Raw genomic sequence first — 53468 nt, forward strand, 5'->3', positions numbered from 1 at the left:
TGGAACATATTGTAGTTTTGTTTTTAATTTTTGAAAAATCTTCAATTTTTTTTTTTTTTTTTTTTGTGGCCGTAACAATTAAATTCCCACCATCAGTGTACTGGGTTCCCTATTCTCCACATGCTTACCAACATTTATCTTTTTTTATTTTTTATTTTTATATAATAGGCATCTTAACAAGTGTGAAGTGATATTTCATTGTGGTTTTATTTCCATATTCCTGATATTGAGCAGCTTTTCATGTACCAGTTGGCCTATAGTTAACAATACTGTAGTATATACTTAAAGTTGCTCAGAGGGTAGATATTATGCTATGTTTTTAACCACAAAAAAATAATTATAACAAAGGGGGTGGGAGGAAACTTTGGGAGGTAATGGATATGTTTATGGGCTTGATGGTGACAATGGTTTCATGGTTGTAGATTTATTTCCAAATTCAAGTTATGTATACTAAATATAGTTTTTTAAATGCCAATCATACCATAATAAAGTATTTTGAAAAATATTTCTATGCAAGTTCTACTGAATAAATTTGCTAAATTAATTAGCAATCTTTATTTCTTCTGTAAAACTAATGCTAATAACCAGTTGCTCACTCATAGCTCTTTCTCCAATTATCAAGTACTCAATGCCCCCAATAAATGAACTATAGGCTACTTTTTTCTCAATCATTATAAGTATTACAATGAAAATTACATACAGTATATTAAAGATATGGTTTATAAAATAAATATAATATGGAATTCCAATTTGTAAAACTATATTAGAAGTCTCTAATTCTACATTAAACAAATATAATCCCACATATAACTTTTAGGCTGAAAGAAAATGTTCAATGTAGGTTAAAATTATTTTTATGGACTTTCTTACACCATATACAAGGATAGACTCAAAATGGATTAAAGACTTAAATGTAAGACCCAACACCATGAAACTCCTAGAAGAAAATATAGGCAATAATCTCTCTGATACTGCTACTAGTAATTTATTTTTGGACATATCTCCTCAGGCAAGGGAAACAAAAGAAAAAATAAACAAATAGGACTATATCAAACTAAAAAGTTTTTGCACAGCAAAAAACAACCGATTGAATGGGAGAAGATATTCACTTATGATACATCTGATAAGAGGTTCATATCTAAAGTGTATAAAGAACTCACACAACTCAACAACAAAAAACAAACAATCCAATTAAAAACTGAGCAGAAAACCTGAACAGATATTTCTCCGAAGAGGAAATACAGATGGCCAATAGACATATGTAAAGATGCTCAAAGTCACTAATCATCAGAGAAATGTGCAAATCAAAACAACAATGAGATATCAGCTCACACCTGTCAGAATGGCTACCATCAATAAATCAAAGAACAACAAATGTTTGTTAGGATGTGGAGAAAAAGGAACCCTCATACATTGTTGGTGGCATTGCAAATTGGTATAGCTGCTATGGAAAACAGTCTGGAGGGTTCTCAAAAAATTAAAAATGGATATACCTTTTGACCCAGCAATTGCACTTCTAGGTATTTATCCAAAATAAAAACAAAACAATAATTTGTAAAGATCTATGCACTCCTATGTTCATGGCAGCACAATTTATAATAGCCAAGATATGGAAGCAACCTAAATGCTCATCAATAGACAATTGGATAAAGACGTTATGGTTATATATTCAATGCAATATTACTCATCCATTTAAAAAAATAAAATCCTACCATTCGCAACATGAAGCTCCTTGATTTTGTAATTCTATTTTACTGCTTGCTTTTGAATTGTAGGAATCCATTTGCTCAAATTAACAAACATTTAATGCATATGTATTGTGTACCTGGTACTATGCTATTACCTGGAGATACTTTCAAAGCATCTGTCATTTCATTTAGTTGTACACAAAAATCTATGTAATCAATTATTTATAAGAAACACCTAGCAGAAATAAAAATTAAAAAGAAATTCTGGGTCATCATCTTAAATGCTGTATCTATGTTAAAAGTAATGATTCAATTTTATTTTTTTAATTAAAATTGATTATTTTTTTAATCAACACTGAGTTACCATGCCACTGTTTATTTTTCTTTGATTCTTTTCCACTTGTCTGAGCATCGACATTAACTGGTGCCACCAAATCACCCTGGGGCAGAGAAGAGAAGCACCACAGAGCACAGAAATCCCCCAAGGGTATATTTATCTAAATTAGGTAAATGACTACACTGTCAACATCCCTTATAAAAATTCTATATTCATAGATGTAAATGCGTGACCTTCACTTACCCCACTCTAAAAAAGGGTAAGAGAAATCTCTCCTCCCTGTCTAAAGGGCAAGTCAAGCAGCTGTTTGCAAATTGGAAATAGCATTGATTGTGTTTAGAATAAAATGTGTCTGATGGCTTTAAGCTGTATCATGAGTAATTTAGCTTAGATAAGAACAAGGAAGAATTTTTTGGAAGTGAAGTTAATAACAATAATTCACCCATCTTCTGGCATTGCTTCTTCAACATCTCTATTTGTGTCTTAATTCTTCACATCTTGGAAGGTAAGATTCTCCCACTTAACCCTGATCTCCAAACCCTCCAAACTACTGATTATGCTTAACACTGTTTTGTTCACATCCATGGGCCTGATTCCTATTAAGAAATCCCAAATTTTGTTTTCACCTGTTTAGCTAATCATAGCAAAAATTTTGCTTATTTGTATTTCCTGACACATGTAATAATCAATCCCCAAAACACGATCACTGGCACATCTTCACTATTGTTTAATCTACATTTCTAATTGGTTTACATGTTTACCAAACCACATTTATCCCACTCAATCTCTTAAGTCTGCAGCAATCTGATATATTTCTTTTTGATTTTGTCTGAATACCAGAAGCAGTGTGGCACAGTAAAAGACCATACTTTCAGAGTCATACAGACCTGGATTCACACACTGGCTCCAATATGTCTATCAATGGAAATCTTCAGTAAGTTCTTCGCTCTGAATCTAGATCATCTCACCTGAAAACTGGAAATGTTAGTCAGAGCCTACTAATAGCGCTGTTAAATTAAAGCAACATGTAGAAATATTTAACAAAGACCCTGGCTCAATATTAATTTTTCTTCTCTATAAAAATATTAAAATATCCTCTCAACTATCTTACAGCCTTTCACCTAGTTCATATTTCAGTCCGGGCCCCAGACATTGAGACTTTAGTGCTTCAGGTCAGCACATTCATAACATACAGCCACTGCTTTGCCTCCATGTAGGTGGTTTACTTTGTGACATTCCACAGAAACTGTTCCTAAATTCATAAAAATATGATTAAAAACTTTATCAAATAATTCTCTGAGAATGAATAAATCAATTAAATTTAATTAAATTAATTGAATCCATGGCATTTTCAGAGAGGTAGTATTTTGTCTTTCTAGAGAGATTGTGTCGATATCCATTGTTTTTGACAAATCATCATGTGATGTTAACTGATTTTCCTCTGCAGCAGGTTATGACTCCGGACCTCTCTTTATATAAGAGATGGCTAGTAATCTAGAAAATCAGACTTTGTATTCTTCTTCCTAAAAGAATGGAGGTGTTTTACCCTTTTCTTGATCACTCATTCTTCTAAGAAATTACATAACAATAAAGCTCCTTTTCCTTTTTTCCTGAGACCTCAGGCACATACTTCAACTCATGTCTAATTACACACTCATGCATTTTATTGATAGAAATCGAGTTGACTAGAGTAACATTGACTGAGAGGTGGAGATCACAAAACAGATATCAATTCCAGACATTCTGGTCCTGCCTGATACCAAGTGCACGCTAATCCACTAGGTCCTGAATCCTCTCCCTTTGTCCATTCCGGAAAACACAGTGATTCTGGGAAACAAACTCTGGGCAGGCTGGCGAAGTTGCACATATGTTTTAGTCAGAGTAGAAATATTACTTTTTAGAGATGCTTGAGAATGTCCTTGGATTAGATAAAGAAAGAATGCATTGGAAAATGTCAAAGTAACTATAAGTGGAAAACATAGGTGGCATTTATCTCTCAGTAACCATAGGATACACCAATCTACTCTATGCTTTTTCAGTACAATAAGGAATGAGGCCAATTCATAAATTTGAGGAATTTAGCACCATGTCTCATATATACTATATGAATCTGTCTATAACATCTATTACCTTGAAAATAAAAGGTTATTTTGAGGGTTAAATGCATCAAATAGTTACTTAGTACTTAATTATTTCAATAATTAACAAATTATTGAAAGATTTATATATGTATATGTTATGCAAACTGGCAGCAGTGGCTGTTCTTACCTTTACTAATAATTTCTGAGAAATTAAATTTTTAATTCAAAGAAAATTGTCTTAAGTGTATGAACAAATAATGAGAAAGGAACCTTTTTACCCAATCACTCTCCATCATATGAGTGTAGTTTTCCTCTAGTCCAACAATCCTTACTTATTTGTTTTAATTTGTATTCTTTTGGCTGATGATGAAATTAAATATTCTTTCTGTATTACTAGCAGTTCTTCTTTGGGGAATTCCATTTTAATGTCTTTTGCCTATTTATATATATACATATACATATATATATATTCTTAGGTATATATATTTTTTTACTATTCTACAGTAAGCACATTATCCAATTGAATATTGTATATGCTTCAAAGATATCCTCTTGTATGTAATTATGCTTTTAATTCTGTGGAATTAATGGGGTTTTTTAACCATTAAACAATTCTTTGCATTTTTATCAAATCAACTATATCAATCTTTACCCTACATTTTATATCTTTGGTATTATCATTAGAAAATCCTTTCTGACTCAAGGATTGTATAAATATTTACCTGCATTTAATGTAAAATGTATGTGGTTTATTTATAATTAAATATTTACCCAGATACCCAGGAGATAATTTAAATATATTTTACCCAACTTCTTTTATTATTCAATAACCCATTCTATTACTACTAGTTTATGAGGCTTTACATTTAACTAAATGTTTGCCTAGGACTCTTCCTGTGCTTTTAATTCTGTACCAGGAGTGCATTATTTCTAAAAGTTACTAAATTTTTGTAATTACATCTGGGTGGATTCTTAGGTATATGTATTCCCTGAAAAGAGATGTTCTGTGCTAAGTTAAAGCAAATTTGCACTTAGAATCTGAGTTTAAGAGTTTTAAGATTCTGAGGAAAAATTAATCAATTATTGTCTTAGGCACAATCATGGTTAAATAGAATATTTCAGGAAGAGCAAATAAAATATATATCAATTAGCTGAAACATATTGAATTCTACTATGAGCAAAGAATTCTACTAAGCAAAGTTTAGCTAACAATAACCCCTTATTCTCATGAGACCATATTAATAAGTACAAGTTTATAATTCATTTGAAGGTTAAAATATAATAAAAAATATGGATAAGAGTACAAGATAGTAAGTGATAAACACCAAATATATTTAGCTGAGTAAATTGAACTTAATATATATTATAATGAAATATCTTAGTGATGAATCTCACAGATATAATATTGAGCTATCTTCTGAAGTTTTGTGAACTAAATATATATTAAACTTCACCTAAAAATAATTTTAAAATTCTAAATTTAGGAAGTCACAATCTTACAAGAGAATTCTGCTCCTTCAGACTATAATGCCATTCTACCACAACTCCACTTTCCCTACTTTCTTTTTGACGGGGGTTCCTGGACTTGAATGGGCACATGCCTGGATCTCCATCCCCTTTTGCTGCCTCTATTTAACTGCCCTTTCTGGAAATACCTTGATCCTGTTTGTAGTCTTCACTGAACCAAGCCTCCATGAGCCCATGTACTATTTCCTCTCCATGTTGTCCACCACTGACATTGGCTTATGCATCTCTACACTGGTGACAGTACTGGGAATATTCTGGGTCAATGCCCGGGAAATCAGCTTCAATGCTTGCTTATTGCAGATGTTCTTCATTCACCTCTTCACTTTCATGGAATCTTCAGTGCTCCTGGCTATGGCCTTTGATCGTTTTGTGGCCATTTCTAACCCCTTGAGATATGCTACCATTCTAACTCATGCAAGGATTGCACAGATTGGTTTGGCCGTCATTACCAGGGGGACTGTCATTCTGACACCACTAGTCCTACTTCTTAAGCGTCTATCATTCTGCCACAGTCATGTGCTCCATCACTCCTACTGCTTCCACCCTGACGTGATGAAGCTCTCATGTTCAGATACAAAGATAAATAGTGCATTTGGACTAACTGCAATTATTTCTACTGCTGGGGTGGACTCTATCTTTATCCTGCTTTCCTATGTCTTAATCATTCGCTCAGTTCTCAACATTGCATCCCCAGAAGAGAGGAAAAAGGCCTTCAGCACCTGTATTTCTCATATTACTGCCGTGGCCATATTCTACATCCCTTTGATCAGCCTGTCTTTTGTTCACAGATTTGGAAAACGTGCTCCACCCTATGTGCCCACACTCATTGCTAATGTATATTTGCTCATTCCTCCGGTGATGAATCCCATTATCTATAGTGTGAAAACAAAGCAGATTCAAAAAGCTATGCTCAAACGTGTATGTTCCAAGGGAAGTCACATTTAACAATTATTGCTCCCATAAAGGCCTATTTAAAGTCAGTAAAATTTTATCACAAATTAGAGTTATAAACCTATGCAATTTTAAAGTTGGATGGAACTGGATGTAATCCAATTCAAACATCTCCACAATGTAGTTAATCCTACCTAAGGCAATCATCTTTTCTACACCAAAATACTAATTCAGATTTTCACTACCTCTCAGTTTTCCTATTCCTACAGAGACTAATTAACCTCTCATATCTATGCTGTTTCTGCCCCAAACCACCGATCATTTGTTTTGTTTTGTTTTGTTTTTATTAAATTTATTGAGATGACATCGGTTAATAAAATTATATGATTCAAGAGTACAGTTTAATAAACGTCATATGTATACTGCATTGTGTGTTCACCATCCAAAGTTAAATTTCTTTCTATCACCATATATTTGACCCCTTAACTTTTATCCATTTTCACCCCTCCCCCTTTTCCTTCTGGTAACCACTAAACTATTTGTGTCTGAGTTTTTGTTTTTTGTCTTGTTCATTTGTTGCTTTCAGTTTCATATCCCACATATAAGTCAAATTATATGATTCTCTGCTCTTTCTGACTTATTTCACTTATTTCACTTATCAGCATGATAATCTCAAGATCCATCCATGTTGTCACAAATGGCAGTATTTCATCTTTTCTTATGGCTGAGTAATATTCCATTGTGTGTGTGTATAAATATATCACATCTTCTTCATCCAATCATCTATCAAAGGACACTTTGGTTGTTTCTATGTCTTGGCCACCGTGAATAACGCTACTATGAACATGGGGTTGAATGTATCTTTATGGATAAATGTTTCAAAATTTGGGGGTAAATACCCAGAAGAGGGATTACTGAGTCGTATGATAATTCTATTCTTAATTTTTGAGGAAACTCCATACTGTTTTCCGTAGTGGCTGTACCAATTTACATTCCCACCAGCAGTATATGAGGGTTCATTTTTCCCCACAACCTCTCTAACATTCGTTATTGCTTGTCCTGTAGATAATAGCCATTCCAACGAGTGTGAGGTGATAGCTCGTGGTTTTGATTTGCATTTCCTTAATAGCTAGTGAAGTTGAGCATTTTTTTATATATCTATTGGCCATTTGTGTGTCTTCCTGAGAGAAATGTCTGCTCATTTCTTCTGCCTATTTTTTAATTGGATTGTTTGAGATTTTTTTGTTTTGAGTTGTATGAGTTCTTCATGTATTTTGGATATTAACCCCTTATTGGAGGTGTCATTTACAAATATGTCTCTCATTCAGTTGGTTGCCTCTTTGTCTTGTTGAAGGTTTCTTTTGCTGTGCAGAAGTTTCTTAGGTTGATATAGTCCCATTCATCTATTTTTGCTTTTATTTCCCTTGCCTTTGAGGTCAAATTCATAAAATCCTCTCTAAAGCCAAGGTTCATGAGTTTAATACCTACATTTTCTTCAATGCAATTTATTGTCTCAAGTCTTATATTTAGGTCTTTGATCAATTTTGGGGTAAGGCCAGAGGTATTACACTGACTGACTTAAAATTATACTACAAAGTGACGAAAATAGCATGGTATTGGCAGAAAAAATAGACACACAGACCAATGGAACAGAATTGAGAGCCCAGAAATAAACCCAAATATATATGGGCAAATAATTTTTGACAAAAGAGCCAAAAATATACAGTGGAGGAAAGAAAACATCTTTAATAAACAGTGGGAAAATTAGAAAGCCACATGCAAACAAATAAAACTAGAACATCATTCACTTTGAATTAATTTTCCAAATATCCAGCTCAAATGAAATTTAAAAACAAATTAATAAACATCTTTCAGGTTTATTTTTCATACACCACTTCAATGAAATAACAACTTTTTTCTATAATAAAGTCCTTCACAATTTGGGTTCAACTTTCTTTTAAAGTTTAATCTATCTCTTTTTCTTTTGCATACTCTACAGTCTAGGAAAACTAGTCTGCTAACTTCTCTGTCATGTATATGAACTTTTCTAATGGTAGGCTTTATTGTTGACTCCATTTCAACCTTGAAATTCACTCCTCCACCTTGAAATTCTACTTTTGTGTCAAGGCTCATCCTTAAATATGGTCTTCATTAAATTTTTCATGATTGCTCCAATGATATCTGATCTCTCCTTCCCGTAATTTGCTTTTCATAGAGTTTTCTCTGTATCTCTTTTGCTTTTATGCATTTTTGATCATATGTTTTACATACATATTATTATTACTTCCACAAAGCTGTAAATTCCCTAAAAAAAAAAACTTTAATTTTTGTGAAGCCACTACAATACTTAGAATACCTTTCATAGAACAGATACTCAATAATAGTTGTAGAATCGAACTAAACAAAATAGACTATCAAATAGTCTACCTGAATCATTTCGGTGATAAATCATTGAATTCAATGTTTGGCATGTATAACATAAGAAATTTCTCTTCTTCCGGATTCCAGTTTTTCTGCCCATGTTATCTAGCAATTGATCATAGCTCTGATTTTCCGAACCATATAAGTAAAGGACAATTTTGGAACCTAAGATCTCAGTCTCAGGAACTCATCGCAGTTTGCATAAGGCCAAATTTGACATGAACAATTCAAGCAATTGTGTGTGAATAAAAAGTTTCTCAAAACTAACTGCTTTGCTGTATATTTTTTAAATTCCCAGATGCCTAAGACAAAAACTAATGAGCCATTCTCAAATGCTCACTCACCCTTTGCTCTTGCATCCAATGAATCTGTATTTCTTTTCTATTCTAACACCAAAACATCTCTTCATCTCTACTTTTGGATTTAATCTAGGACACCAAAATTTTTAAACTAAATCAGAGTTTTCTTACAGGTTTATAGGTCTCTAACTTTTCCCCTTTCCTTCTTCTGTTTTCCATAAAATAATCAGGAAACTAACTTTTTAAAAGACTTGTGAATTAAATTTTAGTTCTATGAGAAATAATAAATATGTGCTCATAAATAAAATATTTTATAGAAAAGGCCAGTCTTCCTTGATACATTCCCTCAAGTTTAGTCTTTTTCTACATTCTCCATAGCAAACCACTGCATAAGTTTGATTTTTTATCCTACCTTTTTTATGCATTTATATCCACAGGTACAGAGAAAATAAAATTTAAAGAAAAATGTAGCAATTGTATTTCAGATAGTAAGAAAATGTCTTGGGATACTTTGCCTGTTGTTTCAAAAACTACGCAAAACCAAGAGAAGCTCTTTATTCAGAATTCCTGCATATTTCCCTCTTTCTCATATCTTCTATTTGACACCTTTCTAGCTAGGTAGTAGCCCCATGTGTTTCCAAACTCCATTAGCTAGTTCTCTCTAGGCATCTATAGTATCTATTTGGTAAACTACTTCTGGATTGCTACTTTGTATAGACATAGAAATGCTGTGAAATGCTTTCTCTAAAAACTTCCCCAGGCTCAACAAACATCAGCCATAGTCACTAAATGTCCTACCACAATTTAGCTCATTGTCCAGCCAATTCCCTAGATTTTGGTAGTATGATTTACCCCAACCTACTTCACACTTCATTTTTTTACAGAGAATAAGACAATGGCGCACTTTACCATATGAGACATTGCCGAGTCAGAGTATTGTGGCCATAAAGATAGAACTAACAAAACCAAGGACAAATTATACTCTCATTCATCTTCCAACACAACACATATTTACCATCTACTGTAAACCAGGCATTAGGACAGATATTGAGACCTTAAACATGAACAAGATTAGCTTCCTGCTTTAAATTAGCTTATTGAGGAATATAATTTGCAAAGACGTGGTGTCATTGAATGTTTATTATAGATATACCCTCTTTCAAGAAAACTTAATGAAGGACACAAACATTGGATAATTGAAATTACAAAGAACTTTAAAAAGTAACTCTATTTTACTACAACCATGCTATAAAATCACAAACCACCTGACATGGAAGTATATAGGAGGAAGCGAAACTAAAATAATAGAAGTCACTTAATCACGAGAATTTAAAATGTGGTATATTGTTTGAATTAGTAATCAAGTCAATAGTAATATAATATGCACTACATGAAATTTTAATTTATATTCAGTCTTTCTCTCTGCAGAATAACTGTCTAAAATCCCAGGGTATATTGGATGATTTCAATGGTCTCCTTCCCAAAATAGTTATGAAAACTATATTCATACACTTTTTATATGTGCTCAACATTTATATTTTTCTGGTGTGTATTTCAATATTAACCATAGCAACCAAAAAGAAAACAACTTCATCAATTGCAGTACATAAAACCATATGAGAGAACAAGAAGAGTTAGGCCTGCAGAGTGACTCTGAAACAGAAAGGCAACAGAAGCAAATACAAATGGTCAGAAAGATCCCTTAGGAATGGGTATTTCTTGGGAATGACTCTCTTGAGAATGAGTTCCTCATAGATACCCTCCACTCTGGGAGCTGAAGGGGACATCAGAGCCCTCTCTTTCACATACTTTTCACTTGATGTAAGTACAGGGACATCAGAGAGACAATGGATATGCATTAATGTTAGAAAGTTTATGTGGGCCCATTTTTCAGCAAGAGATTTGGCCTCACCAGAGGGAGTATTTCTGAGGGAAATTATAAGATAATAACCATGTACACACAAGGTGCTGTGGAATTGCCTCTGGTTTAAGAATTTACAGTGAAGGTCCTAGTAATTTATTACTGTTTTGGCACAGCTTAGAAATAAAGAATAGAGATTCTTTTTCAATGTCCTGGATATTTTTTTCTGAAAAAATTTATAAACAGTGAAATTCTGAAAAAAATCCAGGGTATGTGATTAATTTGAAATTTGCCAGGTATTCTCTAGATAAGATAAAATATCTAAAATTTATTTTCCATGGTGCTAGACATGGAGAGTCCAACTAGAGACTCAAAAACTAAATTTTACCCATCAATATAGAATTCTGCCATAAAAAGAAAAACAATATACTTTCTTTAAGTAAAAACATAAAATATGAGATACTTGGGGTTATATGTTGAGCTCTAAAGAGATAAATAATTTATCTGAAACTAATAGTGATTTATTAGTAGTAAGACATGAGGTTTTAGTTCTTTTTTCTTGTAGTGGGGATAATGTTGATCCATTCAGATTAACCTACTACAACCCACTTAAAAATATGAAACATTCAAGTCAAGCCGATAATAAACAGATGCATTTGAAGTCAGTTAACGTGGGTTAAATATGTCAGCAGTGGCTGCAAAACTAAGCAGAGTTAATCAAAGTAACCCATAGCTCAAATCCATGATTGCAGCAGGTCTCATTATACATTATGCACTATTAGTTTAACGAGTAATCTTAATATTTTAACATGCGAGGTAATATTGACAAGGACAAAAATGAATTTGTATACACACAAACAAAGATTTAAATTGACTTTCCTAATTTTTTAAACATTCCATGCGTGTAAATAGAAAATTATTTAAAGATATTTAATATTTTGAAGGCATCATGTTGCAGAACTGGTGGTTTATTATTAATAAAATGTAAAAAAATATGAACAAGAAAATAAGTTTGAAATAGAACAACAAAAATCAGGAAGTGTAAAACAAATCTATCAAATACCGTGTGTGAAAAGCATAATACCTACGTATTTTTTATGACTAGAGACAGAGAACAATGATAGTATATGGTTGTTGAAGGGGAAAAAAATCACACGAATACTTGATATTTTAGTAATTCACATGTATATGTTACACAAAAATTGTTTTTTACATTTTTCTACCAATTTTACCACCATGAAGAAACATTGATAGAACTGTAACATGGTAGAACTGTAACATGGTAGAACTGTAACAAACTTTGAATTTATAAAAATGAAATTCAAAGGCTATCTTTTCCACTGTATGAAATATTATGATTTATTTATCACTCTAATTTTTACTTTCCTGGATGGAAAAAAACTGAAATCTAATAAGCAATATAATTTTTTAATTAAATGAGATAAATCATGTAAAGTATATAATTTCTGTAAAGCCTGGGATTCAATAATGATAGGTCTTAAGTATCTTGCAATGTAATTATAATTATTATCATCTTCAATTTATCATTTAAAACATCATCAAACACATTCTGTTATTATTGTAACTTCCCTCCCCTTTCACACTATATTAGTCAGGGTTCTCAAAGATACAGAACCAATAGGACATGCATAGATGTTAGGTCGGTAGGCAGATAGATAGATTACATAGATAGGTGATAGATGATTGACAAATAGAAGAGATAGAAAGAGAGATACAGAGATACAGAGATACAGATATAAAAGGAGATATATTGTGAAAAATTCACGTGATTGTGGAGACAGAGAAGTCTCACAATCTGCTGTCTGCAAGCTAGAGTCCCAGGAAAGCCAGTGGCATAGTTCCAGTACAAATCTGAAAACTTAAGAACCAAAATTGATGGTGTGAGTTTCAGTCCACGTCTGAAGGCCAGAGAGCCAGGAGTGCTCATGGTGTAAGTCGCAGTTCAAGGGCATGAGAATACTGAAGTCTCAGCTCAGCATTCAGGCAGAGAGAATTTTCATTTCCTCTGCCTTTTGGTTTTATTCAAGCCCCTAACTAATTGAATGATGACTACCCACATTGGAGAGAGAAATCCGCTTTACTCAGTCTGTGGATTCAAATGCTAATCTCTTCCACAGACACATCCAAAAACTGTTTAAACCCATATTTAGGCATTCTGTGGCCCAGCCAAGCTAACACTTAGAATTAACACACACACACACACACACACACACACACACACATTCATTTCTTGCCAACTCTACTTAGAATTCAGGTCTCTATTTAGACATCATTATTTACTAAAATCCATTCCTTAACACCCACAATGAACTTGTCTTCTTGATGTGTCCTGATAGCATACTAAATTTACTTTTTATGCTAAATCCTTGTTACTTGTCTGTACCCCTAGCCGACTAAGTATTTTAGGGTCACAGAGGTTGTTGTGCTTAACATCTAATTTTCTAGGCCTGGTCTACAGTAGATGTACAATACATATTTGTGTTTAGACAAAGTGACCGTTTTGTCATCTAGTTTTGGAAGCTCAATATTGCACTGTTTCTGTCTCATTCCATGCTTTAGAGCATCACTTCTTAAAGGAGCATCTTGCAAGCTCTCTCTTGCTGGTTCTAGGTTTACCTTCTGTATGGCATACAGATCAAATGTAATTCTTCTCAAATATAACATTTCAGCCATTTGAATATAACCATGTATTTATTCTTAGTTTTCTCTTGGCTGATTATAAACCTTATAATTTTCAAGTGCTATTGTTTTTAATATACACATCATTTTTTTCTTCGATTCACTTTGACAGGAATAAGACAGATAAAATTAATGAGTTGTTTTTAGGCAACTAGAAGATCATTTTATAAAATTAATGTCATCTTGAGGAAGAAGTAAAATATCTAAGGTACTTTTCAATTCTAAAATTCTATAATTACATATAACTCTGAGATATTATAAGTAAAAACATTTATAGCCAATGTCCTAAGTCACCTTGGAGGAGACTTCCAAAACCAAAATAGTACTTTTTCTTGAACATTACTACTGCTGCTTTCCCACCTATGGACACTGGCTTAAAATATCGACCTTTTTTTTTTATTATTTATTTTATTTAAATTATATCTGCTTAAATTTGAATTGGTGGTTCCAGTCATAAGGTCGTTATTTTTCTAATATAATATTTCCTTATCCTTCTATATGTATGACCTTTAAAATGTTCTTCTGAAATTATCTAATGAATAAGGAAATTTTATTTTTATTTTTGCATATTAATTTTGAATGATGACAGAAACCTGAGTGAGAAATTGATTTTCTTTTACTTAATGTATTTTTCAATCAAATAATAACAAAGTCACTGGAACACAAATCACCTTATAATCAGCAAAGTAACTACTTCATAATCATTTTAACATCATTTGAAATTTTCTGCATAAGGGCCCTTTCCATAATATTTCTTGTATTTAGGATATTAAGTAATGCCCACAAGCTTATTTCTGTAACAACTTTCTAAATTGCAATTGCATAGAATAAGAAAACAATAATAGAGATCATGTGATTCAATCATCTTTAATACAAACGTTAAATAACAAGATCAAAGACACGAGGCTCTTTTGTGCTGAACCCAAACTGAGCAGCCTCGGATGTAAGGTATGTTGGGATCTCAATAGCCTGTGAGAGCAGGAATAAAAGTTGAGACTGCACAGCAATAATCACTAGGATTAAACAAAAAGTAGTCAACAATACAACAGATAGTCACAAGAGGTTTCACAAACTAATATTTTGAGCCAGAATGTTTTAATCACTAAGGAGGTAAGCCTGTGTAGGTATAATACAGCTGTAGGAGTATATTCTCCAAATCAACTAGTTGGGGGCATCATGATTCCAAATGTTCATGAATGACCAATGGGATTTCAATCAATGCCTGGGACTATGAAGAAAGCATTCAGTCTTTGAGACCCAAAGAGAAGAAAATTTAGAGTATTCGGAGCACCATCACAGTGGCTTAGTGAAGAGCTTAGCAAGACTTTCCATTACATAAGGGACTGGATCACAAGATTTAGGTCAATATGAGATAGGAGAAAGGAAGAAGAAAACTTGCCCAGGACCTCACCCTCAAGTCTCATGTCAGATGTTGCCTGATGTTAGAATGGAAAGCTTAACTGTGTTATTTACCTTGATGAAGATATTCTCTGTAAATGTTTTGTTCAGAGGCTATACATAAATAATGATAGCAATGATTGCAAAAACATGAGGCTGGAGAGGAAAGTATCTAATACTAGGCTCTGTATACCCAGGTCACTCTTACCCTTGAAATTTAATACAGTTGCCTCCTAAAGGACTAATTGTTGAAGATGAATTTTCTTTAACAGTTATTGATCAACACAACTACAGGGACAACAGGTAAGAAAATTAAAAATCAAGATCAGAAATGTAACTCTAGAATTGAAACAGCCCTAGCCGAACAGGGGTAAGATCCCTTGACCAAGAAATAATGAACAGAATATCGGATCTAGAACTCATATAAAATTATTTCCTTAAATAAAATTATTTTCTGAAAAGGCTATATAACTTTAAAATGTAAAATAAATTTCCATGATAATGTACTAGTAGTAACACGAATATTCAAACTTGCACGTTTTTTATTAAATAGTAAATCTTACTTTTAAAAACTAATATTACTTTGAGGTCTTCATTAAATTCTTGGTATTTTCAGATTATCTCAATCCAATTCTCCCTCTATATGGAGAGTACAACAGCATAGGGAAAGAAAATGCTTAGGGTCAAAGTGTAAGATGACAAAAAGTACCCCTGAGATTTAAAAAAAAAAAAAGATTCTCTGTTGTGAATCAGGAAACAAAAATCATGGAGGGCAAGCTCAATATAGGAAAAAGAAAAGAAAGAAAAACCAGAGAGCAAAAAAAGGATAAGGTTTTAAGGATAATTCCCAATTTGATTTATCTAACTACAGTTAATAGAAATCACAATAAAATTGCTGAATGGTGTTTTCATTTCTCATTCTAGGACATTTTATTTCAACTGAATTATTATTCCACAGTAATTATGTCATCTTTTACTAACATCACTTCCCCATCTCTGATATTTTTCCTGACGGGAATTCCAGGACTAGAAGCTGCCTATGCCTAGATCTCCATCCCCTTCTGCTGTCTCTATATAACTGCCCTCTCCAGGAATGGCATAAGCTTATTTGTCATCATCACTGAGTCAAGTCTCCATGAACCTATATACTATTTCCTCTCTATGCTCTCATCCACCAACCTGGGGCTTGTGTATTTCAACACTAGGCACTACACTGGGCATATTCTGGTTCAACGCAAGACAGATCAGTTTCCATGCCTGCGCTGCCCAGACATTCTTCATTCAACTCTTTACTGTCATGGAGTCTTCAATGCTCCTGGCAATGGCCTTTGACCACTTCATTGCCATATGTAACCCACTGAGATATACTACCATCCTGACTGATTCCGGAATTGTTAAAATGTGGTTTGCCATTCTTGTCAGGGGAATAGTGATCCTAATGCCTCTGGTTCTGTTTCTTAAATGACTATCCGTCTGCCAAAACCATGTGCTCCATCATTCCTATTGTTTCCATCCTGATATAATCCAGCTCTCATGTTCTGACAATAAGATCAATAGTGTTTTGGGACTTACTGCCCTCATAGCTACTGCAGGAGTACACTCCATCTTTATTCTCCTCTCCTACATCCTGATTATTAAGACCATCCTGAGCATTGCTTCCCCAGAAGAGCAGCATAAGGCCTTTAGCACTTGTATCTCCCACATAGGTGCTGTTGCCATCTTCTACATCCCTCTCATTAGCCTATGCTTTGTCCATAAGTTTGGGGAAAAGGCATCTCTTTGTGTACATACTCTTATGGCCATTTGTATTTACTTATTCCACCAGTGATGAATCCCATTATTTATAGCGTGAAAACCAAGCAGATCCAAAGGGCCTTTAAAAAAGTTCTATTTCCTAAGGTGTCTGAGGTCTGACTCTAACACCTATGCAATAAAATCTACTCCTTAGCTATCTTTTCTAAGACCTAGTATTTAATCAATATGATCTCTTCTATTAGTGACCTGGAAAAAAAAAATAGGTGAGGTGGAGTGGATAAGGGATGTCGTTTGGCTGAATTTTTTTTTTTATTTTCAATCTACTTTTTTTATTTTCAATCTCCACTAATCCACTTTTTAGGAATGCACAATGAAATATCCTAAGAATATGGAAATGTTAGTAAAGTTTTGAAAGCATGAAAGACAGTGGCTAAAATAAACACTTTGCTCATTAGACCAAGCTTCTAAAACTTTTCTTAAAATAATTCATGTCTTTCAGTCCTGTTTTGTTTTCTGAAAGTCTATATAATAGTTTTGTTTAATTTTAGAATGAATTATATCTTGTTATCTAAAATTTTTACATATAATTTAATTAGCATTGATTCATTCTTTTATTTACTGAGTATCTACTATTACTAGACATTGCACAATATGATAGAGTGGTGGAGACAAACAAGATATTGTCATAACTAGTGAAAGATGTAGATAAAAAAGTAACCAATCAAAATCCGAAGTACTGTGTGATGTGTTACAATATATGTATATAAGCAGGAGGAGTAATAAGAACATATAAGAAGAATGTTTAATCCAACCTGAGAAGATCAGGAAACCATCACAAAGTGTGGTTTGAACTATAAAGAAATGGAGAGACCAACTTTCAGAATGGCAGCATGAGATTTGTGAACATGATCCCCAGGGAAACAAACATAAACAATGAAAATTATATATAAATGTAGGTATAAACATTTAAATTCTCTAGAAATTAGCCTGAGGGCATGTAGCAAATGAAAAATCATTTATTCAAGAAAACCTGTTAAATCACTGTAAGAATAGTCGGAGTTTGTGGCACTTAGATGCAGCCCACTTTTGTCCCCACAGCTCAGCATATTAATAGCTCTACTCCAGGTGGTATAGCCAATCCCTGAGCACAGGGCTTCCTTCCCCATTTCCACACCCCATCCCTGTCCCCACCCACTCTCCACATAAAGCTATGGTATCTCCCAGGAAGGGCAGACCACAGTATTTCTCATTCCCCATGCCCCAGCTCCAACCTTGGATGCTAACCTAAATTCCAGGTAAGCACAGTCAAAAAGTCAGTGGCTCTCTTCATCCACCCAGGCCTAATCATATGACATAAGCCTTATTCCAGGTATGGCAGTCAAAGAATACTGGGGCCCCACAACCTTTCCCAGCTGTGTCATAAGGCAGAGCAGCAAATTGAAAAGCTAAAAAGACTGTATGCTCTCTTGCCTAGTGCCATGCATGTCAAGCAAGGGTTTAACCCCAAGAGAAGTGGGCCACAATGAAATTAAATTATAAATCAATAACAAAATTTTTTTTGGAAATTCACAAATATTTGAAAATTAAACAATAGGCTAATTAATAATCAGTGGGCTAAAAGAGAAATCACAAAAGGAATTAGAAAATACCTTCCTTGAGATGAATGAAAACCAAGATGCAAGATATCGAAATTCTGAAGTGAAGCTAAAGAGTGCTTAGAGGAAACTTTATAGCAGTAAATGCCTATGCTGAAAAAGGAAATATCTAAAATTGACTACCTAAACTTCCACTTTAAGATACTGGGTGAGGAGGATGAAAAAAAGAAAATAATAATGATTAGATTAGTGGAGATTAATGAAATAGAGAATTGAAAAACAATAGCTAACATCAACAAAACCAAAAGTTATTTCTTTGATAACAGTAAATTAGCAATTTTAAAACTTCCAAAGAAGAAAACCACAGATCTAGATAGATTTACTAGATCTAGGTCTGAATAGATAGATTCACCAGGTCTAGATAGATAAATTAACCAAATCTAAATAAAATAATAATATCGATTCTTTACAAAATCTTTTAAAGAAGAGAAGAGGCGAGAACACATCCTACCTCATTCTAGAAGCCATTTTGCCTTAATGTCAAAACCAGAACACAACATCACAGAAAGAATATTAAAAATCAATATATCTTGTGAATACAGATGTAAATATCCTCAATAAAATACTATCAAAACAAACTCAGCAACATGAAAAGGATTACGTATAATGACTAAGTGGGATTCATCCTAGAAATTAAGGTTGATTTAACATTTGATGTATAGAATATATGTACTTTATTATATATATGATGTATGTAATTACAAAGACAATAAAGAACAGAAACTATATGATCATTTCAATAGATGAATAGGTGCAGAAAAAGATTTTGACAAAATTCAACATTTATGATAAAAATGCTCAAAAATTAGGAAGAAAAAAGGAATTTCCTCAACTGATAATAGATTCTTAAAAATCCATAAGTAACATTATACTTAAGGGTGAGAGACTGAATTATTTCCCCTAATATGATAAACAAAACAAGGATGTTCACTTTCACCAATTATTCAACATTGTATTGGAGGTTCTAGCCAAGTCAATTGGAAAAGACAATAAAATAAAACCTATGCAGATTTACTTCTGTCCTTCTAACCCCAACTTGTCTATTTGTGCCACATTTTAGGCCACAAAGAAACTTGTCTCTCTGAAGAAAATGGTGATAGAAAATCTCCAACTTAAAATTTTTTTCATAACTCATAGTCTTCTAACCTAAAGCTAACGTGATCATTTGGGATGCTCTCATCCCAAGCATGAGACTCAATACTTTAACTCAAAAAGTGGCATTTTATTAATTTATAAAATGATCAGTACTAAAAAAACATTGAAAAACTCATCTAGTCCTTTGTTGCACTAGGAAGAACTTTCAGCACAGCCCTGCGTATCTGTTTGGTCTTCACACTGTAGATTATAGGATTCATCACAGGGGGGAGCAGCAGGTAGGCATTGGCAATCAGAGTATGTACATAGGGTGGGGCCTGTTTCCCAAATCTGTGAACAAAGGACAAACTGATCAATGGGATATAGAATACAGCAACAGCCCCAACATGGGAGATACACGTGCTAAAAGCTTTCTTCCTCTCTTCTGGGGATGCAATGCTGAAGACAGTCTTAATAATCAAAAGATAAGAAAGGATGATAAAAACTGAGTCCACCCCAGCAGTTGTGATCAGAGCTATCAGCCCAACTGCACTATTGATCCTGGTGTCTGTGCATGAGAGCTTCATCACATCAGGGTGGAAACAATAGGAGTGATGGAGCACTTGGCTATGGCAGAATGAGAGACGCTTAAGAAGCAATACCATAGGAGTCAGTATTAGTGTTCCCCTAGTGATTATTGCCACTCCAATCTGTGCTATTTTAAGATCAGTTAAGATAGAGGCATATCTAAGAGGATTAGAAATGGCCACAAAACGATCAAAGGCCATGGCCAACAGCACCGAAGACTCCATGACAGTGAAAAGTTGAATGAAAAACATCTGTGACAAGCAGGCATTAAAGCTGATCTCCCTGGCATTGAACCAGAATATACCCAACATGGTGATCAAGGTGGATACAGACAAGCCGAGGTCAGTGGTGGACAGCATCGAGAGGAAATAATACATGGGTTCATGGAGGCTGGGCTGAGTGACAATGACAAAAAGAATCAGGCTATTTCCTGAAAAGGCAGTTATATAGAGAAAGCAGAAGGGAATGGAGATCCAGGTGTGGAAGGCTTCCAGTCCAGGAACACCAGTCAGCAGGAAAACAATAGAAGAGGTTGTGGTATTCTGGAAAGTCGACATGTTGAACTCAAACTGCAGAATCTTAATCTAAGTGTTCTTCAATGATAAATTATACTTCTTTATAATGCATTCAACCTGAAAATAATTATTTCGGCAGGTAAACATTTATAAAATACAATACTTATATGATATAAAAAGCTTGTAAAGATTTGTTTAAAAAAGAAAACCAGACCACATCTAATAAAAGAGGAGAATAAGAAATAAGAAATGAACAATTATATAAGGATATAGAATTTATATGCAAATAAATCCAGCAATGATCCATTTTATTTAAACTCAAATATCTCTTCAGTGTGATTGTACCCATCATTTCACATGGTAGCCAGTCAATAAGTATTTGTGGAAATATGTCTTATAGGGTTGTACAGAATTTCAGATGAACAGCAAAAAGTATGGGCACTGATTCTATATACTCAATAAATAAAACAAGTTTGTCTTCTGGTGGCCCCAAAAGAAATCCTCTCTTCATCTCTTGGATACTTTCTTTCAATTAGTTTGATTATGTCCAATCATAATAAAGAACTAACATTTGTTGAGTCCCTACTATCTGTTAATAGACATGATAATATCCTGTATGGAGATATGTACTATTTACAATACCATAACTTGAACTGTACCTAATTAACTTTCATACCATAAAAAAATATAAGCAATCAAGACAATTACAAACAGAACGTTTTTGGTATAAAGGATCTCAAAGGTCAGTATTATGGATTTTTGATGTTATGAATTTTTATTTGGCATCCCAAGTGAATTTTTAGGATCACATATTCTAAACTCTGATGGGTTCAAGTACAAATTGATGTATTTATTGACTGAGTTAACCATATGATGTTACTAAACTGTGTGTGCCTGGACTTCTCTGTCTCTAAAGAAATAATAATATGCATACCCCATAAAATTATTGTGAGGATTAAATTAGTTAATGTATGTGAAAAACTCAGGAGGATACCTCACTGTGATATAAAAGTTCACCAAATATTAACTATTATCACTATTATCACTTTTTTTTCCTATATCCAGGAACTACAGCAATATGCTCATGAGTAATTTTCCTGCCCTGAGTTTAAGGGTTTCCATGCTTTCCCCACGTTGATGCCAGCGTGATCTTGAAAATATATCTTCACATTGTTCCTCATACAGAGCTCTTCATTGTCTTCATCACAAAGTTGAATCTCTTAATCTTCATCTCTTTATTATAGCAGTCAAGTATCTTCCCAATCTGACCAAAACCTATTCTTGCTGCTCCCTACTCTCTTTCCAACCCTGGGAACTTTTTCATATAGTCAGTCCGGGCTTTTCCTACGTCACTAAACTACCAACTGTAGCAGGTTTTTTCACAACGCTGTATTTTCTTTAATCACGTACTTCTCACTCTTCTTCGAAAGATCCTAAATTCTTCAGACTCACTATTTGTTCCTTTGATCCATTTATAAATTTAACGTTAATTTATTTAATTCTGGAAGCATTTTATGACATCACCTTCTGTATATCAAGTTAGAAGGAATTGCTTCTTTCTCTGGAGTCACATTTTTTTTTACATCGTTTTTTATTTATACATCTGGAATAGTGGTCATTCCATTGTGTTATCATAAGTTATTTGAAAATACGCCTCTTCAACTAAAATAAGCTAATAGAAACTAGGTCATTGCTTTTCATCATTGTACTCCCAATATCTTGCACTATATTGTGCAGTATGAGAAGATAATAGATATTTTTTGAGAGAGATTAAATCCCAGAGTTGTAGACTGACCCAGAATTAAAAAAAAATACATTAAGATCTCAACACATTACAGCTTTGACTATTTAATTCATGCTATGTAGCCTGAAATTACATATCTATTAAAAGAATATCACTGAACTCTCCTTTACTCTCAAACAATGAGTTGCATGTATGTGTGTGTGTGTTGGTTTTTTTGATGGAAAAGTCTGTCCTAGTATTCTAGGGTAAACTTTTATGTGCCTCCTTCCATTTTTTTATAGTAATTCTCTTCTTACATGAAAATGATCATCCAGTCTCACACCAAAAGCATGTTGCAGGTTCTGAGCAGGACTACCTTGAGTTATTTCTCTCCTCTTATTACAGAAAGTCACTGATATGGTTGTAGGGTCAGGCAAACCTAGGTGCAAATGCTGGCTCTGCCACAAACTAGCTGAGGGTCTCCAAATAAGCACTTTACATTAGATTCTACTTTGTGAAATTAGTAGTTTACCAAAGCATTAATTTTTATGGGTTACACGTGATAACATTTATAAGGCATTTAATCTGCTAACTAGAAAATGGGAGACATTTAGTAATGGTAAAGGTTGATGAAGATGAGGATGATATTGGTAGTGGACAGTGGCCATAGTGCCAGAGGCTTTTAGATGATGGTTTTGAAATGTGGCACGACAAACCTGAAAACTCACTATTACATGGGCAGACTAACAAATTATATAAGCATCAAGACATGTGGTCCATAGACCACTGGAAACCATTCAGAACATAATGTCCCCAAGTACAGATTTCAGGGAAAAGTTTTCCATAGGTTTCCTTAGGTTTCCACAAGAGCTCATTGTAGTTAATAAATCTTCTTCATTCTTAAAGGAAACAGATATGTGTAAAGTCTGCTATTTCCCTGAATGTAGTAGCTTTACTTACAAAGTATGAAGATGTGGTCTTCCCCACCCTATTTGCCAAGAAGGGCCTCAGAATCTGGGGAGGTGTTTACTCAGAGATAGATGGCATATATAAGGAGCCATGACACAGGCCACCTGAAATCTCCTAATCAGAAAACTCCTGGGAAATAGGACTGTTCTGATTAATGCAGGGAGCTCTATTAGCAGAGCTTGGGAATAGGACTAGCTGTCCTTTTTTTCTCCCCTTTCACAGCATCCCATTCTTTTTCTTTTGAGATTGCGCATGTGTTTTGAGATATTGCCTGAGAATGCTGCTTAAGGTTTATTTTTGTTTGGTAAAAGTCTTCAGGTAGAGGATTATAAAATACAATTAAAAACTTTAAAGTATATGTAAATTAATAGGTAAGTATCTTTTAGATATAGGAATAATCAGAATGAATTTAATTTTTGTAGTCGTTTTTTAAGACTTTGTTTTTATCAGGATAATTTTGGCCTCGTAAAATGAGTTGGGAAGTATTGCCTCTTCTTCAACTTTTTGGAAGAGTTTGGGAAGGATAGCTATTAAATCATCTTTGATGTTCAGTAGAATTCACTGGTGATGCCATCTGGTCCTAGACTTTTTGGGAGGTTTTTTATGATTGTTGTAACTTTCTTTACTGTCAATCAATCTATTTATAGTTTTCAGTTCTTTATGATTGAGTCCAGAAAAGACGTATATTTTTAAGAACTTGTTCATTTCTTCTAGGTTATTAAATTTGGTGGCACATTGTATTGTTGTATGATCCTTTGTATTTTTGTGGTATCTGTCATAGCTTCTCTTCTTTCATTTTTGTTTTCATTTGTGTCTTTTTTTCCCTAATGAGTCTAGCCAGGGGGTTCTCAATTTTATTGATCTTTTCAAAGAAACAGCTCTTTGTTGTATTAATCTTTTCTATTGTCTTTTTGTTTTCAATTTCATTAAATTCTACTCTAATTTTTATTATTTCCTTCCTTCTGCTGACTTTGGGCTTTATTTGTTCTTTTTCTAGTTTTTAAAGATGTAATGTTAACTTGCTGAGATCTTTCTCCTTTCTTGAGAAAGATTGTAATGATAGAAACTTCCTCTTATTACTCCTTTTGCCATGTCCCAAAAGTTTTGATATGTTGCATTTTCATTCTCATTTGTTTCTATGCATCTTTCAAGAGCAGTTTTAAATTCACAGCAAAATTGAGATAAAGATACAGGGAATTCCCAAGTGCACCTGCCCCCAGGCATGCATAGCCTTCCCCATTAGCAACGTCCCCCAACAGATAGTACATTTGTTACAACTAATGGACACATCATTATCACTCAAAGTCCACAGTTCTTCTTAGATTTTTTTAATTATATGATCCTTAAACCACCCTTGACTTTTCTTGCACTGTAACTAATGAATCCGTATAACTATTTTTGGAAAGATCAATTTAAATGCCTCTTTCCCAGCTCTGAGAATTTTTTCCTATATCCAGACCACCAAGAACATATAAATAGACAGCTTCCACTACAGAGCTTCACATTCATTGCTATCACAATTTGCATTAGGTCTGTCTTTTTGTTTTTTTGTTTTTTTTGTTTTTTTTTTAAATAAAAGAACTGAGGCTAAGATTAAAAAACTGAGGCTCAGAGGAACCATTTTACTTTCTCACATTCATCCAACAAGACGATAACAGTTTTAGCAATTCAACTTTTTTCTTTCTGCCTCTAAATGCCATACTTTTTTCGATCCTTATTTTAAAGAACTTAATTTTTTAAAAATGTGAAATGAATGAATACATACTCATGACTGTAGATTATATTTGTAAATATTTTATATTTTTCTATATTAAATATGTTTATATATTTACATATAAATATATAACTTTATATATTTATATAATATATTTTATGTAATATATAAATTTATTTAATATATAATATATAATATTTATATATAATATATAATATATATTTATATATATTTTAAACATTGCAGCAATTATTTTTAAATTGACATAATAAATAAATTTGGTGAATACAAAGTTTACCAATTTCCTCTGAACTGTTGGTTTTATAAACTGTCTGGAGATTATACAGTCTCTGATGTATTCGGAAAATATTTCAATGCACTACACACTGACTTTATGCAAACAAGAATTCTTGGTTCTGGAAGAGGAAATCTTGGATTCTGTACCCTGCTCTTTGAAGAGTCATCCCAAGCAGCATCAGAGTCTTTTTTATTTATTCATTTGTTTGTCTGTGTATTTATTTATTTTTTAATAAATTTGATGTGTAACATTATGTAAATTTAAGGCATACAGTATATTACTTTGATACATTTATATATTGTAACATGATTTTTGATGTAGCGATATTTATTATATTACATAATTATATATAGTATAATGTTATTGTCAAATTCATTATACTGTGCAATAGAGCCTTATGGCTTTTTTACGACTTGTTACAAGTTTGTTCCTTTAAACACCATTACTCTTATCTACCCCCAGCCCCAGGTAATCATCATTTTACTGTTTTTTACAGGTTTAGCTTTCTTAGATTCCACATATAAGTAACATCATACAGTACTTACCTTTCTCTTAATATAATGTGTTCAAGGTCTACTTGTTGCAAATAAAAACACGGATTCGTAGGAGAGAACTCTATATACCTATGTCCTGGTAAACTTTTGTGCACTAATAATAGATTACAAAGGGCAATTTATTTTCAATCTAGCTCACTCTAACATCCTCAAAGGAGAGTCCTGGAGAAGAATTACAATTCCAGTTCCTATTCAAGAGCAATTTGACTCTGAACAGCTGCAAGTAGAAACTTTGTATAGGACAAAAGTAAGGGAGAAATGCTGTTTTTGAATTACCCATGTGTTTGCTCACCAGTCATTTGTCAGCATCACAGCAATCCTAAAGCATCCAACACAGGTAGGAAAGGAGTTGCTGAGCATTTCTTTTGTAATTATGAAAATGTTCTAAATGTTTTTGTAGTGATAGTTGCACAATTCTGTGACTATAATAAAAACCATTAAATTCTGCACATTATATATTGTATGTTAATTATATCACAATAACAACACAGTTACATTAAAAACAAAAGAATAATTCAAGATTATAAAGAAAGTGGAGAGAATGCACATGCCAATACTACTCTCACCCTAGAATAAGGAGAATATAGTTTTGAAATAAAGATTATTAGTCAGTAGTATTACTGGATAAGTAAGAGCATAATTAGTGATCTATAAATTTGGAAAATCCAGGAAAGATGGAATAAATGATGAAATAACATTGGTAGATAAAACTACAGCACAAATTTTGTACAAGAGACTATTGAAGCAGAAGTATAAGCTATTCGGAAGTGTTACTTGGAGAACTCCGTTTTAAAATCTGGTTGTTTAACTTCTGTCCCTTTAACTCCAACCTGGCCTTCCTTGTGCCGTATTTTAGGCCACAGAGAATTTGCCTAATGATGGAAAAAGTGAATATGAATGGTTCTACTGCCAAGGCAGATCTGCAATTTCTCTCTCTGGCAACATCCAGAAAGAACAGAGAACCCTTATGCCCAAATGAAAAGCTAATTGCGCATTCTCCCTTCCATGACAGGATATCTCATCCCTTTCTCATAGTACAGAAGGCAGTCAGTCTATAATATATAAAAATAATACCCACAAAAATATGAACAGAAAATAAATATATAGAAAACCACCCCATGAAGAATTCTTAAATACATCATTTCAAGTGAGCTATGAATTGACAGGAAATAGCCACATGTATGCACATACACACTTTAAAGTAACAGAATATTAAATCTGAAATACTACTGACAGTGTCCCCGCATCAGAGCTACACATGCAGCGTATCTTAGAGTACCTTCTTTCATGCACCAGAAACATAAATATGGGGTGGGGAGGCGACAGCAAAGCTCCTGACAACTGTCTTCACATGTTAAGGTATGGCCAGACAGACCACAGCCTAATTTCTTAACCAGCCATAGTTTTAGGCCCATGAATACTTAGAGCTTTTATCTTCATTCAGAAAGAACATACACAAATAAACTAACCCTTTAACAGGAAATATGGAGAAATAACTGAGAACTCTCGATATTCAAGAAAAGTGTCAGCTAGACCACACCTAATTATGTGTGGGAAGAGATAGGGAGAGGAGTGCCAGTATTGCTTAATTTTACAATTTATCACATAGGTTATCAGACAATGAAGATTCATGTCCTGAGCGATTGAGAAAACAGTTTTTCACTTGAAGATTGTGGACACTATGCTTGATGGTCTTTTGCACCTGCACTTTTTAGAGAGAACAAAAAAGTGTTTTCATTTATGCAAAATAGTGCTGCCCCTCATTATGTTAAATCATGAAACTATTCTATATATTTGATAAATAGCTGAAAGGATGGACTATGATGGCCCTGAACATGTTTTTCCTCAAATCCATTTCTTTTTCTTGCTCTCTTCTGCTCAATATCTCTGAAGAGCTAACCTTGCAGGCTGTATTTCTCAGACTTCCATATCAGCTGGATTCAAGCTGAGTTTGGACCATGGGACACATGAGCAGAAGATTGGATTTATCTATACAGAATGAACCTCCCTCCACTTCAAACCCCTTTCTGGGATTTTTGCATAGGCCACACAGCAACTTTATTTTTAGTTCTTACACTCTGAAAAATATTTGGGAATGACTTTCACTTCCAAATCAGACTATTAGTTCCTGGATGCCTGGAAAGGCAAATTCCATCCCCACTCCCCAAGTTTTATTGAGATATAATTGACATATTTCACTGTATCATTTTAAGATACACAGCATAATGATTTGACTTACATACATTGTGCAATCGTTACCACAATAAATTTAGTTAACATTCATCATCTCATATAAGAACAGAAAAAGAAAAAGAATATATATTTTTCCTCGTTATGAGAAATCTCAGGGTTTACTCCCTAACGACTTTCCCATGTACCACACAGCAGCAGTAACTATAATCATCACGTTGCACATTACATTCTTTTTGGATTCTACTACATATAAGCACAAAGTGAACAGTAAATAGGTTGTTTTATCTTTATGTTTTTAATAAAAACAAAGAGCAAAAGAAGAATCCTAGAGAGGAACCAAAGCCTGCCTTTTCCCAGTCTGTAATTCTGGCTATCTGTTCTACTTGCACCAGAAAAAGAAATGTACAAGGCTGTTTACCCAGGTTCCTACAGACCAGTGAACCAAGAGGCCAGATTACCACTCCACCCAACTTTCTGGTCTCAGGTCCTGATAAAGTATAGAGGAAAAGTCCTGCATACACCCTCTATGCCTAGGAACCACCTTGGTGTGGTTCACCCTGGCTGAAGCAGGGTTCATGGTACTAATACCTGGAGTCAAAGGGTCAGAAATTACATTTATCTGTGCCTTAAGTGACTAAATAAATTAGCACCTTTTTCATTTATCTCATGCTTAAAAGAACTCTCAGGTGAAGTTCAAGGAGGAGTATTATTGCCAGTAGGATCAAGTAGCCATTATCTTTACTCACTGAAACATATATACACATATATATGTATGTATGCATGTATGTGTATATGTATACATGTATGTGTATATGTATACACACACACACACATATATCAGTCATAAAACCAATGGGAGACAAAATTCACTCAGATAAATTGTTAAAGAGAGACTTTAACAAAAGATCTAATCGCATAAAGGTGGACAGGGTTAAGAAAACAAACAAGGGATGCTGAGAAACCTGGAGACCAGGGAGAGTTAGAAACCATTCTTAGCCCAGGAACCAAAGGGGAAAGAGAAACATTAAAGCAGAATCTCTGCTCCAACTTTCCTTCTCTTCTTAGTGCCTTCCACTGTATAACCCAACTAGAATCGGTCCACGTGGGAACTTGGGCGATACAGTCCACTTGGACCAACATCCTAGACCATCAAGCAAAGCACAGAGGATGAGCCGTAGGTTTGTTTTACTAGGAAGGGCAGTGAAAATAACAAGCCCAAGTTTCCAGTCAGAATCTATCACCTAAGGATGGATATGGCATATGCTCAGGTGAGAGATACCCTAAAAACAAAGAGCAAGTATAATTTTAAAGAAAAATCCATGAGCAGCCAGCAAACTCCAAACCAGACACTGACACAGATACAACCTAGAACTCTATTCCTAACCATGAAACAGAGACCTAGGTAGTCCTGGGGAAAGTAGGAATTTGACAGAAAGGTGAGAAAGCATCCCCAAGAAAAAACCATTGTCAACTAGCATCCTTCCAGAAGCTTGTATGTAAAAATATTTGGTGAACTGTGGAAGCACTTGTATAGCTTATCATTACTAGTTACTGCTATTCTTATCAACAATCCAGTCCAATTTGGAGCACCTGAGAAGTCCTTGTCATGGTCATACGGAGCTTAATCATGTTACGTGCACATTATCCCATGATGCTGGCTCTGAAAATATTATATCTCAGTTCCAAAACCACCATTCTGTACACTCTGCTATTAATAGAAAGGCAGGGAATCGTGAACCACGATTATCATTTGCCATTTGGTTCCCTGTTATAGTCTGTTACTTGGAGAATGCTGGAAGGAGACTCAAAGGACAAATATCTCCGTTATGTTTGCTTGCCATTCCTGTCGATGCCACAATAGCAATAGTTCTTTGCCTAGTGGCATTAGATCCAGTTTCTAGGTATAATTTTTCCCACACCAATCTCATCATGCTCCCTTGGAAGTAACAGAACCAGTGAGATCCTTTGCCATGGTCTGAGTCCCAGGTCCATGAGGAGTCCTCCTCTGCGCTCCTGAAGTATGAGTTGCCCCTAACCAGAGGTTTGGGTCTTGGCTCCATGTGGTTCATCATCTGAGTTCCTGAGGTACTAGAAACAGAAGGAAAGCTTCCTTCATTGTAGGTCTGAGTGTCAGCACTGGGGACACCCTCCACCAAATTCTAGGCTCTCATAATCTTCTCTTTGTTTCATAGATGTACAAGTAGAAGTGACTTCCTACAGTTATTACCTCTGCATTATTTCTGTGTTTCCTTTGTCCCTTTTCAGTCCTCCAATAACTATTTATCTAGTTCCTTGAATTAAATACTCCCAATTCTAAGCACTGGTATAATTTCTGTTTTCCTGTCTATAGCCTAACATATCCACTTCAACTTTCCTTGAGAGGAGAGTCTAAATACAGCAACATAAATCCAACCAGATTAAACCATGTCTGCATTTGGTTCTTAATAAACTTGGTACTTCAAAGAAAATTACTTTATTTCTAGGTGGTTTTTGTCAAAACCAAGAACAGATTTACTAAGCATTAATTATGATATTTGTATTTCTGAAGAAACCATACAGATTGGAGTTGAATTAAGCAGTTATTTTTCACATAATGCTTGTGCTATAAACCTTTCTTAATAGTGGAGGGAAATTAAGAATATTTGACAAAAAAAAGTTTAGGTTACTGACAAAGCAGTAAAATACGTATTGATGATGATACTAGCTGTTAGAGATAGGGAGGTCTGAGACAAAGAGAAAAAGTAAGAATATTTGAACAATTTAGTAACAATGAGCAATGCACATTATATTTGCAAGATTCAGATGATAAATTCAGTAATTAGCAATTATACACTTTTATTCCCATCTTTCTCTTTAAAAAAAATTCTCATTTGAAACTGAAACTGGGTCATTATTGAAAATCTTTCATCTTAAATTAAGAAATGTTAACATTATTGTGGTTATATGAGGAAAATATTGATATGTAATTTTCAGCATATACTTTATTTTTTAATTAAATTTATAGGGGTGACATTGCTTAATCAAATTATATAGGTTTCAAGTGTATGATTCAATAATATATCATCTGTATAATGCATTGTGTGTTCACCACCCAAAGTCAAATCTTCTATCATGTATTTGACTCCCTTTACCTTATCTACCTCTCTCATCCCCCCTTTCCCTCTGGTAACCGCTATACTGTTGTCTGTGTCTATGAGGTTTTGTTTGTTTGTCTCATTTGTTGCTTTTAGTTTTATCCCACATATGAGTGAAATCATATGGTTCTTAACTTTTTCTGTCTGACATATTTTGCTGAGCATGATTATCTCAAGATCCAGCCACGTTATTGGAAATAGCAGTATTGAAACTGAAATGATCCTTTGGGATGCTTTCAGACCAACCATGAGTCTCAACATTTTAACCTCTCTAAATAGCATTTCACTCATCTATACAGTGATCAGGACTAGAAAGATTAATTTCTAATCCAAAATTCAATCCAATCTAAATCAAAAAAAATTCAAATTTTTTAAACTAAAACATATTACATTTTTGCTGCGCTGGAATGAAGAACTTTCAGCACAGCCCTGCGTATCTGTTTGGTCTTCACACTGTAGATTACGGGGTTCATCACAGGGGGGAGCAGCAAGTAGGCATTGGCAATCAGAGTATGTACATAGGGTGGGGCCCGTTTCCCAAATCTGTGAACAAAGGACAAACTGATCAATGGGATATAGAATACAGCAACAGCCCCAACATGGGAGATACACGTGCTAAAAGCTTTCTTCCTCTCTTCTGGGGACGCAATGCTGAGGACAGTCTTAATAATCAAAAGATAAGAAAGGATGATAAAAATTGAGTCCACCCCAGCAGTGGTAATCAAGGCTGTCAAGCCAAGTGCACTATTGATCCTGGTGTCTGTGCATGAGAGCTTCATCACATCAGGATGGAAACAGTAGGAATGATGGAGCACGTGGCTATGACAGAATGAGAGACGCTTAAGAAGCACCAGTATAGGTATTTGTATTACAGTCCCTCTGGTGATGATTGCAGCTCCAATTTGTGCTATTTTAAGATCAGTTAAGACAGAGGTATATCTAAGAGGATTAGAAATGGCCACAAAACGATCAAAGGCCATGGCCAACAGCACCGAAGACTCCATGACAGTGAAAAGTTGAATGAAAAACATCTGTGACAAGCAGGCATTAAAGCTGATCTCCCTGGCATTGAACCAGAATATACCCAACATGGTGATCAAGGTGGATATAGACAAGCCTAGATCAGTGGTGGACAGCATGGAGAGGAAATAATACATAGGTTCGTGGAGGTTAGGCTGAGTGACAATGACAAAGAGAATCAGGCTGTTTCCTGAGAGGGCGGTTATATAGAGAAAGCAGAAGAGAACGGAGATCCAGGTGTGGAATGCTTCCAGTCCAGGAACACCAGTCAGCAGGAAAACGATAGAAGAAGATGTGATATTCTGGAAAGTCGACATATTGAACTCAAAGTGCAGATTCTTAAGCTGAGTATCCTTCAATGAAAAATGCCTTATTTATTTTGAATTTAACATGAAATTAATTATATCACCTGGTAAACAATTTTAAAAAATTCAATATCTATATTATTTAAAGACTTCACATAGAATAGTGAAAAAAAGAAAACTAAGACCACATCTAATAAAGGAGCAGAAAATACAAAATGGATAATTGCATGGGAATACAAAATTTTTACTCAAATTAATGGAACAAATGACCCATCTACTTAAGTTCACATGTTAAGTAACGTGGCTGAGGTTTGAGTTCACCACTTCCTGACTTCACATGTAGACAGTCCATATATATTTGCTGTAATGTTCCCAAAAGGTCATTTGAATTCTCAGACAAATAGAAAACAGTATATGTAGTGGATCTTATTCAGTAAAAAAAATTATTTTAGCGTCTAGAGGCCCAAAAAGAAAACCTCACTTCAAACATGAACAACTAAGAAATTACAAACAGAACTGTTTGAGTACATAGGGTCTACAATGTGAATATTATTCATAGTTTGATGTTAAGAATTTTGTCTTGCATGCCAAGTCAATTTTTTAAGATTGAATATTCCAACCTTTGTTGTGTTCAAGCATGGACTATTGCATTTAGGAACTAAGTTATCTCATGACAAGTTACTAAACTGAGTTGGCCGAATTTCCCTACTCTAAATATGTATATATATGGAATTTTTCTAAACACTGAAAAGAGAATGAATACATAGATATTTTTCAGCTCTAGGAAATAACCCCCAAAATTTTCTCATTTTTTTTTAAATTTCTATTCTGTTTTATTTGCACCAGAACAACAGTATATAAATATTCCAAATTCCTTCTTATTAACCCTGCCACTCTCTTGCATGCATCTCCTTCTCTTGACAAACAAGTTATTGAAAATTTGTTTAGCCTCATTTCTCTCTTTAATGGTTCACATTCACAGTTGAAACCTGGCTTCTCTTTGAACTGAAAAATACCCTGTTGCATTAATTGTTTATTGTTGCATAAAAACTAGCACGGATTCATGGCTTAAAACAAACGCATTCATTATCTCACATTTCAGTAAGTCCTATGTCTGAGCACAGCATAAATAGGATCCCTCCTCAAGATCTCACAAAGTTAAAATTAATATTTCTGCAAAGACTGTGTCCTCATCTGGAGCTCGGGGTCCTCATCCAAACTCATTCAGGTCATTGGCAGAATTGAGTTCCTTGTGGTATGGAACATCACTGTCTGGGCCTTGCGGTTGTTCTTAGCTCCTAGAGACTATCCTCAGTCCCAGACATGTGGACCTGTCACAACAGGATATCTTGCATTTTCTAATCCAGCAGCAGAATCTCTGCTGTTTCTTGTTTCTTGTAAAGGCTCACATGATTAGGTCAGGCCTACCCAGCATAATCACCTTTCGATTAACTCAAAGTCAAGTAATCAGAGTCCTTATTAACATCTGCAAACTTCCTTTGCCATACAATGTTACATAATAACAGGAGAGTTATTCTATCACATTCGTAGATCCACTCACACTCAAGGGATGGGTTTTATACTGGACAAGTACATAGAGGGCAAGACTCTTGATGGCCCTTTCAGAATTCTGTGTACACAGCTGTCTAGGACATCCAACCTCCAAACTTTAAGTTCAACTTCTGAAATGGCCTTTGATTGACCACCCTTACCTTTCAATTCCATCATCTGTCTTACATAAAACTCTCATTAGTTTTTGCAGGAACTACGGCAATATGCTCATGAGTAATTTTCCTGTCCTGAGTTTAAGTGTTTCCATGCTTTCCCCACGTTGATGCCAGCGTGATCTTGAAAATATATCTTCACATTGTTCCTCACACAGAGGACTTCATTGTCTTCTTCACGAAGATGAAACTCTTTGTCTCTTGATTATAGCAATCAAGGATCTTCTCAGTCTGACTAAAACCTACTCTGTGCTGCTCCCTGCTTCTTCCCAACCCCAGGAACCTTTTCATATAGTCAGTCTGGGCTTTTCCTATGTCATGAAACTACTAAATGTAGCAGGTTCTTTCATACTGATGTACTTTCTTTAATCACATACTTCCCACTCTTCTTTGAATGAGACTAAATTTTTCAGATTCATTATTTTCCTCCATTGATCCATTTATAAATTCTACATTAATTTATTTACTTCTGGAAGCATTTTGTGACATCACCTTCTCCATGTCAAGTCAGAAGGAATTGCTTCTTCCTCTGTAGGCACATCTGTTTTTATTGTGTGATTATAAGTTATTTTAAAAAAATGATTCTCCAACTAAAATAAGCTACTGGCAGGTGGATCATTGCTTATGCACCATTATATTCCAAATACCTTGCATGTGAGACAATAATATATACTTGATATAAATTAAATTTAAGATTTGTAAACCAAGGCTTCTGAAAATATATCAGGACTTAAACACATTCTTGTTTTGCCTGTTTAGATGACGCCATATTTCCTGAAATTACACATATGATTATTGAAATTATCTTACTGAGTTCTCCCTCATTCCCACAGAGTAATATCTGTATGTGTTTGTGCCTCTCTCTGTGTGTATGCATATTATATTTGTTATACTTATGCTTTGGGTCTTTTTGATGGAAGACTATTCTTTTATTAAAACATTTATGTGCCTTGTCCCTTATTTATGGATTGTAATTCTCTCCTTCTTATAAGACAATACTCCAAACCCACTGTAAGAGTGTGCTGCCAGATCCATGGGGGGCTACCATGAGTATCTCTCCTCTGATTACAGAGAGTCAGCAACATGGTTATAGGGTCAGACGAATCTAGGTTCAAATACTGTATCTATCACTAACTACCTGAGGTTCTTCAAATAACTTTACATCAGACTGTACTTCTCTGAAAGTAATAGTTCTTTTGTAAAACATCTAATATGCTGACTATTACAATTTAATAATGGTAAGTGAAAATGAGAATGAGGATGACAGTGGTGGTAGGAGGTGGCAGTACACCAGCTGAACTTAGGCAACAGTTTTGAAACATAGCTCAACCCAAAACTTACATCTAACCAATTACATGGGCGCTAACAATCTGCTCCAAGTAGTGCAATATATGGCCCATGGATCAACTGAACCCCATCAGTTAGAAGAGAATGTCCTCAGAAATAGATTGTATGAGGAAGCTTTCTACAATTTTCCTTAGACACCCATAAGAGCTTTTGGCAGTTAGTAAAATCTTCTTAAGGGAAACCTGTATATGTAGCCTGATTTTTTCCTCAATGAAGTAGTTTTACTTACAATGAATAGAGATGTGGCCTCCCCTGCCTTGTTTGCCAGGAAAGGGCCTGAGGAGCTAAGGAGGTTTTCTGTTCAGAAGTAGAGGACATATATAAAGAGCTACAACTCAGGCTCCTGAAGTCTTTTAATTAGGAAACTATAAGTGGCCTTTTTTATGTCTCCAGAGTATGAAGTTTCTCGAGGGTTCATTCTCCATTACAATTGCCTTCCCTTCTGCCTCATTACATTTATTTGCAGGCATTGACGTTATAGTTATTTGATCTTATATCTTAATAAAATTATAATTCCTCGATCTTACATCTTGATAAAATTTTGTTAAAAGCAAATTTGTGAGCATAAAATTCCAAACAAGAATGCCTGCTCTATGCATGATTTCACATCTGATCCCCACACCACTTCCACACCCAGCTGATAAATGTGTTTTCCTCCAAGATCTCTTGGATGAATTTTGTTCTTTTTTAGAAATCTCTTTGCTTCTGCCAAAGAAGAAGAAGAAAGAAGAAGGAGGAGGAGGAAGGGGAGGAAGGGGAGAAGGAGAAGGAGGAGGAGAAGCAGCAGCAGAAGCAGAAGCAGCAGCAGCTTCATTTATTTTTTCACAAAACATTTTAAGTATCTGTCACACTCCAGAGTTTTGCACTGATGATACAGAGAATAGAACAAAGTTACTTCCCTTCAAATGCTTAAATCCCAGTAAAGAAACAGACATAAGACTTGGTGATTACAACAAGACATGTTTATAATGAGAACACAGAAGAGCATGTATTCATCCTGCAGGAAGGTCAGCACCAGATCTGTCAGGAGACAAGGGAGCACAGAACAGAGAAAGAACAGGGTGACTAATAACTTATTAGTTATTAGTATGCCTGGGACCCTGAGTTCAAGCTGAGAAGCAAGTGGGAAGTGATGAAGCTAAATAGGGAGGCAACATTCATGTCATGGAAGTACTGGCAGTCTAAAACATTTTAATCTAAATAACACAATAGAATTTGCTCAGTGTGGGATTCTCTTTTTGTCAAAAAGCATATTTCTACAGCTCCTTGCGAAGCAAGTAAGGAAGTCAGTTGCCTTGTTGATGCTCTATAATATATGCTGTTCCATGCTTGGTTTCACTATCAACCTGAATAGTAAGAATATCAAATTTTCCCTCTAAGCCACAATATATTCATTATGCAGAAATATCAACTTAGGAAATATTCATAAACACATCTCAATGTGCTCAAAATATCTTAGCAGACACCTCATCACCTACTCTTCCAAATTCTACATCAGATTAACCAGACTTATTTTCAACATTGATTCAGATAGTCTTGCCCAAGCATTGTTTCAAAAGATCTATTTTTTAAAAAAAAACAAAATTTGTAAATATACATCAAGCTCTGACAGTTTTTATTATTATTATTATTATTATTAATTATCATCATCATCATTATTATTATTATTTTGTAATCCAAGTGCCTGACTTAAGCTTACATTGACAAGCCACTCACTTCATAGAGGCATTCACTTCAAAAATGGCTATCTGAGGGGGGACCAAAAGGACATTGCCAGCCACAAATGTACATGAAGAACCAGGTTCCCCCCGTCCCCCTGCCAAAAGAGGCCTGAAGGACTCTTTTTGAATTAAGAAATTACCTTTCTATTCACATTTCTTCTCTTTTATTGTACTTGTTTATGTTTCTCAGCCATTTGGGGAGAAATAATAATCAATACCAATTAACTACAAGAATTACTGAAACCTAGACTTTCCTACTGATTTAAATTACGTCAGACAGCCCTTGAATAGCTACATGCTCCAGAGCTGGTAAGACAGTCTAGACCCCAAAGCATGAATTCATTTTTCCATGCTCGTAGACATATTTTAACCACAGCTCTATCCCGTGCCCAGTGAAGTATCTGTGGAAGCACCAGAATTACACAAGACACCATCCCTGCTCTCACGGAATTTACTACATAAGTAGTAAGCTACTAGATCATCAAAATAGAGTGAAAGCATGTATTAACATGCTTTTTCAAGATACAATTGTAACTCACACAGGTCAATGATTAAATACGAGTCAGAGACTTTGTGAAGATATGATATTCTCAAAATCTCCTAAACTAGCTTAGAAAGGAATACTTTGATCACAGCCTTGCGAATTTGCTTGGTCTTCACACTGTAGATTATGGGATTCATTACAGGAGGGATGAGCAGATAAACATTGGCAATGAGAGTGTGCACAAGGGGAGAGGCATGCTTCCCAAATCTATGCACCAGTGACAAGCTGATCATGGGGATATAGAAGATGGCAACGGCACTTATGTGTGAGACACAGGTACCAAAGGCCTTTTTCCGCTCCTCTGGGGAAGCAATGCTGAGCACAGAGTGGATGATCAGAACATAAGATAGGAGGATCAAGACAGAGTCCAAGCCAGCAGTAGAGATTACAATGGCTAGGCCAAATGCACTGTTGATCTTGGTGTCTGTGCATGAAAGCTTCATCACATCAGGATGGAAACAATACGAATGGTGCAGAACGTGACTACGGCAGAAAGAGAGACGTTTAAGGAGCAGGAGCAAAGGCACTAGAGCTGTTGTTCCCCTAATAACAATTGCAAAGCCCACTTTGATGATCCTTGAATTGGTTAAGATTGTAGCATATCTCAGTGCATTACAGATGGCAATGAAGCGGTCAAAGGCCATCGCCAAGAGTACTGAGGACTCCATGAACGTGAAACCATGGATAAAGAACATTTGGCCAATGCAGGCATCAAAGCTAATTTCTCGAGCATTGAACCAGAAAATACCCAGCATGGTGACCAGTGTGGAAAGACAAAGCCCCAGGTCCGTGAAGGATAGCATGGAGAGAAAATAATACATGGGTTCATGGAGGCTCGACTCAGTGATGATGACAAACAAGATCATGCCATTCCCAGAGATGGCAATGGCATAGAGACAACAGAACGGGATGGAGATCCAGGCATGGTAAGTTTCAAAGCCAGGAATGCCAGTAAGAAAGAAGACTTCAGGATGGAAAGTGCTCTGATTGAAGGAGGGCATGATGAATGAAGGAAGTAGATTATTTCCCTAGGGGAGAAAAAAAGCATATCCTATAAAATTAGGGAAGAAAATGTTTTCATTCTCTTCTACACATCATATAATTTAAGATTACTAATGAATCTTGACCTGTTCTTCAATAACAGTGAATATCCAGTTATTCTTAGATTTGGAGTTGATCTGGGGTGAACTAGAGAAAGAGACAGAGCACTAAGTTGTATGAGGACACCTGGTTTCAGCAGGACTCTCACATGTTAGATCTAGGCTTCAGTATATTTCCATATCGATATATAAAAGAGGAGCTTAGAATAGATGATGGTAACAATTTTTCAGTTCTAATTTTGTCTTTATAGACAAATAGGATATTTCTGGGTACCCACGCAACAACACAAAAGGCAAGTTATCCTGCTTTTCTTCACTTCTAAGTTTCAAAGGCAAAAATCCTTAAGAGGTTCATTGAAATGTATAAGTCTTCGTGTACCAAATTTGTAAATACTTGTGCACTACAAAGTGCCAGTGTGTACAATGCACATGATTAGAATTTGACCTGGCACTCCAAGAAAATATGTACACGACTCTGGGAAAGAAAATATCTGAGTGTAAGTTAACATGGTGAGTTTCATTTCAACCTCTGAACAAACAGGCAGTGACCTCAACTTGAGTGAGAATAATTGGTTACAGCAGGTGTGACCAAGAAAGTATTTCTCTAGCTATTTTGAAGAAAGAAGAGAAAAATGTTCAATATAGGAAGTCCCTTGAGGACTCACTAAAAAAATTAATGGCTGGAAAACTTGAATTGAAGCAATGCAAAACAAAAGAAAATCCAGGAGTATGGAGTGAGCACTTGGAGATCAGTTGGAAGATAAGCTTCACTTGTTCACCTGAACATATATGCAAGAACCTCTGTGACACCCGTCCTGATAATAAGTTTTATGAATTGTCAAACTGATATCTAAATTAAAGTCTCAGGAATGATAATAATATCTTGTAATAATAAAATCTAAGAGAAAAGAGGTCTGAGGAAATAGCCCTGAGGAATAGCAGTATTTAGGAAAAGGCAGAAGAAGCATCTACCATTGAGACCGCAGAGGCATGGCCACTAACGTAAAAATGGCCCCCTGGAAAATGCAAAGACCTCATCATTTTTTCTCAAACCTGTAATCTAAGAGCCAGGAAAAAATGCCTGGTATAATGGCATCTAAGAGGATCAGTAGAATAAATGAATGATTTGCATCTAGTCATAGTTATAGACCTTAGACATTTAATATCAGACATATATTGTGATTTCTGATATATGACCCCCTCAAATTAGATGTTCATGTAACCATATTGACATATATTAAAATAGGAGATGATAAACTAATAGTTTTCTTATTAATTTGGTATTTAGTCCTGATACTAAACCTTGGCTCAAATTTAGACAATATATCAAAAACAAATTTTTCTGGATGAAGTGGTAAGAACCTTTAAAGTATATCTTCTTTACTTTAAACCTTCTTTACTTTAAAGCTAGGGAAGGAGGCTCTTTTTATTATAACAAATAAATTAAGATACCCCAGTGGGTTTAGTGTCCAAGGTAGCCTTCTCTTTAATAACAATAGTGATAATGTATTAAATCTCTCTTATGTACCAAACAATTAAGTTCATTATATCTCTTTCTCTGAATCCTTCTTTCAACTGCTCTGCACACTTCTCATGTTATGTTAACTCATATAATCAAAGAGAACATAAAACAACTTCTAAATGCAGAGGATTCTGTTAGTAAAGCTGTGGGTGGAAATAGCTTTCTTTTCTTTTTTTAAATTCTATGATTCTTACACTACTCTTGGGTGTTCTTGCACTAAAACTAATGAGGAAATAAAATATTAAATAACTATTCTTGGAAAGATATATTTAAATGTCTTTACCTCCCACAGAGAAGTCTTCCAAGACAGGGCTATAACAAACATCTTTGTAATCAGACTACCAAAAACATATAAATAAACTGCCCCAACTACCAAAATTCACATTCATTACTATCACAACAACATGCTTTGGGTATTATTAGCTCCTTTTTACAGATGAGAAAACTGAGGCTAAGATTAGAAAACCAAGGCTCAGAAGAATCATGTCATTTTCTCACATTTATCCAACATGACAATGGCAGATCTAAGAAGTGAACTCTGTTCTCTCTGACTTTAAACCATATGTTCTGCCACTCCATATTCAAAAAGAACTTCAACTTTTTTAAAATGTGGAATTAACACATGCTCATAACTTCATGATTATAGTCTATATTTTAAAAATCATTTTGAACAATACATCGATTATTTTTAAATTGACATATAAATATATAATATGGGAATCTGTTGAATATATACTACTTAATTAACCAATTTCTTCTGATCTGTTGGTTTTATAAACTATCTGAAGATTATACAGTCCCTGGTATATTCAGAAAAGACCTGAATGCACTAAAATACTGACCTTATGCAAAAAAGAAATCTTGAATCAGGAAAGGAAGTTCATTTGATTCTGCCTCCTGCTCTTTGAAAAGTTATCTCAGGCAGCAACAGAGAGTCTTTTAAAAGAGAGGAAGGAGATGCCCAGCTAGCTCAGTCGGTAGAGCATGAGACTTTTAAAGGAGAGAAAGGGTAGGATTGGTATTATTTGAACATGAAAAATGTATGGGCAGAAAGGTCCTTCTGTGCTAAGGCTGAGGAAACAGCCCCTGATTGGTCTTGCCCCCTTAAACCATCTCCAAAGAGATTCTCTTTTGCCAGGACAACTCATAGGGAGTTATCAGAGATGCGAGAAGTATCAGATTGGAAAAAAGAGAGCTTTTATAAGGAGCCCACAATCTTCTTGGCTAGAAATATTTACCCAGCAGAAACACAAATTCCTAGGAGAGAACTCTATACAGCTCTGTTCTTCTAACCCTTTGTGCCCCAAATGACAAACTTTGAATGGCAACTTCTTTTCAGTCTAGCTTCACTCTTCTTTCTCCAAAGGAAAGTCCTAGAGATGAATTACAATTCTAGTTCTCATCCAAGAGCAATTTGACCCCTGAACAGCTGTAAATCAAAGCTTTGCATAAGGCAAAAGCAAGGGAGAAGTGTTCATGAATGTCCCATGAGTTTGCTCACCAGTCCTTTGCCATTATAACAGCAATCATAAGACACAGAACCCAGGCAGGAAAGGCATTGCTGAGTAATTATATTCACTGAAGATAGTGCAATAGTCTCTGGGCATTCTGAATATCTAGGTAGTTGTTACCAACTTGTGCACAGACACAAAAAAAATGATAACTTAAAAAGAAGTGACCCAGCAAACAAGCACATAAAAACATGCTCCACATCATGTGTTATCAGGGAAATGCAAATTAAAACAACAATGAGATACCATTACACATCTATTAGAATGGCCCAAATCCAGAACAGACAACACCAAATGCTGGCTGGAGCATTAAGAACTCTCATTCATTGCTGGTAGGAATGCAAAATGATATAGCCATTTTGTAAGAAAGTTGGTAGTTTAAATTAAACATACTCTTATCACTTGCACTCTTTAGTATATACCCAAAAGAGCTGAAAACTAATGTCTACACAAAAATTACACATGGATGTTTATGGCAGGTTTATTCAAAATTGCCCATACTTAAAGGCAACAAAGATGTCCTTCAGTAGGTGAATGGATAAATAACTATGATACACCCAAACAGTGAAATATTTTCAGTGCTAAAAAAAAAAGTGATCAGCCATGAAAAGACATGAAACCTAAATATATATTACTAAGTGAATGAAGTCAGTCGGAAAAGGCAAAATACCATATGATTCCAACAACATGACATTTAGTAAAAGGAAAACTATGGAGACAGTAAAAAAAAAATCAGTAGTTGCAGGGGCTTCAGGGCTTAGGAATTAATAGATGGAGTACTACAATGTTTAAGGCAATGAAAACACTCTGGTATTATAATGGTAGATACATATCATTATACATTTGCCCCCATATCCGTATAACACATAAGACCAAGAGTGAACCCAAATGTAAACTATGGACTTTGAGTAATGATGAGGCATCAATGTAAGTTCATCAATTGTAACAGATGAACCCCTCAGGTGGGGAATGTTGACAATGGGCCCAAAACTCAGCTCTATCACCAAATGTGTGACCTTCAACTAACTATGTACCCATCCCACCTCCGTTTCTTCATCTGTACATATGGAAAATAATCATATCTGATTCATAGATTTATTTCATATAATAAATAAAATGACTCAATATTAATCCATAGAAAAGTCTTAGCATGGTACACTTTGCACTCACTCATAATATGTGATTAAGCATTATTATTATTCTTATTTATTATTATTATTATTATTATCTGCCATTACTGTTATTGTTTTTCATTAGTATAGCAGTTTTAATAAATTATCACTTCATGCCAGATACTATGCTCCAGACATGAGATTAAAAGGTATAGTCTCTACCCTCGAGGGGTTCACACTTCTGATAGATAAGATGACCATTACAATAAAACAAATCTGACCAATACATCATCTTGCTTTGACTTTCCAGTTCCCCGAGAAACCTGGCCTTGCAGCACCTCTGGCTCTATCTATTTTTCCACTCTCTCTGCTTCAATTATACTGAACTCACCTTCAGGTCCTTGGACATGGCATGCTTTTGCTCACCTCTGAGGCTTGTCTCGTTTTGTTCTCCAAGGCATTAAGTTATTTACTGATCCTAAATTTTGTCTCAAGTGTAATTCAAAAGAGATTTTGGTTTTTACTGACATAAAATTTACATTTGTGATACAATTAAAAGAGTTTTTCCTGCATTTTCTGATTTCAAAATTGAAGATAAATTTATAGAAGCTGAATATTGTGGAGTTTTTTAAATTTTTGCTTTGTTTTTGTTTTGTTTTTTTTTGTGTGTTTGTTCTTTAGTTGCCCTTCTTTGTGGTTCCCTAATATCACACTCAATCTGCCTGTGAGATCAAACACCACACCTGCTTACTGTGCCTAAAACATTTTCTTAAATGTCTATCATCTCATCATCCTACTTTCCATTGTCATGCCCTCATCGCAAGCTCTCCTGGGAAACTCTTTCTTATTTCCTCAGATCTCATTTCAGCAATTATATTTGGCTAGCCTCCCTTGACCACACAAGCGTAGGTTGTCCCAGCATCTATGTGATCTACATCAGTGCTTCTCAAACATGAATGTCACATGAGTTCCTTAGGTATCTAGCAAAACATGCACAGTATGATTCCGTGCTTCCAGGTGATGCCAATACTATTGGTCCTTCAACTGCAAAGATCTCTATTAATTCCTATATTAAAATAACTATAATGCAGTGTTGTAATTTCCCATGTACTTAACTATGTCCTCCACTAGACTCCATAATATCTGAGGCAATGTCTATTGTACTCTGTTAAATCCTCAGATCTTTTTTAATAACAATTATATAGTATGTATACAATATTTTTGTAATGATCAATTAATGAATGAATAATGTTGGCAGAAGTATGGTAGGAGCGGAAAGGAATAGGATAAATAGGAATAATAGCCAGAAGCAGTTCATAGAGAGATGTAAGAATGAGCTGCATTTTTTTGTCCACTAAAATTGAGTGGTCAGTTTTGGCCAAATCAACAGGATAGGAGAATTGCTAATAATTTGACATTGCTGGATCCTGAAGAGGAAAATGAGACTTTCACCAGACAGTGGAGGGCAAGTAGGATTGTAGGACCCTGATATTTTTTGTAAATAGTGGCCTAAACAGAACAGTCATTGATGTGGCAACCAGTTTTTGTTGTTATTATTATTGTTTGGTTACTTTTAAGTTTATTTTTACAGTATGGATACATTAACCATAGATCACATGATTTGTCTCTGGTCTCTTGCTCCTGTCTCAGACCTTTTGTTTCTTTCAGAACTTGCACTGTTTACTGCCTTGTTAAGACTCTCAGCCCTGAATTCTACTTTCCCATTTTCTGATTCATCATGACCATGCATATCAGCTGCTACATGCATGAATTTTAAAGGCTGTGTGATGGCCTATGACTGGATATAAAAATTTTATTTCAGTGTTTTTGAGAATGTTTGTTACCTACAGTTTTGACTACTGCAAATAATGCTGCAAAAAATATTTCTTTAGATAACACATGACCTGAATCTCTGATATTTTCCTTGGATAAATTGCTAGAAATAGCATATTATGGGCATTTTGAGGCAATAAAATACTGAAAAAGCCACTTCCAGAAAGTTTATACAAATGTCATAAAACGACACTTAGTCCACAATGACACAGCAATACAACACAATTGTAAGTTTTAAAAACATATTTGCAAAGGGGATTCTCTGCACTACCTTTCCTGTCTCAAAAGCACTTTCCAGGAAATCACTCACCTTGCTTTTGGATTTTTAAGAGAGTATTGTGAGGAGTGACAACAGAAGCACAATGGAGTGAGAGATGTCCCAGGATCTATCCCCTTGAAATAACAATAACCCAAACATCTAAAACTCAACAAATAACACCCAACCTGCACACAAGGAGGAGGGGGAGGGCAGAAATTGCGGCTGGTTCCCCAAACAGCCCTGCCTGAGGGATCTGTGAGCTCCAAGCAGCGGAGCCCAAGGATCAGGGTAGAAAATGGAGCGGCAACTAACTGAGTAGGGGCAACCACTAGATCTTAGTAGCCACAGTTGGGAATGCAAGGCTGAGACACAGAAGACTAGCAGCAACCTCCACCCACCAACTTAGAATGTGCCCTGCCTCCACCCCTTATCCTCCAAGACCAAACAACGCTGAGCCCTAGGAGAATTTGAGCAAATGCTACCGAAACTATTGCTAATACTAAGAAGGACTAAGACCAAAGGTAGTGATCATGATTGAATATTTATAAGAAAAAAAAAAGCCATTATTAAGTCTCAAAGTGGGGAAAAATCGATGAAAAAAACAATTATTTTTGCAATTGCAACAAAAAGAAGGAAATACCTAGGAATAAGCCTAACGAAACATGTGAGGGACCTATATAATGAAAACTATAATACCCTATTAAAAGAAATTGAAGAAGACACAAAGAAATGGAAAGATATTCCATGTGCTTGGATTGGAAGAATCAACATAGCTAAAACTTAAATTAAACATAGTTAAAACCTTATTATCCAAAGCATTATATAGATTTAATTCAATCCCCATCAAAATCCCATCAGCACTTTTTAAAGAAATAGAACGAAAAATCATCAGATTTGTATGGAAGCACAAAAGACTACAAATCCGCAAATCCATCCTGAGAAAAAAGAACAAGCCTGGAAGTATCACTCTGCCTGACTTGAAATTATACTACAAAGCAACAGTAATCAAAATGGCATGGTATTGGCAAAAACAAAAAACAAAAAACAGATGTACAGACCAGTGGCACAAAATTAAGAATCCAGAAGTAAACCCCTGATTATATGGGCAAATAATTTTTGACAAAGGAGCCAAAAACATACAATGGAGAAAGAAAAGCCTCAAATGGTACTGGGAAAACTGGAAAGCCATCTGCAAAAGAAAGAAACTGGAAGGTTGTCTATCATCGCACACCAAAATTAACCCAAAGTGGATTAAGGACCTGAATATAAGACCTGAAACAATAAATTGTGTAGAAAAAAACAAAGAAACTAAATTCAAGGACCTTGGACTTAAAGAGGATTTTATAAATTTGAACTCAGAGGCAAGGGAAGTAAAAGCAAAAATAAATAAATGGGACTACATCAAACTAAAAGCTTCTGCAAAGCAAAAGAAACCATCAACAAGGTAAAGAGACAATCTGTCTTTGAATAGGAAGTGAGGTGCCAGCTCATCTAATCCAGGCATGACTACCTTAAACCACACTGGTGTTAGCCACACAGTCTTCCACTTCCTAGGCATCCCCGGCCTTGAGGACCAGCACATGTGGATTTCCATCTCCTTCTTCATTTCCTACATCATGGCCCTGCTTGTTAACAGCCTTCTTATCTTCATTATCTTCACAAAGCGCAGCCTCGGTGAACCCATGTATCTTTTTCTCTGCTTGCTGGCTGGAGCTGACATTGTCTTCTCTACATGCATAGTACCTAAGGCCTTGGCCATCTTCTGGTTCCATGCTGAGGAGATCTCCCTGGATTGATACACTCAGCTCTTCTTCATTCATTCCACATTCATCTGTGAGTCAGGGATCCTGTTGGTGATGGCCTTTGACATCGCCATATGCTACCCACTGAGATACACCACTATTCTTACACATGAGCTGATTGGGAGAATTGATGTGACTAGGTTTCTGAAAAGTTTTTGATGCGTCATTCTCCACAGTATTTCTCCTGAAAAGACTGACTTTCTGCAAAAGTAACGTCCTCCCAAACACTGCTTATAAGCACATTCTCTTGGCCCATGTTTCCTGTGATGACATATAAGTAAATATCTGGTATCAGATTTTTGTCCTAATGTCAAACTTGGTCTTAGATGCTGTGCTAATTTTTGTTTCATATATGCTTATTCTGTGTACTGTCTTCCACATTGCATCTCGAGATGCTCGCCACAGAGCTCTCAATACATGTGGCTCCCATGTCTGTGTCATCATTCTCTTTTATGGGCCTGGGATCTTCTGAGTTCTTACTCAAAGATTTGGTCACCACATCCCACTCCATACTCATGTTCTGCTGGCCGATGTCTACAGTCTCATTCTACATATGTAAAATCCCATCATTTATGGGATCAAGACCAGACAGATCAGAGACCAGGTATTTCATATGTTGTTCACAAATTAGAAATAACTTTCATGCTGCAAGCCAACATTCTTTTTTATAGTAATTCAATCCATGTATGAAGTGAATTTTAGCCCCAGTGGATGGCAGTAGGTGAGATACTAGTCAAACGACTCCAGATGATGATGTTTCTAATGCAATTGCATCAGTGATGTTTTGATGCATGTTCCTTCCAAAGCTTCTAATATGTCATTAAATATTAGTGTTATTGGGGCCTTAGTTAGCTATCTCACCAACAGAATTGTGAACTATATCAGGCCACCTCTCTCAGTCTCACTTACCTCTTTAACCCTGGACTGGAGAATTAGATAAGTTGAATATTTGACAGTGATTTTTCCTAGCAAATACTGAACGATTTTTTCCTAGAGTGTTTTTGTTTTTTGTTTTTTGTTTTTTGTTTTTTGCTTCTGAACGGCTTTATTCTCATCAACTCTAAGACATTTCTCCAGCCATTTTTTTTTATGTCTTGGTGTCTTTAATTTTTTATTGGATCATTCCCACCTTTTTACATAATTTTTTCTCCAATGTAAAAAAATAACAAAACAAATATAAATTTGAAAAGATGAAAGATTGAGAGTTTCGGAAGAAAAAAAAAATGTGAAATCTACATTCACCTACAGTTACCACTTCTTTTCTCTTCCCCATAATAGAAGAAAGCATCCAGAATGGTTTCTGCACTGGGTGGCTCGAATCTCATTTTTCTCTTGATCCCAGTCCATTTTGGCTTTTGCCCACACCATCTCATCTAAAGTGCACTTAGATGGTTCTAAATCAATAGTCAAAACCTGTCCTCACCTTAAACAATTTAACAGTAGCATGTCGATACATTTAATCATCCTCTCTCATGAAAATCTTTGCTCATCCCACCTGTTTTGTGTTCCTATGGTTTTTGTGGCTCTCCTGAGACTTTTTTGATGTCCTTTTTTCTCATGTCCTTGACTTTTTAATACTGGAATTCCTAAGGCTTTGTCCTGGAACTCCTATTCTTCTCTATCTACAATCACTCTCTAATCTCTTCCATTCTCATGGCTTCAGATGCAACATTATGCTCTGAACTGCCCAATTTATATATCCTCGGCCTCCAAATATAACCTTCTAATTTTCTGCTTGATGTATTTACTTGTATGTCTAACAAGCGTCTCAGATATAACATGTTCAAAACAAAATTCCGTTTTCTTAAGAGGAAACTCTTCCTCCAGCTGCATTCCTCTGACTATTTAAATACAATATTATTCTTCAAACTGTTCAGGCCCATCCCCAGTTCTTATCTTTCTCTTATAAACTAAATTGTTAAACATCTTTCTACTGGGCTACCTCCCAAATATATACCCACTGCACATTTTTGTTATATTATTTTAATAGCTGTATTGAGACATAATTCACATACCATAAAATTCACCCTTTTAAAATATACAACTCAGTCCTTTTGAATATATCACTATATTGTGCATTATCTAATTTAGATCAATTTCAGCACCCAAAAAATTACCCTACTATTTCATAGTGATCAAAATAAAAACAGAAATTTCTCAGTTTTCTGGTCATAATGCCTTGGCGTCATTCTAGCATAAGTGCCATATCCTTTTAATGACATAAAGGTGCTTCTTGATTTTGCCTGTGGCCTCATATCATCGTTTCTTCCGTCTTCGGTCTGCTTTAACTGTGTCCCAATTATTCCTCAAACATGCTCAAAATTCTGCTTTTCAGGATCTTTGCCCCTGCTGTTTCCTCTCTTTAGATCTTCCCTTGCCAAGTTGTTGGCATGACTTGGTCTCTCAACTCTTTAAGGTCCCTTCTCAATTAAAACATTCTCAACAATACCTTCTCTAACCATCTGTATTAGTCAGGGTTCTCCAGAGAAACAAATATAACAGGAGATCTATCATCTCTATCTCTGTCTCTGTCTGTCTCTCTCTCACACACACACTTCTCTATCTATCTATCATCTATCTATCTCTATCTCTATCTCAATCTCTACCTATCATCTTTATCTCTATCTTTATCACTATCTATATCTTTCTATGTTTATATTTAGAGAGATTTATCTTGAGAAACCAGTTCATATAATTGTGGGGGGCATGATTAAAACTTGCAGAGTAGGCTGGAAATTCAGGCATGGTTGCTGTTACAGTCTTAATTCCAAGGCTGGAAACACTGGCAGAATTTCTACATTGCAATCTGAAGGCAGAATTCCATCTCGCTCCAGACCTCAGTCTTTGCTTTTAAGGCCTTTAACTGATTGAATGAAGCATACCCACATTATGGAGGGTTATCTGCTTTACTCAAAGTCTAATGATTTCAAAATTAATTATATTTTTAAAATATTTTCACAGCAACATGTAGACTGGTGTTTGACCAAAAGATTGACCATAGTCTAGCCAAGTTGACACATAAAATTAACCATTATACCATCCTATTTAAGATTACGGTCCCTGTCACATCTCGCCACTGACACTCTAAGTCCTTTACATATGTTATTTTTCTCTGCAACATATAATGCTGCTGCCGCCGGTGGTGGCAATAGCAATCCATTACGTAGAGCTGACTATATGCTAGCTTTGATTACTTACTTTATTTCCACATTCTTTCAAGGAAGTATAAGTTTGATGAGAAAAACACTTTTGTGTGATATCTTCACTGCTTCATCTATAGCACAGACAGCAATTCTTAGGACATTTTAAGATCTCATTAAATATTTGTTGAATGAATGAATAATGAGAGGATACCTGAAAGGATGAATTAGTGAATCATATGATAGTTGCTGGAGAAGCTCTTAAGAAGCTGGGTACCCTGATGCCTAGTGAATTCTATGTAGTCAGATCACTGGTCTTTTCTTTGTTTTTCATATGTTCTCATTTTAAGGGAAATCAACTATTCACTAGTTTAAAATTTTTATTTGTTCTAGAGTTTAAATATATTTAATATTTTGACAATATCTATTTTTTAAACACATAATAAACATTATAATAATCACAATAATCACACTCATGACACATAATCATTAATAGTTAGAAAATATTTTGTTCTTTAAGCATATTTTCACACATTGATATTAGTGATTTTTTTCGTCTTACTTAATGTTTTTATTTAATGTTAAATAAAAAGAAAATTTTTTTGGCATGCAGAAGATTTTACATATATTATGCTTAACTTAATAACAATGACACATTTTCATGCGAATAATATATTCCAAAATATATATGTATATTTTTAGTCCATCAGTACATCTTGTTGAATATTTTTCAGATGATTGCCAGTGTCAATAAAGTTGTCATAAACATAATTATTTGTGAGCCTTTGACAGTGGTCTATGTTATTTTTTAATATAAGAGATAGTATTGAAATGAAAATTTTATGTATAATTTCTCCCCAACCATGCTGAATATATACAAAGCGTTAAGAAAATATATAAGTACTAGGATTGTTTATGTTTTTAACTATACCAAAAAGTATTAAAAGATAATTTGTTAAATTAAGATGTCAGTGTGAATCAAATTAAAATTTAACACAAATTTTTATTTAGCAGAAATTTTTTACAAAGGTCATTTCCGCAGAAATGGTAATTTTTTTCTCCTATGGTTGGAAGTACATGATCAGAGTACCCATGATAATGCTTAGCATTCAAAAACAGTCAAACCAGGGTAAGATCCTGACCGGGATAGGAGATAAGAGATTAGTGACACTGTCCTAATTCAATCAGTTTAAGACTCCCAGGAATAAGCATGTAGTCCAACAAATTCAAGTTTTCTCTTACCCGTATCAGTGAGGAAAACTGCACTTCTAGAGGAACAAGAGAGTATCTGACCAAATAAATGAAAAGATACAGTTATAGGACAGAGGATGGTTTCTTTTTAGGCAAAATATAAACAAACCAGTGTTTATACCAGCTCAAAGCAAAGCAGTGCTGTTTATAAAAGGGTCAACATCAGGTCTGAGATTTTGTTTTAGAACCCATGTGCCTGAGCTGGGTATGGGTGGCTGAGGTGCCTTGATTGACTTTTGATTACATTTCTTTATGAATTTGGTTTATTTTGAGTATGTTCTCAATTCAGGTAAGACACAAAAGAATTTATCTCATTTCGTATTATGTAATTGTTAACACATGTGGAGTATATTAAAGTCCAAAAGTAAGCGAATCTCGAAGTAAGAAAAGTATGCTGAAAAATTTTTGGCTCCCAATGAAAAATAGAAACATTTTTTTGTTGCCCCAAACAAATAAATATTAGTTCATTTCAGGCTAAATGTTACTGGTTTGCTATTTTCATATTTTCAAGGCAGGCGTTAACTACTGTCTTGGTATAAAAACCGTATATGAAGACATCAGAGAGCGGTGTAAGCACCAAAGACTAGATAGTTTAAAATTCAAGAGAGAGGAAAAACTATTGAAAAGTTGGCAGTCTCCATGTATCCCCCCACTTGGAATATTTGCTGATTCTGGCCAAAGTTAAGTATTAACGTTGGCCCAGGAAGAAGGCCACTGCTGGGGAAAAGAGAAACCACTAAAGGTCTCTGTGGTCTTACAGGGCTGGAGCAACAAATTTAAAACTTGGGGCAGGAGTGCTGGACTCAAATTTATGGCTGTTTTCTGTTTTTTATTTTCATTTTTATTTACTTATTTATTTATTTTTTAGTGTGGGACATTTACTAAATTCTGGAAATGCACTAGATACTGGGAAATACGCTTAGAATATCTAAGAAGGAGTGTAAAATCTCTTATATTCCTGTGATATTGAGGAAAGAACAACCTATTAAGGTGAGGGACACATGTCTAAAATGTATGGTTAATATCTCCCTTATGTCATTTTCTAAACTTGGAGTTGCATCGGGTCGAGTCTAAAGATCTCTGAAGAGAATAACTGAATCTTCTGAAATATTTTAGACTGGAGCTTCAAAGGCCTTCCATGCTCTCAATAAAAATTCCTGTAAGGTCCTTAACTAGGAATAGAAGCAGCATAGTAGAGATACACGGTCTTACTATATTGCATCTATTCTTAGTTCAAGTACTTATTGGATCGAAATGATCAGCTGTACACCTTATCTGCTTAATAAGAGAAGAACAGTTTCCATAGAAGATAACATCTGCAGCTATTCATTTTTTACTACAATACAAAGCAATAAATTTTAAAAAATTGACATGAAAAGTGTCAAGATTTTATAATCAATGATCAAGAGTAAAAACAGAAGAGAAACCAAAATATGATCTAGTTATTGGAATTATTGGACAAGATTTATACAATGTTGTTAAATATGAGCAAAATATAGTCAAAACATTTGAATGTTGGATGAAATACTAGAGAATTAGGATATCGAAAACATTAAAATGTTATTAGAGAACTGAAATCATAATTAGCTAAAATTAAGCATTCAGTGATCAGTTTAAATAATGGGATTCTTAAAACAAAAGACAGGATTAGTGAACTGGAAAAAAAATGAATAGAAATGACAGAAACTGAAGTGAGAGGGAAAAGGGAGAATGGCAAAAAAATGAGCATAAGACAAATGATAGACATATTCAAAATATATGTAATAATAATTGTCATTTCAACAAGACAGGGGAAAGTTACTGGGGCAGAAATAATATTCAAAAAGATAATGGCAGAAAACTTTCCCAAATGGTGAAAGGTATAAATTCACATATTATAGAAGGAAAAACCTCAAGAAGTGT

The 53468-nt window shown here is 34.8% G+C and overlaps 4 protein-coding genes and 2 pseudogenes across 4 annotated transcripts; 3 read left to right on the forward strand and 3 right to left on the reverse strand.

Moving 5' to 3' along the window:
• The first annotated feature begins 5633 nt into the window (after nt 1–5633).
• Nucleotides 5634–6578, forward strand: LOC120590506 (olfactory receptor 51F2-like). Its single transcript, XM_039848309.1, has one exon. The coding sequence runs from the start codon at nt 5634–5636 to the stop codon at nt 6576–6578; it is 945 nt and encodes a 314-aa protein (XP_039704243.1).
• Nucleotides 6579–15997: 9419 nt separating this feature from the next.
• Nucleotides 15998–17117, forward strand: LOC120590507 (olfactory receptor 51F2-like; annotated as a pseudogene).
• A 2767-nt stretch (nt 17118–19884) lies between these two features.
• Nucleotides 19885–20832, reverse strand: LOC120590508 (olfactory receptor 51F2-like). Its single transcript, XM_039848310.1, has one exon. It carries the CDS (start codon nt 20830–20832, stop codon nt 19885–19887), a length of 948 nt encoding a protein of 315 aa, XP_039704244.1.
• Nucleotides 20833–31761: 10929 nt separating this feature from the next.
• On the reverse strand, nt 31762–32712 carry LOC120590509 (olfactory receptor 51F2-like). The gene has a single exon (XM_039848311.1). It carries the CDS (start codon nt 32710–32712, stop codon nt 31762–31764), a length of 951 nt encoding a protein of 316 aa, XP_039704245.1.
• Nucleotides 32713–38092: 5380 nt separating this feature from the next.
• Nucleotides 38093–39037, reverse strand: LOC120590170 (olfactory receptor 51F2-like). The gene has a single exon (XM_039847801.1). It carries the CDS (start codon nt 39035–39037, stop codon nt 38093–38095), a length of 945 nt encoding a protein of 314 aa, XP_039703735.1.
• Nucleotides 39038–46875: 7838 nt separating this feature from the next.
• LOC120590221 (olfactory receptor 52B4-like) lies at nt 46876–47806 on the forward strand (annotated as a pseudogene).
• Nucleotides 47807–53468: the final 5662 nt, after the last annotated feature.

This window comes from Pteropus medius, unplaced genomic scaffold, assembly GCF_902729225.1.
Source record: "Pteropus medius unplaced genomic scaffold, Ma_sr-lr_union100, whole genome shotgun sequence".
Taxonomy (NCBI): domain Eukaryota; kingdom Metazoa; phylum Chordata; class Mammalia; order Chiroptera; family Pteropodidae; genus Pteropus; species Pteropus medius.

Excerpts from the sequence above, each read along its gene's own strand:
- LOC120590170 (XM_039847801.1), bottom strand. The coding sequence starts at position 39,037 with ATGCCCTCCTTCAATCAGAGCACTTTCCATCCTGAAGTCTTCTTTCTT.
- LOC120590506 (XM_039848309.1), top strand. The coding sequence starts at position 5,634 with ATGCCATTCTACCACAACTCCACTTTCCCTACTTTCTTTTTGACGGGG.
- LOC120590509 (XM_039848311.1), bottom strand. The coding sequence starts at position 32,712 with ATGTCGACTTTCCAGAATATCACATCTTCTTCTATCGTTTTCCTGCTG.
- LOC120590508 (XM_039848310.1), bottom strand. The coding sequence starts at position 20,832 with ATGTCGACTTTCCAGAATACCACAACCTCTTCTATTGTTTTCCTGCTG.